Below are 71894 nucleotides of genomic sequence, written 5' to 3'. Positions count from 1 at the left end.
GTAATATCCCCCTAAAAAAAATAGAATTTGATAAATCATTTATTTGATAAATCATTGGGCGGCGGCGTAGCTGACCAATGTTGAGGAAATGACATTGTTGTAGGTGAAATGGAGAGTGGTGCTCTAAGAGGATGGTGTAGGTGTTGTTGGATATGGGAGAGATGAAGATGAAAATTTCTAAGATGAGATGATGAATAAATCCAGAAAAAGAAAACATGGAAACAGATGCCAAAGAAAGAGGAAAGAGAAGAGTGTTCTAAGCTTTTTTTAATATCGCCACATCATTCGCGTTTGTTTGGCGAGGTTTTTCCTGCTATATTAAGCATTTCCGAAAACTTGTTTAACCCTAAAATTAATTCAAACTTGCTGTTTCAACGTTGCAAACAATAAATCCTTTTAGTTCCTTTCAAAAAAAAATTAATCCTTTTAGTTAGGATTTGGCCGAGCAAGTAGCAACAAAATAAACGTGTCTCAAAAGAATTAGTAAAACTAATAACATAGAATAATGATAACTTTTAAAATAAATTACAACATAAAATTACAACATGACTTTGCTGCTGAAGGGTTATAACAACTAATTAACTCCACGGCACACAGCGCCTATGGGTATCTGTACATCTAAGTCTCGGCCTCAAATCAACCCTCCATTGCCAGTAACTCTTCCGGATGATCTCATCGCCGAAGTCCTATCCTTTCTTGACGTGAAATCACTTATACGGCTTAAATGTGTGAGCAAGTTATGGTACTCACTCATCTCCTATCCTTTATTCGTCAAATTGCATCTTGATAAATCTTCACAGAAACCACACCTCGCAGTATTTAATACACAATTTTCAACCCAACATGCTCGACTCACTGCCTTTAGCCTACACCGATTACTTGAAAATCAGTCGACCACTGTTTCCATTGACGATTATACTAATTACCGTATGACGATGGACAACAGGAATTACTGGACTGTTGGTTCTTGCAATGGGTTGTTCTGCTTGCTCCGTTATTCCAAAACTGAGGAGTGTCATGAGTTCTATCTCCGTTTCTGGAACCCAGCCATGAGATCATTGACGGATGAACTAAGCTCTATAAGCATTTCCTGCAGGGAAACCTATCCCTTTTTCGAATTCTCATTCTCATTTGGTTATGATAATTTAACCAAAAAATATAAGGTGGTTGCCTTCCGTCCTAGTGATGTGAGAGTTTTCACTTTGGGTGATAATAATGTTTGGAGAAATATCCAAAGTTTTCCTGTGATTCCTTATCTTAGTATTAGTCTTAATTGTGGTGTCTATGTGAGTAATAGTCTTGTTTGGTTTGCCCTTCGCAATAAGGTCTATCATGCTTATGATCAATGGGACAATCTTAATCCAACCATTGATCAATATGTGATTATCTCACTTGATTTGGGAACAGAGACTTACACGCAAATGCTCCCCCCTCGAGATTTTAATGAAGTGCCACTTTTTATGCCAATTGTTTCCGTGTTGATGAATTGTCTTTCTTTTAGTCATTGTTCCAAGGAAAATAATTTTGTTATATGGCAGATGAGAGAATTTCAAGATGAAGCGTCTTGGACTAAACTGTTTAAATTTAGTTATCAAAATATATATCACGTCAATGGTCACTCCGGATATTGTCATTTGTTTCCATTACACTTTTTTGGTGATTCACTGATATTGGCAAGCAATGGACGACAAGTTGTTCTCTATAATAGGAGAGAAAATAAAGTAGAGGCTAGAACTACCAATGCCTACTATTGGTGTTTTGCCAAACATTATGTTGAAAGTTTAGTTTCAACTTTTTGAAAGTAAGTTCCTCTTATGATTTGCTTTTTACAGTTTTTATGTTACTGCATTCTCTAACAATTCTTGTTCATCAATCATTATTAAAATTTCAAATCTAATGTTTCTCAGTCTTAATCTCAAGTTTAGCAGATTATCTTATGCATTAGCATGTGTATGTTCCCCTTTAACATTTAAAATTTTCAATGCGTTTGAGGTGTAATGAAGGTATGGGTGGTAATTGGCAGCGGTGGTTTTTTTGCAGCTTTGCAAAGTCATGTATATAGTAATAGTACTGTAGTATCCAGCAATACAATGACTCTTTTTAGATCTTACATACATCGAGCCATTCAATATTTGTTTCGTTAAAAAGAGATTAGGTATTGGAGTCGAATATTTCCCTCCTTATATTCAGATATATTATTATACTCACTGAACATTTGTTTTATACCTTACAGAAAATTTGTCTTGAAATTTCAAGTCTCAAATGAATGGTAAATGAAGAAGAATTGGAACAGGTCTTGCAGCAAAGCAAGAAAACCACAATAGATGCTGCTCAATCCAAGTCGTTCACATCAGCAGCTTACAAATTATGTCGTAATGGTAAAAAGGATGGAACAAGGATTTTTCCTTGTTAACTTAAGAATAAGTTTAATCACCTTAATTCTTTTTATCAAGAAATGAGAAGTTTCTAAACTCTTTATGTCATGTATTGTGTTTTATTTTTGTTTTTTTTTTATGATGGCATTTGCTACATTGATCTGCATTGGAGATCACCTAGCCTTGCCTTTTATCTTGTGAGTTTGTCGTTGTTATGAAAAGTGAACACGTCATACAAGGTTGTTGTCTATTCTAGCATATGATTTATGTAATCTCATTAACTTTTACAAGGTTTAGAAACTTGTGCAAATATATGCTGCTATTTAAACCATGATAATTACATTGTAAATCTGGAATTCTAATAGACTAAGTACAATACATGGACTGCCGAAGTCATACACACGCTGCTTCTAAAAGGTTGTAGAAGCTAATTCAATAAGAGTTAGTTATTATTCTGTTTATTTTTAGGGAGGGTATTCTGTTATATATAAAAGGGAGAGGGGAAGTTTAGAGTCGTTCAGAAAGTTTGTAAAGAGTTACTTAGGAGAAGCATTCTCTCTGGTTTAGGAGCAATACTGCTTTGGTCTAGGAGTTCTTGAACTCCGGTATAGTATTCATCTCTCTTTTTCAGTATTCAACATTGTAAGAGCTTGAAGTGCACCGTTTTCAGTTAATAAATTTGCAGTTTCAGAAATCAAAATTCTAGTTTCTATCATATTCATTGCTAATCAATTCTGCATATATCGTGGTGAAGATAGGAGATGTTTTATGCCATTGCTGCATAAAACAGGTTTTCTGGGGGATAACAATTACTGTTGAGATAACAATTCTGGGGGATTTTATGCCATTAGCCATTCAATCAAGTGACAACATCTTTTCTGGGAAAACATGTTCAAGCTTTAGTTATCGAACAAACTCTAAATTAATAAACAGGTTCGAATTGTTGTGGTCTACAACATCTATAAAAATTTATGCAAACCAAGCTTTAATGAATACATTGTCACTTTAATACACAAGCTACAAAACAATTTTCCAAGCACTTCCCATTAATAATTGTGTTAATGTATGTGCCTTTAAACTCTTATTCACATTTGGGGTATGTTTCCGAGTTGGATTTTGGAGGGTATTACACCATGAGAAAACTAAGACAGAGGAGCAAGTTCAATAATATAAAACAATATAAAATGTTGTATAAGTATTGCAATCAGGATAATACTGAACAATACCAAAAAAAAAAAATTATTACTTAGCAATTCAGTTATTCCTATATACTTTCACCGGCAATTTCATTTTATTAGAATGCATTTTTTTGTAGATTACAAAGATAGTTTGTTTCTAGAATTTTACATTTAGTTTTATTTTTTGGCTCTAAGCATTCTTTCAAAATGAATAAAGCAATATATTGTATTGCACAGAACATTTGTCTTATACCTTGCAAACCATTGCCATCAGGAAAATGTTGATGATAGGTACCAGCAAGTCGTAGGAAAATGTTGAATCTGCCATAATAACCAGTACCGTGCTATTTTATTAAACATAACACATCATTCAAGCTTCTTGCCATAATTTAAAAAAATTTAGTAATTGAATCCAATTGTATGAGTTAGTGTTGTGTCTGTGCGTTGGACGTTGGACACGACTTCAATTAAAAGTGTTGGGGGTAAATAGCTCTACATTCTTGGTTTCCCATCAAGAGCCTGCTCCATTGAGAGAAGCATAAAAAAAGTGGAAAAAGGTTTTGTTGGGCTTTGCGTGGAAAATGGATAAGTAGTAGAAATTATTTGCTACACCTTAGTATGAACATTAGCTCTACTAAATTTCTTAGTTTGAACCTGCTCAATGCAAGCACAATAATGACATAATGTTCTATTGAACGAAACGAAAGTTTTATCAAAAGAAAAAGGAGCATAACACATGCACTTTGACATACATAAAGGGCACAAAACAAGGCAGCTATATTAGTTGCATTTTGCTTGTGGGGAGATACATAGCTTAAATAAGAATTACACACCCACTGTTCCCCAACAATCCAATAACCTGGTATATTTATCATATAAATTCTTATTTTTTCCTCTCTTACTCTGTTGTTTCCTCATCTATATATTTATTATAAACTGCTCAGTTATCTGTTAATTAGCAGTTAAAAATGCAGTATTATCAGTGTCACCTGATACCTAAATCAGGTTGACAGGAAACGTTTTTGGGCTCTAATTCCACCCTTTGCTCAAAATTAGAGCATTCGATTTGCAGAAACTGATACATCAAAGATTTATTCATAATCCCTTTTCTTTCTTCTCCAACTACAGCAGCAAAATCACCCATGGTAACAGAACATATCAAAAAAGAAAGCTATTCTAAATCCAAAAATGCTCGACACAAGAAAGTAACCTGATTTATTCATTCCTTAATTACCTTTCAACCCATCTCCATTGTCCTACTATAACAGACCTCATACATTTTGCACACCACTAACCGATTGAACAATTGAAACCTTTATAATTCACTCTCAACTAATTCCACATTAATATTCTCACCGTCTCTGTTACCAATTCAAACACCACTGATTTGTTCTTAAATATAATCCGATTTCTTTCTTTCCAAATTATCTAAATACGAGTAAACTATAGGGACTCTTTGATTACCCTTCCCCTTCCTACTAAGCTGCCAAATTTCTCTAAACTCTCTTTTGCATTGTTGGAATAGCTGAAGACACACCAATCCACCTTAAGATCTGTACCATACATTCGAAAACAATGGACACCCAAAGAATTAATATTAAACTGACCCCTTCACATTCCCCAGACAACTTGAAAAAGTCTGGAAGAAAAAAAGATAATAAACTGGAAGAGCGAATGAAACTGATTTTATGAGCACAACCTATCCCCCTATTAACAGATTCCTATTTTTCCAACATTACAGCCTCGCTCTAACTACAGTCACCGGCTCACCGCCTAGTTCCAAATACTTAGCTTCCATGGATTTGCACCAATTGTGATGCCCAAATATTTGAATGGTACAGAACCGACCTCACAACTCAAGACCAATTCTGCCTCCAAAAGCCAAGTATGGGAAACATTAACCGTCACTAAAATGATCCCAATAGCAACCTGTTTCCTAATCCCAATATTTAAGATTCCTAATAATTAGCTCAGCAATATATTTGGCCCAGATTTACATTACAGCGAGGGAGCAAGAAATTACTATGTTTCAAATTTGGTACAAATTACATTGTTGGGAAGCATATTCATGATAAGTGATGCATATCTAATTAAACTGAACCCTCGTGATGTATGTATGTGTGTAACTCAGAAATTAGCCTACTTGTATAATAAAGTAAATTTTTTTGTCTAAAACAACTTTCTACATCACTGGCTCTATGTTCTTTCAGGAAACTTTTTGTGACTATGTAAAGGTACAACCAATAAATCCATATCATTGAACAACAAATAAAACTTCCAAATAAATGAACTACCAAAACCTAACCTAAGTAAACAAGAAACAAAGAAGACACAATTGGTCATATATACTCATATAGATAAGTTATTTAGAGTTTCATTTACACAATGTCCATTCCAATAACGCAAACAAGAAACAGAGTTTATCGTCATAATTAGGTAACATGTTGGCAAGTCAAACACATGGAACCCTTGAAGACAAAAATAGAGAAAATAGGATTCTAAACACAGAGAGAGTCAATTATATTCGAAAAAATTTCTCTCTTAAATAAAAACACAGGGTTTGGTAAACAATGGGATGGAGTTAAGTCACACAGAAGGTTTGGTGCCTCTAAAAAATAAAATATAATATATCGAAACTTGTAAAACGCAAGGCAATATTAACATTAAGAATGCTCAGTTAAGATATAACTGCAACTGATAAAATTGAGTTTCAACAGGACCACAAGAATATGACTGGTGATCAACATTAAAATTACATAACCAAGATCAACCTTTAGAAAACTCAGTTGACATATAAGTGCAACTAATCAATTAAGTTTCGACTTTACAGCTCCATAATAATACAAGTGGACAACATCAAAGCAAAACAACATAATAAACCTTGAATACCCCTACTTGCGTACTGAGGAGGCTTGAGGATTCAATCAGAATGCTTATCCGGCAACCCAAAATTCACCTCAATTTCAAGGTATCTTTTCACATGAATATATAGTTAGGAGTCTGTTGCTAAACATGTAGTCTGCACAAGTAACGATGAAAAAAGATAATAAATAGGCATCAAAATTGTTAATCGGACAACTTTGCATGTACAAGTCGATCGTCAAGGTTATCTAATCTGACAGCGGAAACTAAGCCCAATAATGGAAGATAACATACTCAACTAGAAATGCAAGATTTGAGGATCCACTCAGGAGGAGGCCAGAACAAGTAAAAATATTCAGGATAATCGGACAAAGGTGAAAGCCTATCTTGATCCAAATGAAAAACACAGTTATTACTTTTCAAGTTGTCAATAAAGATGATACAATTCCCTTTGGCAACACACAAATCCGAAGCAGAAGCAGAAAACGAACATCCATTCCCCAAAAACAAAACCCTATCCCCCAAACTTGTCAAACTCACCCATTTCTTCTCCTTCTCATCAAGCCTGTACACATAAAATCCTAAAGCATCTTCATCCAAAAATAACTCATAAATATCTACTAGCAACAAATCCCCCTCATTTTCCACCAAAAATTTTACTTTCCCACCAGCACCACCAACAAAAGGTTCGGCCACTAACTGAACAGTCAAGTCATCTGGTACAAATGTAATTGTCCGACCAACTTTGTCCACCACATAAGGCCGCCCTTTGAAAAGGCAGACGTCTAATGAGCAAGTCAGGATATCAGGAATCACCTTCCAATTATCATCACCGCATTTCAACAGTAATGGAACGGGGGTAATAGAGTGTAACGTGGCGAGAACGATGGGTTTTCTTCCTTGGCACGTAACAGAAACTACCTTTTCAGGTTGCATGTAGTCATGGTTCAAGGGTTCTGCATTGAAGAAGGTGACGAAATGGTGAACAGAGAGTTCGCTGAAGTCGAGAGCGTGAGGAAAATGAAAAGGATAAGTTGATTGATATTGAAGGGAGAGGAATGGGTGTATGAGTTTGTTTTTGCCACTTGAGTTTTGAGTAATTCTAATCAACCAAGGTTGAACTAGGGTTTGTTGTTGTTGTTGTTGTTGTTGTTGTAGTGGTGGCTTGATAAGGAAGAAACTGTGTTTAGAGAGTTTGCATAATGAAGCAATATTGTTGATTGCATCAGAAAGGAATGGGGCTTTGAATAGTGGAAACTCGATGGTTGAATTTGGATGGTGATTTGGGATGGAGGAAGAACGCCAATTGGAACAAACTGATCGAAAGCGAATGAGATCGAGTTCACTGTCGATGCGTTTGGATATCAGATTCAGAAGATCGTTCGGCAGTTCAGACCAGTTTGCCGCCATGGCCATGGATGAACAATCGATGATGGGAGTGAATCGTTTTTCTGAAAGGAGCAAAAAAAAAACTTGTATCAAAATCTTCAAGATAAGTTTCAATTAGTCCTGTTTATATGTCAGCGGTTTTTGTACTACGACTTCTTCTACCTTCACCTAAGGCGTTGAAAATTGAACCAATCAAATAAAACACTGTAAACCCAAGCAATTCAAACAAATATATGTTCCAAAATTCGTAAACCGAATCAATCCAAACCTGCATATATTTCCAAAAAATAAAAAATTAGTTTTTATGATGAAAACAGAAGAGAATATATATATATATATATATATATATATATTCTAAAAAGATTTAGTTTTTTCTCTCTCAAAAAAAAAAAATGATTTAGTTTTTTTTGGTACAAAAAAAGATTTAGTTTTTATTTAGTTAAGTTTGTTTCTCATTGTTTTATTTTTGTTTCGTGTGTTTTATATTTAGTTTAGTTTTATTTTTTAAAGCATAACTTTGTTTTTGATTCTTTTTTTTCTTTTTTTTGTGTAATCGGTATCCTCCGCACGCGCAATTACAGAGACTAATCCTTCAAGTTTTATGGAACACAAATAGGTGGCAAACTCTATCTAAGAGTTTTAACACTGTTTCATGCCCAAGGCTTTAGATTCGTTTTATTACTACTCAACAAAAATTAAAAAAAGTTCCCTCAAAAAAAATTAAAAATAGTTGTTTCTATTTTTTATTTTGTTATCAAATATTCAAAAAAAAAAATTACATCAAGCCCACAAAACATCGTTGAGCTTGTTTGTTACACCGTCTCCTTGCATTGTATCAACCTCCTCAAAGGTGCAGCAATGAGGTTTCATGTTTATGTTGTCTTGATCCAAGATGTGGAAGATTTGATTCGGCAGAATAATGTAGTTGTTAGTCACACTCTTAGAGAGGGTAATCATTGCGCGGATTTTATGGTCAAGTTAGATGCCTTTTCGGATAATGAGTTGCACTACAATACTTACCCTCCACAGCTGAACTCTTGCATCTCCTGAGAATGGATGAAACTGGAACTTTCTATTCTAGAGAGTAGTTTCTTTATTTCTTTTCGACTTTTTTTTCTTTTCTCTGTTTTTCTTTAGTTTGCATTGTAACCAAAAAAATATTCAAAAAAAAGTTCAAAAAGATTTACCTTTTTTATTCTGTCTTATTCGTCGATTATTATTCCAAAACACCAAAAAGATTTTATTTAGTATACTTTTAATTCTCTACTAGTTAGTTACTCTCTTGTAAATATCTTTTTGATATTTGGGTTAGTTTTAGTTTTCTTTTCGACATTATCTCTTAGTTAGATTTAGTTTGTTTATATATAATAGTTTCTATTCTCCTACAAAAGTGCCACTAGGATATCTTTTATTATTACGATTTTATCTTTTTATATTTTAGTTTATTTTCTTTATTTATTTGTTTTGTTTTATATTTCAATCATCTTTCTTGATATTGTGAAATGCTATTTAAGGTATATTTGTTGTTTGTGCGGTAAGGGAGCCATTAAGGACTCCATTTGACCAAGGATAACCAGTTAACCAACATGCACCCATTCTCTGACAATCAATTGAGGAGGAGGTGGTGACGAAAGACACTTACTACATGGAGGGATCATACCTTTTTGGATTATAGAAATTTAGCAAGTGTACTAATTCTATCGAAGTAATAGAAATAAGTTCGTTTTCACGAGGACCGTGTTAATCTCAATTCAACAATATGGTTATTATCTAGGATGTATAAAAAAAAAAATTTAGTACCCGAGGCAGTGGGTTTGTGTGCATAAAAAGTAAATAAACAGAAAATAAAGATTATTTGGAAAAGATATGGAGAGATGAGACTAGGTCTTTCGAATCCATAGCCGTAATCAATCCCTTAACTTAGGACCCTCTTCTTAGATTACATTCTCTAATTTCTTAGGTGATCTAATATTCTTTGAAGGTTTTAAGAACGTTAACCTAGTATCACAAATAAACGATTATTCATTCCTAGACTAACCCTATTTATTTGAACAATTCAATTAGGTCTAAGTTGTAAGTTATGGAGTAGTCATGCAATCTCACTGATTCGGATTATATGTGATCAATATATAAAAAGCATTAAGAACAATTGAATTGAATAAAACTAGATTGATATTCACTTGAAATAGAGTTTCACAGCAACATGGTTCAAACAGAGTTACATCAGATTCATCTCAGACCTAATCTCTAAGAGATTTAACTACTCATAATTGAAATTACAAATAACATAATCAATGGAAGAATTAAAACATACATAAACTGACTATGAGTTGGTTAAAAGGCCTCCTCTTCAGTCTTTTGCTCTCAAAATTGCACTTTAGGTCTCCAAAATTCTGAACCCCTAATTCTGAACTAATTTTTGTTTAAATAGGCAAACCCTCAATCGTGACACGATTTTAAGTAATCGTGACACGATTATTGATTTTCATAACAACTCTTCAAAATTAGGGTTCCTCAGATCGGGTCACGATTTAGCGATCGTGTCATGTTTTCATAGGCAGAAATGCACCTCATCCTGATCTTCAAATCGTGTCACGATTTTCAGTAATCGTGACACATTTTCATATTCTTTACAATCTTCAGTTTTCTCTGCTTTTCTTGCTATCTAAGTTTGCTTGTGAGCTCAAAATATCAAGGAATTACATTAAAAATTACGTAATGACAAGATGTCGTCGTTAGATTTTCACAGTGATAGGAGGAAAGTAGAGATGAACTAGTTTACGGAACAATTGGAATTATATGAGGACGTATCTAATACCGACAAATATGATTATATTAAATTATATCATTTTTTTCAAATTGTTATTGGTATTGACATATCAGTACACGTGTCGTGTCTGATATGTATATTTCTATTTGTGTTTTATAGTATAACTAAACTATTGAATGATAAAGGTACTCGGTTATCTACCTAACTGAGTAGTAGGCTCCTAAATAAAGATACTCAGTTATCTACCTAAGTGGTAGGCTTCTAATTAATAGAAACTAGCGACTCAATTAAATATGAACATCAGAACATGAATGGAAACTTGATCAATGAAAAATTTATATTTCTACTACCAGTACAATGATCTCAAAAGTTAGGATCTAGCTTTCGCAAGGAGTTTCAACAAGGAGTTTTTATGGTTATTTTAATTTCCATATTATTTATTCTTCTTTATAAGTCTTGCTAATTTATCTTTGATTAGGTTAATTTGAAGATCTTCTCTGTAAATTGCTCAATTATACAACTTTAAATTATCCTTTGAATACAATTGATTTATTTGATTTTATTCAATTAAATTTGTGTTTAATGCTTTTTGTGCATTTACAAATGTCCATGAAATGATCAAATTCCAATGACTACTAATCCTAAATCTCGGTAGTTGAACTAGTATAACTGTTCAGTCTTTAATAGATTTAGACATATTCTATTTATGTTTGTGACAATAATTTGGCGTCCCTAAACCTCTCATGGTTATAGACTCACATAATACATCAGGGTGTCATGACTAGAGAAGAGGGATATAGTGAACGTTAAATTGGCCTAATTATTTTGATCAAATGTCTTAAGTCAGACAATTTGTTCATGGGGTGTAGTTACTAACTAGTGAAAAAGAAGTGAATCAAAAACGACATATTCGTTCTCCTTACCTTGATATTATTATTTTATTTCTTTTCTGCAAACACACTTATGCCAAGTATCCCCCCTCCCTAATTTTTTAGTATCCTTGATACAATTGATATTGTTCGGTAGAAATTTCTCAATCCTTATGGAGACGAACTTATATAAATATAATTACTTGAGGACAGTTTAATATAGTTGCTAAATCATTCATAAGTCACTCACTCAAACACTATCTCGAAAACACTCTTAGTGAATGCCTCTACGTTTCCATTTATAAATTTGAATTGTTTAACAACTTTTAAAGTCGAATGTTTTTATACTTATTAATATTTTATTATTAGGGTCTTGTTAACGAGTGCCACAGGGACACTCTTTAAGCATTATAAATTAAGTAATTATTATTTAAAAATATCAAATGTTTCAATTTCCAATTCACTTTATTACACAAACTTTCATAAAAAGTTACTATTTAAAGTCCTTAACCAGTACCCCGGAGGCACTAGTTAACGTTTCCCTTATTACTATTGGCAACTCAAAGGTTATCTCTTTGAGAAATGATATTTTGACAACTACTTTTTGACAACTTTTGGACAACTTTCTCTCTCATACTCACATGATGTTGTTATTCTCTCTCTTCCTTTTTCTCTCTCCATTGTTTTTGACCAATAAGAAGTGAGAAAAACAAGGTTGTCAACAAAGTTGTCATCAAATGGATGTCAAAATATCATTACTCTATCTCTTTAAATGGTTTCACACCGACGTAACTTTGTAAATTCACCGACATGTACCAGTTCTCTCAAGAGTCAAGCCTCTCATTCACCTCTCCAACTTCGCCAACTCTCTTCCTCTCCCAAAACTCCACTTCTTACTTCACAACCTATTTCTTCCCACCCTTGACATTGTCCATTACTAAAACTATCTCCATACAGAGCAGTTCCCCTCATACCTATATCCTTATCACAAAATCGTCATTCTTCTCTAGGCGAAGTGTTTGCTCTTCCAGTGTAACTTCTCTAGCCATTCTCCCTAGAACTCCTCGTCTTCAGCTCTCCCAATGAATCCTTTAGCTCTAAAACCCTTAAAACTCTCTGACTTTGCTCGCCTTCAGTACACCTTGGCTCGCCTAGCGAAGGTCCTTATGCTCAAATTCTTTACTTCCGTGTAATTAAGTCTCAAACCTATAAAAAAAAAATGGTTTGAAAATAAATAATAGAAGCTTACTAGCATAAAAATGTAATGATTTAAGTAATTACAATAAATTGGATGTTTTTATATTGATTACTTGAAAAATAACTTAATAAATGCTAATGAAAATAGTTCTTCTTTATTTAGGTTCCCCGAACTTTCGCAAACAAGGACTTCCCCTTGTAGTATATGTCAACGATGGGGATAAGTTTCAGATGACCATACAAAAACATGGCAACGTTTTAAACATATGTCCATACAACAAGCAACCAACAAAACATGGCAACGTTTTAAGCATATGTCGAGTCCATACAACATCACACACCAAGTTGACGTCAAAAAATTTAACACTGCCACACAAAATCACTAAAAACACATCACCCACATTATAAAACCATTCACACCAATAATCATTATATACAACTAATTACAATACCAACAATCCAAACAAATGCTAACCTTCTCATCAATAAGCACCATTTCAAGCGAATTAGTTTGATCAGGCTTCAAAAACGTTGAAACTCGCCAAATCCTAAGCACACGAACTTAATCCTCCAGGAATCCTTTCCAGCCTCCAGGCGCAACATTGGACAACATATCAAGAGACTTATCCATTTTTTCAACTCTTAGCAACGTTTACCTTACAGAAGACAATAAAAAAATGGACAAAACCGAAATCGATAGAATTGGTGATAAACAGTTAAATTTCAGTTTTACAATCTGCTATGATTATCGATTGCCAACTTGGAAGGTGCAATATGGACTCTTTCTATATGGGCGTTTCCCCAAGTTAGAAGAGGAAAGAGAAGTTTGGACATGCACTATCCATATTTTTAGGTATAATGATCTTTTAAATTCTTTTAATTATTTATTGGGTCTTGCTAATCGGTGTCCCGGGACACTGGTTAAGCATACCATAAAAGAGAATTATTACTATAAAATGAAACTGTTTTTGACTTTATTATAAATTAATTACACAATTTCAATACATTAACTACTATATAATTTCCTATTTCATATCCTTAACCAGTGTCACGGGGCACCGGTTAGCATTTCCTTTATTTATTTCAAGATGAACTTTTCTTTTTGATGGTAGTTGACCTTTTGTTTACATGTTAATTTGACAATAATATAAGTAATTATGCTTTTAGTGTTGTATTTGCGGTATTTAAGGGAGGAAACTTCAAACATCTTTTCTTTTTTGTGATGGATTATTGGTTCGTAAGAATAAAATCGCCCAACGATAAAATTTTAGATTAAATGTGAAGTAAGGGTGGAAGCATCTTTTGTTGAAGAGGTAAAGAGTCTCATTGTCGTCTTTCTCTATGCTTAATCAATCAGTTTGGACGACCTTCAGTCACCATCTATGGCAATCAACTTGCATTAAAATTTTGGTAAGTCATTTTTCATCAAAATCTTTGCATTACTATTGTTTTCCAGTAGTTTTGATTTTTTTTTTCAGTGTTTTTTTTTGAGATATAGATAGTTATACTCATTTTAGAGTTAGTTAGGGTACTAGTATAGTCACTATATAAGTCACAAGTTGACTCATTTTGTATGACTTTTCATTCTTGCATCATTCCAACTATTATCAATACAATAATTGTGTTGACTCATTTTGTATGACTTTTCATTCTTGCATCATTCCAACTATTATCAATACAATAATTGTTTAAGCTTTTTCTCTCTATTTTCATTGATGTCATGTTTCTCAACATGGTATCAGAGCATATTTGGTATCCACCTTGAGTCATATTTTCCGCTGCACTTTCTAGAGAAAATCTAATTTTCTCGTCTTCAAATTTTTTGTTCCTTTTTCTCAATTCGGTTTCTCCTACTTTCTCACTCCGATTCGGTTTCATTTTCTTGATTTTGTTTTTCTTCTTCGTTCAAATCTTCAAAGTATGAGATTCATGTTAGTCTATTTGCGATTCTTGCTTCAATCCTGTTTTGCGAGTCTCGCATTTTCGTTTGCGATTCCGTTCGTTATTGTTCTTGTCATTTTTTCTTCTTCCTAATTTTTAGGGTTTCAATTTCATTGCTTAATCAGAGCAAGATTGTTCAATTCCTTATTAGAATCTAATTTCAATTCAACTTTTTGTTCAAAACCTGATCGATTTCGACTCTGTTTTCATGCAATTTCATTATCGCAATTTTCCCCAAAACTTAGGGTTTCCAATTTCAATTCCAATTCCGTTTCAGTTTCTATCTTCCTAGCGTTTTGGTTTTGGAAATATCCAATTCGCTTTAGTTTGATTTGTTTTGCGTTCTCGTGTCTTGTTCATGTCAATTTCTTGTTCTCTTTTACGTGTTTTTTATGGTTCTTGAAGTTTATTGGATTTTTATGTTCGGATTTCAGATATGATATTCGAATCTTGATCGATCGATTGATAGTGATTACAAATCAAGAAGTTTGATTTCTAATGATTCCAGATTTTGATTCTGTCATCTTCAATTGGTTGAATTTCAAAGAAAAAGACACAGTGATGCTTGTCATTCTGATTTGTATTTGTGAAGCATCTCATGTTACTCCTGTACCACTAAGGAAGAGCTATGTTGGGAATTCAAGTTTGTGAATCCAACCTCTTCATTTTATGGTGATTTCTAATGAGTATGAAGCATCTGGTTTTGGCTGCTCACAATCCTCTACACAAGATGGTTGTGTCTTCTCCACTTTGGAGTCTAAAGGCAATTGGTTATTGCATTGATGAGTATTTGGAAGTTTTGCCATCGTGTTGTTAGTTCTTATTGCTTGGTCAACATCATACTATTGTTGCCGTCTCTAAAATTGAGGTATTGATATTGTTGATGGTGTGGTTTGCGAGTTCCCTTTATTACATGAAGTTTTGTGTTTGTCTGCTGGAATGAAGAGTTCTTCAAAATGTTGGATTTACTATCTTTGCTGTTAGAAGTTTTGCATTTGCTGCATGGCTGGTAATTGGTCTGCAAAGTTATTCTGGCAATTTTTTTCTTGCTGCACTAATTGTTGCATTTAGATATTGCTACTACTTCTCTTTTGGTATGATGATTGAAGACAATTTAGGTTGGTTTTATTTGAATGAGGTTTTGTTGCAGCCTGTATGTAGCTATAGCAGAGTTACAGAGTTGAAATTTTGAGAAAAATAATATTGGCAAAGTGGTGTTGGGTAGACTACAAAGTGAAGCTTCGGGAATAATTTTGTTCTAGTTGTGTAAATGTTCACAACACTTGTTTTGGTGTTTTTATCTTTGTTGTGATGGTGTTACCACATTAGTTGCTCCCAATCAAGTGGAATGCTTCTATTAATTCGTTGGTTTCATTTGGTGGTTTGTTATCATTGATTGGTGTATATGGGTTGAAGACACATTTCATTTCATACTCTGTGACTTTATTCCATTGATGATTAGCCTTATTGGCTTTGTGGTTAGCTTCTGTCTATGATGGTTAAGCATGATGCTTCTGTCATAGATGGTTAAGAATTTATGTTAGCTTCTGCCCTATGGTGGTTAAGCACTCTTCATATTTTCTTTCTAGCTTCTGCCCTATGGTGGTTAAGCACTCTTCATATTTTCTCTCTCGCTTCTGCCCTATGGTGGTTAAGCATTATGCCCTTTGTTGGCTTTATTCATGTTAGCTTCTATTAAGTGGTTAAGCCTTGGATTGTGGCTTCTGCTTAATGGTTAAGCATTTTGCCCTTTGTTGGCCTTATTGATCTTAGCTTCTGTTAAGTGGTTAAGCCTTGAGTTGTGGCTTCTGCTTAACGGTTAAGCATTTCTCTCTATGGTTCTCTTTTATCAGTTTTTCTGCCAGTGTCTGGACATTGTTTGGATATGGTCTTGTGGCGCATTTGATATTCTTATACTGTGTTGGAGGGGTTATATAGACAAGGTTATGTTAGCCTTTGTCGTTTGTGAGTGCTATATTTGTCTTGCATGCACCATTGGTACCTTCCTGTTATGGAGTGGATGTTCATACTTGCTGGAGGTTTGTTTTGCTCCTATACATTTGAAGTATTATTGAGTGGCAACATCAATTGCAGAGACTATTTGGTTGAAGCTCCCTCTCCTTCAACGTTCCTTGTATGAAGATTGAAGAGCAACCTCTGTTTGGAAGCTTTCTCTTATTTGTATTGATCATTTTTTTCCTTCTGTTTGTGTTAGCTTTGTAATTCAAACTCAAGCTAAGAGTTCTCTTACCTTGAGTCTGAGGGAGGCTGTTGAGATATAGATAGTTATACTCATTTTAGAGTTAGTTAGGGTACTAGTATAGTCACTATATAAGTCACAAGTTGACTCATTTTGTATGACTTTTCATTCTTGCATCATTCCAACTATTATCAATACAATAATTGTTTAAGCTTTTTCTCTCTATTTTCATTGATGCCATGTTTCTCAACATTTTTTTACAAGATTATGCATTGTCAATCCAATCTACAATCTTTCAATTTTGATTTGCTTTCTTTGCCTAGTTTGATTTTTCTCTTCATATAATTTACTAGAAATTTCAAAATGTCAACAAATAAATTATTTCTTATCTTTTGGTGCGTTAGTACAATCTACAAGAGGTTTTAATTTTGGTTTGTTAGCTTGGGTTGGTTGACAATTGTGAAATTTCAACTTCCTATTGTTGTATAAAATAAATATCTAGTGTGAGTAGATTGTAAATAGAGTTCAATTTTGATAAATGAATTTTCTTGTTTTCATTTACTTTCTCCGTATTTCCACATTCAATTCAATTATAAACATTTAACAAATTTATCTTATTGTGATCTTAATAAATATATGTCTCTCACCTTTTTTTTTTGACAAAATATGTCTCTCAAGTATCACTTAGGTAATTTTCACGATAATAATAAAAAAAGTAACCAAAAAAAAAGTATCACTTAGGTTGTTTTTGTTGATATATCGGTCTTGACGGTAAACAATTTTATAATATTTTTAAGGGATCGGTCTTGACGGTAAACAATTTTATAATATTTTTAAGGGATAATCTCTCCGTTCTTTTATAATTGTCATTTTTGCATAAATTTTCTGTTTTTAATTAACTGTCATTTCCAAAGTCCAATTTATTGTTTTACCTATATTATCTTAGATATTTATTGATTTTCTGTTTTTAATTAACTGTCATTTCCAAAGTCCAATTTATTGTTTTACCTATATTATCTTAGATATTTATTGTAGAGAGAAAATACATAAAATGAGGTATTAAATGATTAAGGTTATTATAGAAAAAAGATAAATTAATATTCCCTCAGTTTCAAAATACATGTCCAATTTTTACAATGTGCACTATTCACTTGACTTACTTTGACCATACTTTTTAACTAATGTATAAATACAAATATTAGCATGTAAGATATTGTTTTATTTGTCTCGGCAAATATTTTCAAAATATTAAATTTTTATAATTTTTTACTTTAGATAATTAAATATATTAACGGTCAAAATTGTACATTGGCATATGTGAAGTGGTTGACTTAGACATGTATTTTGAAACGGAGTGAGTATATCAAAAATAGTAAAGGTATTTGTTGTCTTGATTTGTGTAAAAAGTAAAAAAAAAAATAAGAACGGTCTTGTTAACCGGTACCCTCAGGACACTGGTTAAGGAATTAAAAAAAGAAATATTTTCTTATAAATTGTGAATTCTATTTGTTAAAAGTTGAAATATTGTTTTTTTCAATGTAAATCATGTCTTTTATTTCTATTTTTAATTTCTTAATTGGTGTCAAACATATGTTAACATCTAAAAAAAAATGTAGAGAAAGTACACTTTAGGTTGATGTATATTTTCTTCTTTTATAAAGTCAACGTGTATGGTTGAATAAGTTCAGTTGTAAATTGTAAGTCAATGAGCTCTTTATAAAGACCAACTTATAACGAGTCGATCTAATTCGTAATCCCAAGTTTCACTTGTACCAAGTTTAAGTTGTACTTGAGTAATACCTTGATGTAATTATTGTCACAAGTAAAGGACGATATTGACTTTTGGCAACAAAGACCAAACCTAGTCAGAAAATTCAAAGATTGTTTTTGTGTTATTGGGAAGACAAACGTGTGAGACTGACAGGGAAGAAGCAAAGCAAAGCAAAGTATGTGTCGTACGTTCAGATATATTCTTGGCTACCACGTAAGGAAAGCCAGAAAGGAGATTGAAGAAGTACTAAGAAAATTAAAAAATAAGGAAAAGGAGAATGAAAACCATTAACAAAGTAGGAAAAATTAAAAACGTAGAATAAACAAAGAGAAACAATACAAAGAAAAATTAAAAACGTAGAATAAACAAAGAGAAACAATACAAATAATGAAATCCTTATACGCGATTTATTTATTTTTTTGGGCCGGGGTTGAACCCCAGACCTTGCATATTACCATGCATTGTCCCTATCCAACTGAGTTAAACTCACAATGACATTTATTTTATTTTATTGATCTTGCTGAAGGACATTTATTTTATTTTATTGTTCTTGCTGACAAGTGCTCTAAAAACATAATTTAAAGATTTTATTATGTTTTAAAAATACAAGTTGTTATTTTTGTCATTGCAATAATTATACAACTTTTTAATATAAATTTACTATTTTTAAAATTTTAACCAATGTTCTAAGGACACGCGTTAATATTCGCTTTTTTTAAAGATTGAGAGGGTGATTTATTATCTTGGTAAATTATAAATTATTAATATGATACACATAGTTAGTGCATAGTTAATTTTAGTCGCTTATTTTAAAGATTGAGAGTGCGATTTATTTTATTTTTTTTTGAAAGAAGAGAGCGCGATTTATTATCTATGTAAATTATAAATTAATAATATGATACACATAGTTAGTGCATAGTTAATTTTAGAAAAGTAAATAAATAAATAAATAATAGAGAATGGGACATGTGTTAAGGATCATATTAACTTGTACTCAATTAGGGTGTGTTTGGTTGTGAGAAGAAAGCGAGAAGAAAGAAATATGTGAGAGATAGTATGAAAAGAGTAAATAGAGTAGATTTGATGGGTTGTTTGGTATAAGAGAAAGAAGATAGAAATAAAAGAGAGAGGTGTGTTTAATTTTTAAAAAAACAAAAATATCCTTGCATTTAAAAGAGTAGATTTTTTTTTTGGTCAAGTTTATTTTGTCTTTTAATATAATTTAGTTTTTATTTTAGTCATTAATTTACATAGTTAATTGTATTTTATTATTATTTTAGTAAGTAAATTAATTAAAACATATCACTTAATAATAGTATATATCCTCACGTCCTCGTAAGCTTAGCTCAGTTGATAGAGACAACGCATGGTAATATGCAAGGTGTTCAAACCCCGACCCCAAAAAAAAAAGTATATACCTTCATGTATTAGCCTTCCATCAAAGAAAAATAACGGCACCAGCTTTGAAAAGTAGGGGAGGATAGTTTCGGAATTAAACACATTAAACAACATGCAATATAATCTCTCTTCACTAACTCTCTGATGCCCCAAACGAGAGAAAAGTCATCTCTCTTCACACTCTCTCTATCGGCAATCTCTCTCTCTCTCTATCATCCAAACATAGTGTTAAGGAACAAAAATTAAATAAATTTTATATTTGAAGTATAAATTATTAAACTTTACAACATTGAATACACAAGTTCTAAAAAAATACTTTAACTTTTTAATTGTGCCTCAAGACAAAGTAGTTTAGTTACTAAAAATTCATCATTAAGATAAATCATTATTCAAAAATCATTAAGATAAATAAGTGATGTGCCGGGGTTCAAACACCGAACTATACATATATTATGCAATTTTCCTACCAAATGAGTTAAACTCACGACTCTCATATTTTAAATATTACTAAACAAACCAAGATATCTAGAATTAGATTATTTTTTTTGGGGTAGAACCTTGTGGTAATTTATTCTAATTAAGTGTCACATAAACTATCTGACAAATTTAGAACTCACTTCATTAATTTAAAAGCCCGTTTGTTATAGCTTTTTTAAGAAAAAAATCACTTATTTTAAAAAAATAATCACTTTTAAGAGTTTTGCATCCGTTTGTTGCAGCTTTTTAAAAAACTCAGAATCTAAAAAAAAAAAATCTAAAAAAGCTTCAAATGAGAAGCTGTTAAGAGCAGCTTCTCAAAAAATAGATTTTTTTTAGAGGAGAGAGAGAAAATATTGTTTAAAAGATTGAACTAATTTTGTAACAAAAAATCCCTTTTATATAGTTGTATCCCAAAAAAAATAGATTATTTATTTAAAAAAATGTGATTTTTATTACGGTAAACAAACGCAGAATAGATTCTGATTTTTCATAAAATCTCTAAATTATTTTATGTCAAAATCACTTTTATTTTAATCCGTAACAAACGGACCCTAAGTGTCATTTAATGATTGATTATGTGTTTCTATTTAACTATCTTATTTTTTTTTATATTTTAAAGGTATAATTTGTTAGTTATACTCATTGTCAATTACTCATGCTTATTCTTTTTTTATAAAACTAATTAATGATATGTATTTGAAAAATTTAAGTTTGTTTTTTTTTAAATAGAATTCTTTTTTTTCATTTTAAAACAAGATTTTGTAACCTATAATAGTGGATTCATGATGAGTGAAGATTCTATAAATAGTATTAGTAACATTGTTAAAAATTTCAAGTGCAAAATAGAGGAACAAATTCTAATTGTTTGGGTGCCTCAAGGGCGCGGCGATCATTTCTTCAGTTACTTTGGTTACTTTCTGTTTGGTTAGTGTGGAATGAGCGTAATAATAGGCTTTTTGATAATTCTCACATTTCCAATGTAGAGCTTATTGAATAATTCTCACACTCCCAATGTAGAGCTTATTGAAAAGGTCAAATTTCATTCATACTGGTGGTTGAAGGCTAATAATGCCTCTTTTGTTTTTGGTTGTCAGCAGTGGGTGGTCGGACCCCCTAGCTTGTTTGGGTATCGGCTAATTGTCTGTAGAAATAACTGGTGAATAGATCAACCGCCAATACGGAATCAAAATCCGCGTACCAATAACTCCCCAAATCAAGGAGAGTAAGCAATAAAGCTCTTTCAAGTATAATAATCTAAAAGCAGTCACATGGACTAAACACAAATAAAAACCTGTACCGAAGTGGTGGTAGTTCTGACACCTTGAGACCTGCAGATCTCAACAGATTCGGAACATCATAGAATCTATGGTATAAAACACCAAACAAACATACAACTTCAATCAGACACTTAAGAATCCTGATCGTGGGATGGGTCCAGTACATTAGCAACCAGACCTTTAAGGGTTGTCAGCGTCAAATGAAGCAGACCTCTTGAGGTTTACGAAACCAACCACAGCAAAATAGGTCACAAATCCAAAGTCATCAAATCTCTAAGAAAGAACAAAACATAAGATTTTAAAATCATCTCTTTGTTAGCGGTTTTGTTTGAACTAAGCAAAGAACTTATGTGCTTCATCCTTCATGCCGGAGGTCATCAAATGACACTACTTCCTCACATCTTCAATTCATCAACAACAACATAATTCTCTTCATTTCATCACATCAGCACTTTATCGATTCAAACCATTAAACCCAATCCACAATTAAAAAACAACTTTGATGAATATTACCAATTTCTCATACAATTCACAACAATACAACAATTTAATCCAAACAAGGCATTAACATCATAACATCCATGAAATTCAACACAAATTCATAGCCAATAACATAACAATTAGATAGAACATGAACTTAGCAATATTCATCAACAACTTCATGAATTTCACACAAATAAGCTAAAATCTCAAAAACACTTATTCTATATAACCAAACATGAGTTTTAGCACAGCAACAACATAATTTCCCAACTTTTCTCATACCTAAAATAAGCATAATTAATGGAGGACGAAAATTAACTTATTCCATCAATAATTTATGAAAACACAATAAACACCACAACCAAAATTCTACCCATATGAGCAATCAATCCTAAGGATGAATAAATCTTACACTACCTTATGATTCTAAAAGCTAAGCTTCCCTAGCTCCAATCTTCCCCTCTACTTTAATTCTCTTAAGTTTTCCTTCTTTTCTCCCCTTGAGCTCTTATTTCTTCTCTTCCTTACTCTATTCTCTCTAGCCTCCAATTGTAAAATTGACAAATGATTTCACAACTCTAGTTTATGACTACTACTAGTCTTATATACTCTCACCAATTGGACTTAGTTCACTTACACCTATTGAGCTTAGTCTTATTCTTACTAACAAATACCACTACTCATCCTAATTCATGTAATTCTCCCTTTAATCATTTACCTATATTATAGTAATTCTACCAAGTTACTACAAACCTTAGTAAACATTTCTCCACTTCCAAATTACTTAAATGCCCTTCACTCCAAAAATTACCAATATATCCTTAATTTCTCTATCTCTAATAAAATCAAATTAACCCAACAATTGAAACACATCAAACAATTAAATAAATAATATCTTAAAAATTAGCTCATTACAACGTGGGTGATAGAATTTCATATGAGAAAAGGCATGTGTCAGGTCGCAAGAAGCTACTTTGAGGATTTATTGTTGAAGAAAAATAATTATCGCGTCACAGTGGTGGATAACATAGAGAAGGTTGTTTCAAATGAAGGTATTTTTTCTTAAGATACTTTTGCTTAAGGATGGAAAATGTTTGTCATCAGATGGTCCATTAGTTGTGCCTTTGGATCATGTGAATTTGTTTGCTTTTATTGATCAATCAACGAAGACTTGGAAAACACTACTTATATATAATTTATTTGATGTTACTACTGCCCATTTGATTCTTAGTACTCCAATCCAGCCTATGATACCAAATGATAAATTGATTTGGAAAGCGAAGAAGAATGGTACTTACTCAGGTCATAGTGCTTATCGTATTTGTGTGATTGAAATTGCTGACAACTTCCATCTTTATGTACCTCGTCGGTGGAATTTAATTTGGAATTTGAAAGTGCCTCCTAAAATTAAGAATTTTACTTGACACGTGTGTCGAGGATGTTTTCCAACACGTGTCCGCCTTAGTAGTAGAGGAATGTCCTGCCCAATTGATTGTGTTGCATGTGATAGTAATTATGAGGACAACATTCATGTCCTTGTAGAGTGTTCTAAAGTTGTCCAGACATGGTGTGGTGTGAATATATGGGATACCATAATCAGGGTGTTGGGTCAAGGTTATCCTATTAATACACTAATTTTCACTCTTTGCCAACAACTTTCTCCATGTCAAAGCAAATTGATTGTTATGACAATGTGAGGTCTTTAAAAAGGTTGCAATCTGAAACTTCGACAACAACATAATGAACAAAGTTTCCAAGTTGTTTAGCATGCTACTCAATTATTGGACGACTGGAGAGCGACTCAAGTTATCAGGTCTCGAAGTGAAGGAAAGACAAACATGGAGCGACAAACATTTATAAGTCACGAAGAGGAGTAATAGAAAAAGTTGGGAACTGGCAGGCAGGTATAAATGCAACATTGATGCATTCTACTCTTCGTCGATTAACATGGTAGGCTTAGAAATGTGTATTAGGAATGATGATGGTGAATTTGTGTTGGCCAAAATGGATTGATTTGATCCCCTGTGTGATTTTGATGTGGTGGAGGCCGTAGGTTTACACACATCTCTGCAATGGGCGTCATACCTTCAATTTGACAATGTGGACTTCACCCTTGCATCTAAAACAGTTGTTGATCATGTTAATTTTGATGTAGACGACAATAGTGAGTTTGGTTGTATTATTTGTGCTTGTAGACGATTGTTACTGAATAGTTTTCAGAACTCTCATGTCGAGTTCAATAGGAGGCAAGTTAATGGGGTCACTCACGAATTAGCTAAAACAACCTCATTAAATCTTAGCTTCCATGTTATAAATGATGCACTCTCACGTTTTTTTTTTGAAGAAGGCAAAATGAAATTAGATTAAACACTGACAGTAATTCATCTCGCACAAGGTGTGCAAAGAGAATCACTCCTCCAAAGATACAAGATCAGGTTTCTGTTACTACACAAAACAGAATGGAAAATGGACAAGAAGACTACTCCCTAACACCCATACAAATTAACGGGTTTCGCCACCAGTCATTATAACTGAAAGCTGAAGTGAGCCTATTCGCCCTTAACCAAGAAAAAGATACAAACTTTACTTTATCTAGTAATTGAACCAAATCCAGTGCTTTGTTTTTGAAGATCCTATTATTTCTTTCCTTCCAAACTGTCCAAACGCAAGCATGCCAGATCACTCTGAAGAAAGAATGCGTAAATTGCGGTAACCCCGCCATGTGACCAAACCGAATAAGATGCTCACGAACAGTCAGTCTTTGGCAATGATGCACTCTCACGTATTTGGCACATTTAGCTAATAAAACGCAATGAATTTATTTCTTAAATAGAAGTTTTGATGTAACATCTTTTTTTCATTTTTACATTGTGCTAAACACAAATAGACATGTTTTGTTATTAGTATAAGAAAATGCTAACAAAAATCTTTAAAATATTGTTTAGGCATCTAAAAATAGTATCTTTTACATTAAATATTTGTGTAGTTATGATTTTTACATGTGTTTGACTTGTATTTCAACGACAATTTTTTGTGGGTTCCTTATCTTTAAAACACTTATTAATCAGACCTTTAATATAAACTATGTCGACATGCCCATGAACATACCTCACTTAACAAAAACAATACATTACAATATACAAAAGTTAAGTTCAAACTTCAAATTCTCCATTTATTCATCTCATAAAATTTTATAAATCAAGCTAGTTAGGCTCTGTTTGGTAAGGCAAAAAAGTTAGCTTATAGATAATAGCTTATAAACTCGTTTGATCAAAAAAGTTCTGTTTGGTAATATTTTTAATAAGCTATCGGATATTTTTAATTAAAAAAAACTATAACGATGATAAGAGTTTGATGTGGAAACGTCATGTGATTGTTTTCCACTATGCTTCTGTTGTGAAAGTACATAGTTCTAGGATGGTTAGTTGGTTTGTTTTAGCTGTTTCACTACTTTTCCGTTAAATACTGCGTGCGTTATAGCGGGTTACTCTCTCTCTCTCTCTCCCAGCCTTTTCTTTCTATTTTTTTATTCTTATTCTTATCTTTATTTACTCTCTTTTCTACACACACCGTTTCTTTATACTCCCTCCGTCCCGGTTTAATTGACCTACTTTGGTTTTTCACACAGATTAAGAAAAGTGTATAAATAAAGGAGAAAGTGAAATATATTGTATTGGGAATGATAAAAGTAGTATTATTTAGTGTTATATTGTATTGGGAATGATGAAAGTTGTATTGAAAATTGAAATAAGTCAGTTATTTTGAGACACTTTTTTTTAGAAAATAGGTCGGTTATTCCGGGACGCAGGGAGTAGTAGTAATATTTTATTTTCACTACCAAAAAAGTAATATTTTATTTTCCTGACAAATTATTAATATTTGAGTACAGTATATCTTTATTCCGTAAAAATAGATATTTCATCTCTATAAAATTAAAAAAAATATTTGATCTATATTTATCTAAAATAGAAAGATTTTCATTAAAAATATATATTTGTCAAAAATAGAAAGATTTTCATTAAAAATAAATATTTGACCTATCTTTATTTGATGCATTTGGAATTAGAATATCCTCCTTTTTTGGTGACGTGGAATTCAAATACCGTGACATCATATACTTTAAAATTTAAATTTTCTAGATAACAGAAAAATCAATTATAATTACTCCCTCCGTCCCGGAATAACTGACCCATTTTCTAAAAAAAAGTGTCCCAAAATAATTGACCCATTTCAATTTTCAATACAACTTTCATCATTCCCAATACAATATAACACTAAATAATACTACTTTTATCATTCCCAATACAATATATTTCACTTTCCCCTTTATTTATACATTTTTATTAATAAGTGTGAAATGAGTCAAGGGGTCAATTAATTCGGGACGGAGGGAGTACAAGTTTACAAAATTACAACAATAAGAGAAGAAGAGTTCAATCGTTATAGAAAGAAGAAAGAAGAGGAAGAGTTCAAAAAGCACATGTACACGTCTTTCAACGTAGAATTCTGCTACCACAAGGTACAACGTACAAGTCTCTGTTTTAAATCTCCGCATAATTATATTTTATATTTTATATTTTATGTTTTAAGTCTCTAATTTGCAAGTACTTCTATGTGCTACTATTTGTCTTCATACTACTAAATATCTAAGATTAATTAAAACGATTTTTTAATAAAAAATATTAGGTTTCTTTTTTTGACTATAAAAAACATTAATATTAGGTTTCTTTTTCACACAAGACTGTCGATTTGGATCCTATAAAATAAATAAAGCCTGGAGTGAAATTTTTTGTTATCGTAACAAATTCATGGTTTGTTATAAATTACTCCCTCCAGTCCTATTTATAAGAAAAAGTTGACTTTTTAGATTCATTAAATAATTGATGTATCTAGTATAAAAATAGATCAAATACATCAATTATTCAATAAATCAAAAAAGTAAATTGTTTCTTATAAATAGGACCGGAGGAAGTATAAATTAATGATTAATATTAATCACTTTACACTTTAAGGTGAGCTATTCACGTCGGAACACTTAAGAGGAGTACGATCGGATATATGAATTTATATACATTGAATTTTTCTATTTAATTTTTGTGAGTTTGAATATATAAATTTGATGTGATTTGTATGTATTGAAAATATTTTTTTTCTCATAATGTTTAACATAGCGAAAACAAAATTCACGACATGATCGCGAATGTTTTTCTTATCACTACTTGGTTGAAAGTTTGACCACAATTACACGCTACTACCATAGTGTTTTCCGACGAGAGCGAAAGTGTATTGGTTGACATCGATTCGTGATATAATTTGCGATAAAAAGTCTCACGATGTTCAATTTTTTTATACGTTTATACAATTAAATCATACCGTGTAAATTATTTCAAAAATATTCAAGAATTAATTTAAGAAAGTGACATTATGATTTGATTTGATTGGATACGTCGACGCGTAATTATTTTTTACAAATAGAAACTATTAATTTTCTTTGGAAGAAAATAGAAACTAGTACTAATATTTAGTTGTATTTTCTTAATTAAATATTTTTACCTGGTCAATTCCAATTTCTAATTATCAATTTTGTTTTTATTTACTTTCTCTACAATTCAGGTACCATATAAGAGCATTAGATTCCAAAACTCATAAGATATATATATTTTTCACACTTTATTATTTTTTTATTATTGGCAATTTATAGGTAAATTGTTAGAGGGGTGTCTCACACAATTTTGCTTACACATGCAAATTGAATTTGCAATTAGGTTTTCATCACTCTGTTAATTTCTTCATAAATTTTCATTCTTTTAATCCATTTATACGCAATCACAACGTGGAAGTTACTAAAAACTCTCTTTTGCTGCATTGAGGGTGTGTATGAAAATTTCTGCATTTGTTTTAATTTTCTCAAAAATAATAAAAATTTAATCTTTTTGTTTTTTTGTTTTTGTTTGTTTTAATGTTTGTTTTATGGACAGTTATTTTGCTATAAGAGAAGTTGAAAACCGTTTCTGGGTTGTGTTGTTTTGATCATTTGTGAAATTTGATGATGATGTTTGTTTTAAAGGGTATCTGTGTTTTGTTGCAGGCATAAATATTTTATTGAATGAAACAAATGGAATTGGATGCCAAAGAGGTTAGATTTTCAAACCCTAACAATGCATGATTTCTCTTGAATGTTATATGTGTGAATCTCTTATCCTCTGTTTTTTGTGGATCACAATTGTTCATGATGATCTTGTTATCTGTGTTCATTGATTTTGGATAATTGTTTGTTTGTTGTTTTTGTTTTGATTTTTTGTTCTGCTTGTAACATTGTATCTCTGTTTCTGGTTTAATTGTTAAAATTCTTTCTAAACCCTTGTTTTTCGACCTATGTGTCGAGCTATATGAGTTTTTATCTTTCATAGGGTTTGGAAAGTTTAGAAATTTTCATGTGATGCGGTTGATTAGGTTTTCGGTTCATGTGATGCGGTTGATTAGGTTTTCGGAGTAATCTACATATGTGATATTGGTATCTCTGAATGATTTGATCATCAACGATTTTTAGATTCGATCTCGTTATTTTGTTGTGTTTGACATTCATCGTCGTTTCCTCCTTTAATGCATCGGTATTTTATGCGAAGTGATTTGAGTAGCATCTAGCAACCATTAATTTAGAATTCTTGCATATTTTTTCAGGATAGTCCTCTTCAGCACAAGCCTAAAAAGGACAATGCACCTGAGTCTCCTGAAAGTCTTAGAAGTAAAAAGGTATGTAGCCAGGTCTGCTGTTTTGAGTACGCTTGACCAATCTTTTGTACTTTTCTTGCCGTTCTTTGGAACAAATAGGAACGATTCATTTGAAATTACAATATTGATTACGCATGACCAATATTTGTTTTGTTGTTGAAATATACGCATGACCAATATATAACGTAGTCAATGATTTATATTCGCGTTTTCTATTCTTTTTTCATATGTTGGATTATTGTTGTCATGTTGCAGATATCAGCTAGATGGGATCCATCTGAAGCATGTCGGCCTATAATTGATGAAGCACCTGTTTTTCATCCAACTATTGAAGTACTTTTTTATTTTTATAACCATCTTCATATTGTTTATATCGTAGTATTATTGTAGTTTGTTTAATAACTTTTGTTTCTTTTGCTTACTCTGTTTCCTCAGGAGTTTGAAGATACACTGAGTTACATAGCGAAGATACGCCCCCTAGCCGAACCTTATGGCATATGTAGGATTGTCCCTCCAGCTTGTTGGGTTCCACCTTGCCTTCTTAAGGAGAAAGATATTTGGGAAAATGCCGAATTTTCCACCCGTATTCAGCAAATTGATTTACTTCAAAATAGAGAACCTATGAAGAAAAAAAGTAGGGGAAGGAAGCGAAAACGTAGAAGGAACTCCAAATCAGGAACATGTAGGAGAGCTTCCAAATCAGCTTCTGAAGCTAATAATGCATCTGAAGCTGATGAGAAATACGGATTTCAAGCAGGGTCCGACTTCACGTTTAAAGACTTTCAGCAATATGCTAGCTACTTTAAGGAATGCTACTTTGGGTTGAAAGATGCAAATGAAGATGGAAAAGTTAATGATAGTAACCACCAAAACCGAAGGGAGCCCTCCGAGGAGGAAATTGAAGGCGAATACTGGCGAATAGTAGAGCAGCCAACAGATGAAGTTGAGGTATTATTACTAACCATTGTTTAATTTACAACTATATTGGTCTTTTATGTAAATGTGCAAACAGATTAAACAATACACTCTTATATTGTAGGTGTACTATGGAGCGGACTTGGAAACTGGAGTATTTGGAAGTGGTTTTTCTAAGGCATCATCCATACCTAAGGGTTATCCGGATCAGTATGCACTTTCTGGTTGGAATCTAAATAACTTCCCGCGACTACCAGGTTCTGTACTAAGTTTTGAAGGAAGTGACATCTCAGGAGTACTAGTTCCATGGCTGTATGTTGGCATGTGCTTTTCATCGTTTTGTTGGGTAAGTGGCGAGAAGTACTCTTCTTTTCACGTCTAAATTTATGAATAGCAGAGTTTAAGACATGACATGGCATATTATCGATTGTTTCTCTTGATAGTCTGTATGTCTTTTATTTGTAGAGTATTAACAGCTTATTTTTCATGAAAAAATGGGTTTGAAAAGTAACTTCATTGAATCGTTTGTAACGACAACAAAATCATCAGTCTGTTGGCACTTTTGCCAGGCTCCACTTATTTATGTTGGCATATTTCAAATGTTGAACTACAAAACTAATAAAATCATGTCTTTATCTTTAATTTTGCATTTCTTTTTTTCAAACCCAAATAGCTTCCAAAAACGATAGGATAACCCATTGTCATTATTTTCTTCTTCTAACAGCATGTTGAGGATCATCACCTCTATTCGCTTAATTATCTACACTTTGGTGACTCAAAGATATGGTATGGAGTACCTGGTAGCCATGCTTCTGCTTTAGAAAATGCAATGAAGAAGCACTTGCCTGATTTGTTCGAGGAAGTACCAAATCTACTCAATGATCTGGTATAACGCTACGACTTGTGCATTCCTATCATTATGTGTATAGCAGGCTGACACTATTTTATCTCCAGAACTTTCACTAGATTTTGGGAATTGTTTTATATGGTTATGATTTTCATCTTCACGCAGGTTACTCAGTTATCTCCATCAATTCTTAAAGATGAGGGAGTGCCCGTATATCGCACTGTTCAGCACTCTGGGGAATTTGTCATTACTTTTCCGAGGGGGTACCACTCTGGGTTCAATTGTGGGTTCAACTGTGCAGAAGCAGTGAATGTAGCTCCTGTCGATTGGTTAACGCATGGCCTAAATGCCGTTGAACTTTACAGTTTACAACGCCGTAAGACATCATTGTCACATGACAAGCTTTTATTTGGATCATCGCTGGAAGCTATACGAGCCCTTGCAGAGCTAACTCTTCATGGAAAGGAAAGTTCAAAAAATTTGAAATGGAGAAGCTACTGTGGGAAAGATGGAGTTCTTACTAAGGCATTTAAGGTAATGATTTCATACTCTCAATTCTTTTTTAATTGTCGTTTTTTTAGAAGAATTTCGTTCTTATTTAGTTACAAAGGAGATATCTGATTCCTTATATGCTTTTCTGGTTACCCGTTTTTTCTGACAGGCAAGGATAAAGATGGAAGAAGAGAGGCTAAACTGTCTTCCAACTCATTTTAAGTCGCTGAAGATGGGCAACGACTTTGACTTGCATACAGAACGAGAATGCTTTTCTTGCTTCTATGACTTGTATCTATCTGCTGTCGGTTGCGAGTGCTCTCCTGATAAATATTCTTGTCTTAAGCATGCTTGTTTGTTCTGCTCATGCGAAATGGACAAAAGATTTGTTCTGCTTCGATATAATATGAATGAGCTAAACAAATTGCTTGAAGCACTAGAAGGAGATTCACTTGCTCTTGAGTTATGGGAAAGTAAAAACTTCGGAATGGTTTCTGCCGAGGCCAGTGAGGTTTGCATGAATAAACAAGAGGTGGATGGAGACAAGGGTCATGAAGAAACTGGTTGTGCGGGAACCAGGGATAAGTCAAATAGTCATGCTACATCAGAGCTAATGCAGTGTGAATCTCACCTTGTAACCCTTAGCGCGCCGAATGAAAGTATAGATAGTGATAATGACAATATGATAGTCATAGACAAAGATAAGGCGGATATTGCAGATAGCCATAACAAGGGTGATTCAGTAGAGGAAAAAGCATGTTGTTCAGAGACAAAAAAGGAACAAGACAACATGGAACTTGTTGTTGACCTATCACCTTCATCTTCTGTTGTGAAGACAGAAGTTTCATCATGCTCTAGGAATGTTCACAATTCTTGTACATTTGATGGTGGAAAACTTGAGGTGCATCTGCAAATGGATTCAGATTCAAGAAAGAAACCCAAAATTGTAGTTGAAAAAGTCACTGACACCACGAATGCGAGTATATCTTTGACACAAGAAAGCTTTCTAATGCAAATTTTTAGTACTTCTGTCAAGCCTATAAGTTTGGGATCTGTTGTTCATGGGAAGCTATGGTGCAATAAGCATGCAATATATCCAAAAGGTATGCTGTAGTGGGATCTTTTATGGTCTTAGATATTACCATTGATTAGTTTACTTTTGAAGTTTAATTTTAAAACGATTTGGTAAACACTTTTGTAGGATTCAAGAGCCGAGTTAATTTCTTTAGCATCATCGATCCAACAAGAATCTGTAGCTATGTTTCTGAAGTAATTGATGCTGGACTTCTAGGACCTCTTTTCAAGGTATCATTCTGGACCTTGTTTCCGTACCGAGTTTAAAAATGAAATCATATTGACAAGTTACTATTTGTTGACCTCTTTTTTTTACCGTTCATGGCCACAAACTTCGTTAGTTTTTTAATTGTTACGAAATCAGTTGCATCAATGTCTGAACTCCGTGACTCCGACAAAATATATAAATTAACCAACTATATGAGTTTTATGGTTGTATTTATTTGCATTAGTTGTCTAATTTCTCTCTTATTCCATAAAATGTTTCAGGTTACAATGGAGGAATGTCCAAGTGTCACTTTCACGGAAACCTCAGCAGATAAGTGTTGGGAATCAGTTCTTAAGAGACTACGTGACAAAATCACAGAGCAAAGGAGTCTAGGTGAACATGAACTTCCTTCCTTAGAGCTTCTGAAAAGCATTAACGGTTTTAGAATGTTCGGCTTCCCTTTACCGTCCATTGTTCAGGTAATGTAAACACATCAATCTTATCTATGTTTTTAGCTAGAACTAATATCACCTGTTTGTAGTTTTTCTAATGTTAAATTGAATCACATAACACATTGTTCGAACCTCTACCAAATTGCTTTGAACTGGATTAACATGCTTATTACGGTCAAATTTGTTAAGTAACAGCTGAACTAATACACGTATAATTTGGTAAGATCATAAACGATTCTTCTGGAATATGTTCTCACTTATGTTCCGACAAACATTTTCAGGCCATCGAAGCTCAAGATCCCAGTCATCAGTGTGCAGAGTATTGGAATCACAAAGGTTTCCCTACATCTCCAGGAAGTGTCATCGATAACTGTAAAGTCCTATGTTGTTCAAGTAGCCCTACCAAAGTTTTTGGTATTAATTTGACTGATCAGGCTATAGGCAACATAGGAGGAAGTTATTATTCTCTTGAAGAGATGAAATCAATACTACAAAAGGCAAGTCTCGAAGAGCTAAGCTCATTACGCAAGTTTCTCATCTCTGACGCACAATGTTCTGAGTGGAGAATGACATTAACATCATTGATCGATGAGATTCAGAAAGCTTTGTAGATAGGAGAAGAATAAGATCTCAATTCTTTCCGACGTTGGATAGTCATTTTAATTTAGTCATAAGTTAGGCTCATTCTTTTAGCGATAAATTTAACTGAAGAAATTTCTGGGTGAAGCCTAGATGAAATTTTGGTACTTGCCCTCGATCATCATTGACCTAATTACAGATGCATTTTGCAATCGACCCTTTTGTACTTTGTTTTGGAATTTGCCTTTCAAGGTTAAGGCTTTAGCTTTTGCTCGAATCATAGGTTTTACATTTTATTTATTTTCTCTCTAAATTATGTATATACACAGATAAACAAATGCAACTGTTGCAATAAATGATAAAATGCAGGGAAACTACACACGGCGAATGCACGTTCTGCCATTCTCCTGCGCAGAATTTTGAATATGTGTGATCTTAGTCTCAGATAAACTGTAATGCAGAGATCGCCATATCCTGCATTACTTTTATTTAATTCGACTAACAAATATGCGTACCATCGACGCTCAAAGCGAATTAAATTAAATGCGAAAAAGTTGAAGTTTAGGAATAGTTATCTGTATCTTAGGATAATTTGAGGTTCATCGACATATAATATTGTTATATCACTTTGTTTTTAAGTAAAAACGAATTTTGTTACTTGTACGTGAGACATACGAAAAGAATGAATTGTTGCCTAAACAACTATGAAAATTTAACACAATGAAAATGAATAAACCATCATTTTGATCCTTAAACTATGAATCTCTTTTCAATTTGGTCCCTAAACTATAAAACTAAATCAAGTTTTGGCAACGTACTCAAGATTTTTTTATATACTGTTTAATACATTATTACAAATAGATTACCTAATTGAAGTTAATTTACAAGGGCTGAGAATAATGATAATAATCGAATATTTCAATACCAAAAAAATAATTGAAGACAAAGAAGAACAGAACAGAAATAAACGCATCACAATTGTTGAATAATCTAATCAATCACACAAAGATATAAACAAAAAATAAACAAAAAAATTGCATGAAAGTCAAAATATAACACAGAAGAAAAACCTCTTTATTCAATATTCTGTTATACACTACAAAATCACTACATTGCATATTGACAAAAACATACTAAAAAAGCAATACATCAAATTTTTTTCTTTACAATATTGAATCCCCTAAACTCAACTCACCTAATTTTCTTTACAAAGAAAAATAATACTGCTAAATTTTCTTGACTATAATGCACCCAAGAAAGGAAATAAAAACTCAACATGTATCGAAGAGCATGAGTTGATGAAGAACAAAACTGATAACCAACAGGAAGATGTTGAAGACGGCACAGACACACAGTGAGGAGTCAGCAGAATCCCACGTTTCTCCAACCGGCAAAAAAGGCTGCGAATTAGGCATCATGGAAGCATCACCAAATGTTGAGTAATCAAGAAGCCTCTGAACACCATGAACAGCAAGAGAAGAAGTATTATAAAGATCAGGTTGAGTGAGCAAGACATCATCAAGAGTGAAATTACCGGGTGAGTTATCGGTAACGGTGATGGTTTTACCGGGGAGGAGAGTAGGGATACGAGAGTAACGAGGGAGGAGGAGGAGGTCAGCGTAGACGAGACGTTGAGGGATGATATGGTATGGAAAAGTGAAAGGGTTTAATGTAGAGGAAGATGGTAAGGGTTGTTGAGGGAGGAAGAGTGTTAGGCTTAGTGATGGATGTGAGATTGATAATATGCTTACCCATTTGTTTATGCTTGTGTCTCCTGATCCTATCAGTGCATCAAGAATGTTGTTCATTTCTTGCATTGCCAATGGTGGAGTTGATGATGCTGTTGTTAAGTTGTTGATGGGGTTTGTTGTGGTGCTACTGCATGTTGTGGAGGTTGTGAACATGATGAGTGTGATGATGAAGAAATGAGGATAGTAGTTGAGGTTTGCCATGGCAGAGGGAAAGTGAGAGAGAAAGTGGGAAAGAAAGAGAGAGAAAGAGAGAGAGAGAGATTTGTGTTCTTGGGTTATGGATGAAAAAGAGAATGATTAGTGGGTTTGGATTTTATAATTTGTATTGAATGTGTTGTGAGATTAGGATTTGGATGACACAGATAACAGAAAAATAACAGAATTAGTTGGTTATAAACCAAATAAAAGAAATGATATTGGTTATATTAAAATTTTGATTAGTTGTATTTATATTGTATTTAAATCACCCGCAGGAATTACACATTTTCAAAGTAACAGGCAATAATTTAATCTAACATTTTTTTTTTTTTGAGGAATTTTAACCTAACATTTAGAATTGAGGTCTTGATTGATACATAATTACTACTTTTATTTTGTCTCTAAAACAAATTATGTAAATAAAATAATAATTTTATATAATATGTAAACTTGATGAACTCAAATTAGTAAACTTGTCCACAAAGACCTAAGACCAATTCTTATGTGAGTTTTAAAGGATTCACAATTGGAATGCTTCAATGTGGTTAAAATTAGGTATAGTGAAGACATCTTGAATGAACCGTAGATTTGTTGCATCATAAAGTTCTAATATACAAGGTGAAACTAGATCTTATTGAGCCCTGAATTTGAGCTTCCTTGATCATCAAGAAACGATCAATTATGTCGAAAGAACAAGTTATTAGCAGACATAACAACTAAGCGATTTCTCATTTGGATAATATGAATAGTGTTCTCCTCATAACCAGCATTTCATTTCCCACGTGTATATATACCCAACGAAAAGAACAATATATTTTTATACAGAAACCAATATATACTGCACAATTCAATTCAAACATCGATTTGAAATAGGTTCTGCACCACTGTTATAAAATAGAAAAATATAACACTATTAGAGGTTAAGTCAGGTCATTTTCGTCCAGTGAATCTTCATCATCTTCGGCAGTACCAGTCTTTAATGCACTCACATCGCCTGTTGGAAGTTTCCTCGCAAGCCTAATTATCTGCAGGTAATTTATTCCAAAGTTGAGTCCATATATATAACCCCGTGATTGACAGAAAAAATATCAGTAATTATTGATTGAAGATTGTGTATGCTGTATGAAATTTGACATGCATTGCTGGTCACTATCCGGTAATAACAAGGTATTTCACGAGTGAGCACAGGATTTGTTTGGCTCCGTTAATAAAAATTATACTTTGATTGGATATAAAAGATTTTAAGGCAAGCTGAATTATAAGGCAATGTGATGAACAAATCATTTAGAACCTAACCCTTGAAACAGTAAAGACCGCAAGGTAAAAAAATTTGGATTAAATAACAAATCTATTTGATTCTTGCACTCAAAAAGTGGAAGACCTGATATTGGTGACAAGCAGCCGAGAAGTTTCTATAGCTAGAGTGTATTCATTATCTATATTTTTGCGGTCCAAAAGAAAAACAACATATAAGCTAAATCACTCACTGCGTGGTCAAGATGGGAAACAGCGCTAGACTGAGCAATTTTTTTGATTTCGTCGACGTCTCCATCCGTATAAGCAGAAAGAAACTTGCTAGCACAACGATTGTGGTCACTTTTAAGAAAAGCATCAATCCTACAGACACCACAAGCATTTATATCCATTTATTCATCAGTTCAATTAACAAATTCGATAAAGCATATGATAAATTAGTAAATTACAGAGTAAATAGTAAATCTTAAAATCGGCACGCAGTATGTTAAGTTGTTGCAACCAAATGTATGCTTGTCCCAAAGAAACTCTGGTTAATTTGGACCCAGAATGTATGATCAGAATTTTTCGATTACAAATCAGACCTACAAAAATTTTATTCATAGTATTCATCCTATGAATGCTATTTTGTCAGGGCAAGAAGAAATCGGAGTTCGAAAACAAAGAAGCAAACCCGGTGTAAAAGTTCAACGGCGACAACAACAATGATAAAAATGATTTCAGTTCAATGCACAGGTAAGGGCATAATTGACAAAAAAAGAAGTTAATGTTGCATTGAACTTGAGTTTTTTACTACAAAACTGACAGTTAAAGGAAAATAGAGCATAAAGATCAATAGATCACACGTTGATGTTGGTTGGATTTATAGTACAGAACAGCATAACAAGGAGGTAAAAACTTACTGAGAGCAGTCATTATAGCATTTCTCTGCTTGCTTAAAATCATCAGCATAAAGGTAGACAATAATTGCACTAAGATAAGCCTGCATTCATGACAAGGAGTGTGAGAGAAAGTTTATGAAAAAATAATAATAGTACACTTCAGCAAATGAACACAATGCTAAAAGACTATGTAACAGAAACTTTAGCCTTGGATTCAATTTGTGAAAGGACCATGTTGGAGAGGTTAAACACAACGAACATGCATATAAACTAGTATAAACAATATGGATTCTAGTTGTATTCACATGTTTGGCTGGATAGAAATTTCGAATGTAGTTAACCATACAATTAAAAAACATAATAAATAAAATACTCCTAGTTAGCACGCTAAATATAGAGATATCACAGTCTTTGCTCCCTGTTTTATCCCTTTCAGAGTATTTAGCAAAGGGATTGACTTAAAAGTTAAAATAAAGAAAACAAAGTTATAATATTCCAAACCTTGGACTGACTATTGGTAGCATTACATTTGTCAGCCGCCAAGCCCAATCTCAACAGGGATGATGCAGCATCTGTATATCTGTGCATCAAACCATGCCCAAGGAAATATATGTAAGTCAACATACAATAGATGAAATGTTTACATACCAATTTACACTTACGAAAACAACTTGATTTTACATTATGCAGATAACAATAATTAAGGGAAACCCCTCTAAAATATTAGCTTTACAACAAGTAAAAGCCAAATTCTTTGTCCTCCTAGTGACACTACTAGTTAAGAGAAGAAATCTCTTTAAAAGGAGCATGAGTCATGCTCAGCCGTTGTGTTGCATAAATGCCACATTGCGACAAAATTTGGCTTCTTTACTTCAACCAAAACCAGTAAAACTAGTCAACAAAATCTGGTCCAAGGAGGACCCAGAATTCAAAGATGCCACAAGACGCATAAGGATAGTATAAACATAGGTTTTGAGGAGTAAGATAAAAGTGTGGTGGTCAAGTTTTGACATAAGATAACGATGATAAACTACTTCTAGGTCCAACTATTCAGTTCTTAGGTAGCATTTGGCATATGAATAGAACGGAACAAACTGTTTAATTTCATTCTCTTTGGTTCTACCCTTTTAGTGGAACTAAAATATACAACTTCTTTAGCCTTATGTTCCATTCCTTTGAATTTTTAAATAAAACCAAATGTAGAACCGAACACGTGTTTCATCTGCTCTAACCTATTAATCAAATGCTACCTTTGGTGTCAGAGGTGGCTGGTGTAGTTAAATCAAATACTACTAGTCGTCCTGTTTTTCTCCTACGCCGGTATTTGGTGAATTTTTTAGATTAGATATTGGCCATCACATCAACATAACTCTTCTAGATAAAACTTAAGTTGTTTCTTGCATCTGCATGAAACTCATTAAGCCTCCAATTATAAATTTGGAAGTGTTATTTGCAGTAACCAAACAATCACAAATGTGGTCCTTTATCACCATATCATTACTTGAAAATCAATGGAACCCTTGCAACGAAGTGCTTATTGTAGCTTCATGGCATTGAATAATTTAAATAGCTTTCCATCCTATTTTAAGTTGGCTATCATAGCTTAAGCAATCTATACTACATCACATACAACCTGCACTTATTGTGGGAATGAAATTGACAAAATGAAATAAAAAAAAAACAAAATTTATACGAGGACACAATATTATGAATCTCGTAAAGTAGATTCCAGGAAACAACTCATTTAAGAAAATGTTAAACTATATCCATGTTATGCTACAATATTTGACTTATTTTGTGTCACACTTGTTAACATAAAAAAAAATAAAAAATCCAACAGAATATATAGAGACTTTGATATAGCCCAAACAAAAATTTATATTCAATGTTGTAAAATAGTGAAAAAGATAGGTTATACTCATACTCTAAAATACCATAAAATGTACACTGTCTTCTATAGGACTTACTTCTCAAGTTTTATATAAACACTAGTTACAGCACGGTATAGATCAAAGGTCATCTGTTCCTTTTCATCGTCTTCAAGAATTGTACAAGCATCTGTATATAACTGAATAGCTTCTTCAGGCATGGTATCTTCCAAAGCACTACATAAAGGGAATGGTACTATGAAAAACATATGGTGATAACAAAAGAGAATTACATTCCCAGTAGGCACTAAAACACAATTTTACATCCAGATGCAATATATGCATTGATTATTGTTTGTAACATACAGCATCTGCAGCATAAAATACAAGGGTCATCACTGTATTAAATCTATAATGAGACTTGTGTATGATTTCTAATCATTTAACATCAACACAAGTTATTACTTCCTTTTTTGTAATCATTGACTACACAAAATGACAGATTTACACTCAGCTTATAGTAAGATATTCTATTAGAGTGAGAGAGGAAATACACAATTATGATTGGGATAAGATACCATCCAAAACAGAGAAAGAAACATATTAGAGAACTCGAATAGATCAAGAATGTAGTAATGCTGCTTAATCCCTAATCATATCTGAAATGAAAATCCGTTTGAAACACTCATGAGCACCGCGCTGATAAATGGCCATATACAAAGATTATCCCAAAGCAATATGAAATCCAACGAATCACTCCTATGAAAGCAATTCAAGTGACATTGCTACCGTACCAAATACCCCAAAGGACTCAATAAACTACATACTACACAAAGATCCTAGCCTGCTTGATTTTTGCAAAGAATATATGTAAATTGGTTACGATGGAGTTGCCATATGCTATCCTATCAGGGCATTCACACTATGTATTTTGATATATGCTAATGTTTATTTGATTATTCTACTTCAACATATCACAATAATTATAATATTAATAAATAATACAACATATAATTCAGCTGCAAAACAAGAGGGTAAACAATTCAATTACCGGGCTCCCTTTGCAAGAGCATCAGATGCAGGTTGTGGTCTCCCACACTCCATGTACAACTCAGACGCCTTTTGATAGAAGTCTGCAACTTCTCTCCAGTTGCTCAGTTCCTTAGCCAGAGCAGCTGCAGATTCCATGTGCTTAGCTGCATCCCAAGGTCTGGTTAACTTGTCAAGGAACGACAGTTTAATAAAGTGAATCCGATAACAACATAGAAAACCATCAAAACGTTTACCCTTCATTACGGAAGAAACTGAACGAAACTATATGATCAAAATCAAAGAACATAAGGATACGAAGAAAGCATTTGTTGTCCTTGTGAAGCTTTCTCATATGCTATTTTGGCTTTCTCATGGTTCCTGGCAGCTCTAAACCCATTCGCTACACCAGAATAAGAAGAGTTCATCAGATGTATTACCAATATAACCGCCAAAATGTAATTTGGACATACTTGCCACCCGTGTTATCAGATAGCCGCTATAACTTTAACAGAAACTGAATAAAATTGTTATTGTTCTGCGATACACTATTTAGTACAAAATGTTGTAAAATAGAAGCTACAGCGGCACCACATCATTGTAGCGTAGCGGAATTTTAACAAACCACTATTGCACGCAATCCGCAATTGACAACACTGATTACCATAAATTACTTCAAGTAACAGTGAAATAAAATAATTAGAAATAGTAGAATGATATTATTGTATACCAGCTTGTTCATAAAGAACAGTAGCAGTTTTCCAATCAGCACTCCACCTAGTGAGACTGAGTTTTGTTCTGAAAAAGAGAAAGACAAGTAATAAGATCTTATATCAATAAAATTCAAAGGACATGTTAACCATAGTTCAATAATCCTATTTAGAATAAATAATAAAACCTGAATTAGTTCATGATAAGAACAAAATCAACGAAATAAATAGTTGTTAATAAACTAAAAATCAAAAAATTTTCCTATGATCAAAATCAAGATTGTTATGTTACTACTGTATAATTCGCAGGTGGAATCTGAGGTTGAAAAACAATGAGAGAGAGAGAGAGAGAGAGAGAGAGAGAGAGAGTATAAACATACAGTTTATCAGCTTTGGCTAACAGCTTGTTGGGATCGGAGGAGGACATAGTTGTGTTGTGCTGATTGTGTCTTGTCTTTGTGGAGTCCTTTCCGATTCAAGTGTTGTTGTGTTGTGTTGTGTTGCTACTATCTCACAACTCACGCTTCAAACATACTCCAATAACTACTAACCATGTGTCCGACACCTTTATTTATTTATTTATTTTCTCAAAATTAATTAGATCCGGGCATAGTTTTAAAACTCGGCTCGGCCATCGACTTGGTAAGGTCACTGAGTCACTGGTTCAATGGTCGAACTATTGGGTCACTGGTTGAACCGCGTGACTGAATCAATTTAAATTGTATGACTCGGTTGTATAGACATTTAACCGGATAAAATATGATGATTCGATCATTAAAAAAATATATAAAAAAGTATGAAAATATAAGTTAACATTATTTCCTAACCTTACTTTAAGATTCATTGATTTAATAAAAAAAACTAATATTCAATTTAGTTAAAGAAAAAAAACGTTAAAAAATAAGAAGAAAAGGTTAAAGAATAAGAATCCTGCTCTTTACCCAAACGGTTTTGCTCATTCCCAAAGTAAATGTCAAAAATACCGCTACGCATGTTAACTCACGCTAGTGTAAATGGAAACGTGAGTTAACATACGTTGCGTGAGTTAACTCATGTTACGTGACTTAAGTCACGCCCAAAAAAACACATTAAAACTCAGCGTGAGTTAACTCACGCTGGTTTGCTTTCCCCTAAAATTCACACTGAACCTTATAGTTTGCTGAGAACATATGCCAGATGCCAACACTACACATATGCCATAGGAAAACGGTGACAACTATTCAAACAAATGTGCTGGCAACATTTTGTGAGCGTTATTCCAACAGCTACACATATTCCTAGCCACACACATGTCTGAATAGTTGAAACATACATATTTTCCTAGCTACACATATTCATAGCCACACACATATTCCAACAGCTACACAATGGATGAAACAATAATAACCATCACACATTTTCCTAGCCACACACATTTTTGAATAGTTGAAACATATCCCACCACTACTTTTTAGTGGAATCAATAACCATCACACATTTTCCTAGCCATACAACATGTGAAAAAGTTGGAATATGGATGAAACAAAACCAGCATGAGTTAACTCACACTGAGTTTTAGTGTGTTTTTTCTACGTGACTTAAGTCACGCAGCGTGAGTTAACTCACGCAAATTTAACACTAGCGTGAGTTAACTCATGCAGCGTGAGTTAACATGCGTAGGGGTATTTTGAACATTTACTTTGGGAATGAGCAAAACCGTTTGGGTAAAGAGCAGGATTCAAAGAATAAAAAGAGAAGAACAATGGAAATAATGGGCTTAGACAACCCGAAGTCCATATGTTAAGAAATGGATTTCTGCTCTTCCCCAGCACATTTCGCTTCCATCCAACCAAACTAACCAAAATACCCATGCGCTAGTTAACTAACACATGTGTTAACGACTGCGTTAGTTAACTAACGTTGCGTCACTTAAGTAACGCATGTGTAAAACAATGCGTGAGTTAACTCACGCAGCCATTAACACATGCGTGAGTTAACTCACGCCCAGTCTGTGCAGGAAGCTATAACTGGCAGAACCTCTATTTTCCCTAAAATTTTCATTCTTTCATTCATTCATACATTCATTCAGTAAATTGCATACATTTTTCATCAGTCATTCAAGCATTCATTCAATCAAGTCATAATTAAATTACTAAAAATAACGGAATAAAACAACGAAAAATGTCATAAAAATGCCAAAAAGCGCAAATGTAATAGGATTACAACAAAATGTCATAATGCTCCATCCCGTGGACTCCTACTCCTCCTCCGCGGAGCCAGCATCTGTTACAACATCCTCCACTCAGACTGTATGCCCTGCATCAAGCGAATAACCTCCTCTGGATTATGAAACACATCGGGATGCCCCATTGCACCGTCCACTCTGGCTCTGATGTTGCTGATGATCTGGTATGGGTCGGGAGGATGTCTGACCCACTGCTGCTCAACAAGAACCTCCTCGTAAGGAGGGACAGGACGAGGATGAGAATCAGCTGCGTAGTTAGGAATGGCCGAAGGGGGGTTCAGTATAGGATGTGATACTCTAACAAACCATCTCATGTACCCCCTAGAATAAGCTCGTGGCTCGTTATCCGGAACCGGATGACCCCTCTGCTGATGGCTGAGGACATGTAGAGCAAACTCCGTGAAGGCCTGGGTCACGTCATCTGCCACAAGAGCTTCAATGTCTGTAGCAGGCCTGGGCCGTGTCTAGACATACCCGTACTGCCTAAGAACCCGCTCTGGCAAGTGACAGACCATCCTATCTCTGCTGGCCATGATCCATCTGGAGTACCAACATATGTCCTGAAATGGCGTGATGTGTCGTCGTCTCTCGTACGACCTTCAAATGACTTGAGAATGGTCTAACGAATCAATGGCAGCTCAGTAGTGTCCCGAATTAGAAAAGACCTAGGGAGGTTTCCATTGACTCACAAGCGGGGCAACAGTAGGGTCGTAGTCATCATCATCAATCCTCGGAATGATGTTCATGAAGTGCGCCAAAGTCCGTTCCTGCAAACACAAAGAAACAAATTCAGCACAAGTATTATACAAACAACTATACATTTACGATCCAATAAGTAAAAAAGTAGAAAAACAAATATTACCACAAGCAAGGACTTGTAACCACCACAGGAGGCCACAGATGAGTCGGAGGTAAGAGATAGCTGCTCATATAGGAAAGCAAGTCCCATCCCACCCCATGACTAGTTGTCAAACTCGTCGATATCTTGCGGCGCAAACAGCCACAACATATTAATATTTTTGATGTTCTTGCCGGAAAAATGGTCCAGCCAAGAAAGAGCAACAAAAACGCCTTAATGCAGGTCAACCTAACTTGAGCTTGCTCATTTTGCTCCTCCTGTGTGTCAGACTCAAACAACTGATTACACCTAATCAAGAGCTCCTCGTAGCGCCTCCTCAGTACACTAAAACTGATGTGAGCAGCACACTGTCTTGTCACCTCCTTAGCGGTAGCCTCCGCTGTAAAAAGTAGGTCCACCTGCATCATCTCTATCCCCTCCTCACGTTTTAACTCTTTATCAGGAAGGAGCCTCCTAGTGATGGGGATGCCTAGGAGACACGCCACATCATCTAGTGTGATGGTCATCTCCCCAAAAGTTAGATGGAAGCTGCTGGTCTCCTCATGCCATGTCTCTGACATCGTACAAACGAACCTGTGAGAGATGTTCACGTACCCACTAGTCAGGAGGGGAGTAAGACCGGACATATTCACTTCTGACCAAAACCAGCATGCTGCTAAGGCTGCTCAATATCATCCTGCTGCTAAGGCTCCTTAACATCAGGCTGCTCATGCTCAATATCAGGCTGCTCATGATGATCCTCATAATGATGCTGCTGATACGCATCAAACTGATACTTGTGAGGCTGAGGCTCCTCAAAATAATATGCCTGATCCTGCGCCTGCTGTTACACATGATAATCCTGTTGATACTACGTCGGGTCCCCCGTCTGAGATATACCCGTCTAGGACGATGACCCCCCTCATCATCAACTCTAGCAAGTCTCGTGCCCCCACCTCTCCCTCGACCAGCCATAGGAGGGCGTAGTGCTTGCTTCTCCCTCCGTGCACTACTAGTATAATTATGCACTCTCCCTAACCTAAGTTTGTCATTCGTCACCTCAGGCGGCCTCTGAGACGTATTCCTCCGAGATATATCTACACAACATTTAAAAAAGAAAAAAAATCAATGACACATTTTCACACGGACATTGTGTCATTTCTAACAATTCAACAACACTAATATTTCGACAGTGTCATTTCAATCCGTAAACTACCACATTGGAGTCAAACATATTATAATCATCATTAACAAACCATATTCTAACTAATTTGATCATTCACAATCCAAAAAAAACAAAAAAATTATCATTGAGACATTTTACCAAACACATAGAGTGCAATTTTCAAACAACTAAGAAATCTAACAATTTCTAAAGCATAAACTACCACATTGTACCCTAAACAACATCTAAACTACAATTCCTAACTTAATACATCACTAACAATCATCAAAACTAACATGCAAGGCAAATTTATAAAAACCTAAAAATGTTAAATTTCTTACAAAATTCTAAAATTTCAACAACAAAAAATGCAATGGAGTAGGATAATGATCACTTACTTGATATTGTGGGAGAAATTGGCTTTGAATGGCGCAAGAATGGTGAAAATCGCACTTGGAGGGGAAAATTTCGTGTTTGGAGAAGTTGGAGAAATGAGGAAACTGTGTCTCTGTTTTGCTGTTAAATGACTTAAGTCACGCTGCGTGAGTTAAGTCACACAACAATTACAATGTGCGTTAGTTAAGTCACGCAACGTGACTTAACTAACGCAAGGACATTATAGTATTTTCAGCTGGGTGGGAGCGAAATGTGCTGGGGGAAGAGCAGAAATCTAAGAAATGGTGTAAGGCAATAACCCTAGTTTCATTCATTGCTCTTATAGCCGCTGCCAACATCATAATCTACAACACAGAACCTTCTTTCACAGTTCTCTATCTTCTTAGCAATCGCGAGACAAACACAGAGTTTGGATGCAAATTGAAATCGAACTAGATACAAGATTACAAACGTTGTAAAATCACGTGATTGCTTGATTAATCCGCAATTTTTCTTTACATCCTACCTTCCTTTCTTATTTTTTGTTGAGTTTGTCTTTTTTGTTCTGATTTTTGTTTGAAGAATGAATCAAATATTAACCCGGTCCGGTTTATAAAAACTGTCGAGTCGCTGGTTTTTGCCGGTTTTTACAAAGTCATACCGGTTCGCACCGGTTTAAAAACATGCCCGATCCACGAGACAGCTCGAACCGGTCACCCCTCCGGTTCCCGGTCGGACCGGTTCAACCAACCGGTCCGAGCCGGTTTTTAAAACTATGGATCCAGGATTAAGTTGATGATCAGGTTATTTAAGAGGTTTTCCTAAAAAAAAAAAGTTATTTAAGAGGTTAGAAAAAAATTCTAATATTTTTTAATTAGTACTCCCTCTGGTCACATTTATAAACAAAAAATTACTTTTTAGATTCATTAAATACATAATGTATTTAGCCTACATTATAGACTAAATACATTAATTATTCAATGAACTTAGAAAGTAGTTTTTTGCTTATAAATGTGACCGGAGAGAGTAGTTGATACTTGGATTGGATATCAAATTTTTTTAAAAAATTTACGAATTTAATATATCACAAATAAATTTATATTCTTTTCTTTTTCTCGATAGACGAAGTGGTTAGTCGATAGTAATAGTATCATTAATACTCACACTCATATAGAAATTAAGACATATTTTAATTCAAATCCAAACAAAGATGTCCAACTTAACAATTTTAATATCGTCAATAGAATAAGAATTTATAAACAAGTAACTTCATGTTGTAGTCATCACAAAAACTAGGAAACTAATATGAATTTATGTGACTTCATTCTAATTTAATAACAAGAACATCTTGGCGAACTAAAGTGGATAAACGATGATATGTTTTGTGGGTTCAAATTGTCATGTAGGATTTAATCAATCAATAGTTAATCTAACTAATTTCTACTTTAATAGTGGTTGTTTATAAAAAAACAAAAAACTCAAACTTGACCCCTCATGTTTATATTGTATTATTTGTAATTAGTTTTAATTCAAAACTAACATGAATTTAATGTTTATCCTTCAAAAATTGAATTTAATGTTTATAGACTTGCAGGGCCATAAATGCACATACTTTTAAAATACACCTTAGGATTTGGTTTGCTGCGGGTTCTATGATTGAGATAGATCAGTTCAATACTACGAGCAACTTTTGTTAAATCAGAATAATATCTACTATGTAAGAGTTCAAGTTGCAGGTGACACCTTTGTTTATTAGTAAACCTTATAGAGACGTCTTTGAAGTTATTATTTGAAACCATGTTTTAAATTCAAGTAGGGGATTGCCGGAACATTGGTGTCATGTTTTAAATTCAAGTAGGGGATTGCCGGAACATTGGTGTAAAGTTGGAAGGAAACTGGAAGATTAAACACCAAGTAATAAGACTTCGAGCTAGTGTGATGTGAATTGAAAAAACAGAGAGTGTGGGATCCATCATAAATTAGTAGTGTTTACATTGTAGCATTTAATTTTTAAATACTTGATAATGACAAAAGTAATAATAATTACTCCATCCGTTCTTTTTTTAGTGTCTTTTTAGAAAATTACCTCCATAATAGCGAAGTGTATTTTTGCACATTTTCTTCCTATTATAATTTATACCCTCATTTTAATCCACTAATAAATTCCTATTTTTTTCACAAACTTTATTTTTCCAATAAATTTAATATGTTTTCTTTCTCTCATAACAAACAATTGTCAGTTATTATCTTTTTCTCCAACAAATTCCTATTTTTTTACGCACTATTTCTCATAACAAACAATTGTGAATTTTATAAATATTGTGCACATCTTTTTAATTATTTTAAGTCAATATGAAAATTATATTGATGAAACTTCTTCTTCTTCTTCACTGTCATCTTGTTCTTGTTCTTGTTTCTGTATCTTGTCAAACGAGTCTTCAACTATTGTTCCCTCTTCACCTTTCATTAACAATTCTAGCGAGTCTTCCACTTTTTCTTCCTTTTGAACATTCATGGAGATTTTCAACAATTGCTGCTCATCTTTATTTATAGAATTTTAACTCTTCTTGGAATCATTGTTTGTAACAAAATTTTGTTTAAAATCAATAGTATATATATAAAGTAAGGTTTTTTTATGCCACGTGTCACTTCCACATTCATTCTCAATATTTCTATTATTTTTTCTATTTTTAAAAACCAATTAACATAAATATCTCAACAGCATTTTGATCTTATCCACTCAATATTTTCTTTAATTTTTTTTTTTGAATTTCTAATATTTTATGTAGCAGAAATATCTCAACAAACTACACATAATACTTTCAACAAAGTTTACATGTATGATCTTATTTTATGATTAAAAGACTTCAATTTGTTTATTTGTTTTTAGGAAAAGAAACTTCAATTAGTTATTACTAATCTTTTAGCACTATATCATTCAATTAGTTTTTATGTTTGAGGAAAAAAAGGGTTCGATTAGTTTATATTTTTGATAAAAAAAAAGGTTTGATTAGTTATTATGTTATCTTTTAGCAGCATATTCTATTGCAAATTTTAATTATAAATAAATAAATTTTTGTTAATCACATATTTACATATTTTGAGCACAAGCATAAACCCCAAACCTTCTTTTCATCTAACAATTTTCCTTTTTCAGGTTTACCAAACACCAATTTTATTCCCTTTCAATCGATTTTTTTCTCTCATACGCATGGGCTACGAAACAAACCCATGACCACATGTTTAAAGAGACCCAAAACTCTTACCACTTGGACTAATTCATTATTGATTTTGTTACACTTTTTATTCTTGCATTGGACATTCATCTCATCATTTATATATATTTTTAAGATATTTTTATAATTGTAAATTTAAATAAATTCAATCTAATATACTTACATGTGTATTCGTGCACAAAAACTTATAAAACTTACTATTTAGGGCAACGCCGGGTCTCTAAACTAGTTGAAGATAAAAAGAAACGAACTTTGTTTAAAAAAACTTTGTTCCAAATTGATAGCATTAATTAGTTTTATTGAAAAAAATAAGAGTAATTGACAAAGGGTATAATTGACAAATTGTACCCTTAAAATACCAAAAAGAAAGTTAAATAGGAACAAAAAATTCACCCTAAAAAGATACTTAAAAAGGAACGGAGGGAGTATTATTTTTTACTAGCGAAAAGACGGGGACTCACGTGTCCGTTTTTCAGCTCTTTTGATCGTCCTAATGTTTGAAAATTAGGTTTAATTGCATGTTTGATCCCTTGTGTTTATTTTAGTTTTCAAGTTGGTCCCTTATGTTTTAAAAGTTTCAAGTTGGTCCCTTACGTTTCAAAAGTTTCAAGTTTGTCCAAAACGTTACTCACATTGGAATAAGTTAGTCTCTTCCACGACATGATATTGAGTTTAATAAAACAAAAAAAAATTAAAAAATGTTTTAAAACTGATTTTTTAAATAAGTTAAGTTTCATCACCCATATTGTCAATCCGAATCTTTAAATTTAAGTGACGGAAGAGACTAACTTATTCCAACATGAGTAACATTTTGGACCAACTCGAAACTTTTAAAACGTAAGGGACCAACTTGAAACTTTTAAAACATAAAGGACCAACTTGAAAACTAAAATAAACATAAGGGATCAAACATGCAATTAAGCCTTGAAAATTATGATCGGTGTTTTTTTATGAAATTTTAATTTTGATTAAAAGTAAAAATATAAATATTTGTTGCTTTCAAATTATAACAAATTAAACTAACTGTGATTATCTATTTCAATGAAACCACAATATAACGAAAAATATAATCTAAATTTTTATTCTTTTAATAACACCAACGACAATCTTTATTATAGAAAAAGTTGTTGTTTGAGGGTATAATTGAGATAATGAAAAAAGTAAGTATAGATATACTTATCTAGTTTGTTACACTTTTTAAATGATAAAGGAAAAAGTGGACATTTGTGTTTGTTATATTTTTATTTTAATATTTAAATTTATTCTTATTTATTTGTTACATGTGTTATTTGTATTGAAAATTGAGGGCATTTTTTAAAAGAAAAAGTCAGCCCAAAAGAACTAAAAAGTGGTGTTTTCTTTATATATAATATAGATATAGATTTATTTGTTACATGTGTTTGTATTGAAAATTGAAGGCATTTTTTGGAAAGAAAAAGTCAGCCCAAAAGACATGAATGAGGTTGTTTTCTTTATATACAGTATAGATGAAACCACAATATAACAAAAAATATAATATAATTTTTTATTTTTTTAATGACACCAACGACAATCTTTATTATAGAAAAAATTGTTGTTTAAGGGTATAATTGAGATAATGAAAAAGTAAGTATAGATATACTGATCTAGTTTGTTAATAATTTTAAATGAAAAAGGAAAAAGTGGACGTTTGTGTTTGTTACATTTATATTTTAGGGTTAAATATGTTTTTGGTCCCTATAAAATTTGAAACTTCTAAGTTTAGTCCTTACTTAATTTTAATAGTTTTTTTAGTCCCTACAAAAATAATTTACTTCTAATTTTAGTCCCGCTAAAAAAATGTTTGTTTAATTATTCTCAAACTCTTAAATTTTTGAATTATTTTTTTGAGATAAGTTTATAACACTATGAAAGGTTCATTTACTAAAATTTAGAATTTTTTTAACATGAAACGAATTAATTGTGAATTTTTTAAAACGACAAAACTTAAAGATAAAAGTAATAAAATCTAGACGTAGAAATCAAATTTTGCAATAATTTTTTGCGGAGGAACTTTTAGTAATGTTCTTAACACGTCTGCAAAAAATTGTTCAAAAACTTACGAGTTTAAGCATAAATTAAACAAATTTGAATTGAGCAGGGACTAATACTGAGTGCATAATTTTTTTGTAAGGACTAAAAGAACTATTAAAATTAAGTAAGGACTAAACTTAAAAGAGCTCAATTTTATAGGGACTAAAAACATATTTAACCCTATATTTTAATATTTAAATTTATTCTTATTTATTTGTTACATGTGTTATTTGTATTGAAAATTAAGTGCAATTTTGGAAGAAAAAAGTCAGCCCAAAAGAACTAAAATGAGTTATTTTCTTTATATATAGTATAGATATCACCTCCTATAATTTTAACTTATGTTGGTTGTGATAAGGTTTGAGAATCCAACTGAATTTCTTATATTTTCTTCATTCATATCTAATAAGTTTCTTACCTCCACTTTTGTCGGTTTGTTTCGTTTTGATATTATCCACATGATTTGTTGAGCTGATTATTGGTTAAGTTTTGTTTTGATCTTATCCACTAGTGTAACTGCTGCCGCAATTTTAGTTAAAGCAGTTACAAAATCTCTATATAAATATAGACTCCACTAAGTTCAAAAATCACACCAAAGAGTAATTCTATTGAGTTGTCGAGAACTCTTTCTCTATTCTCCCTCCAGTTTATGTTAACGAGCTATTCTTCTTCTTGCGATAATATATGTCTCATCGGAATTAAGAATGATCTTAACAGTATATAAATATTCATTCAATATTTTTCTATTTTTGGAGAAATTAAAAAGTTAAAATGATGGTATCACCATATTTGAGTGGTCGTATTACCATATTGATATTTTGGAGAACTTAAAGGTTAGAAGAGTGATAACACCACATCTGAGTGGTCTTAGCACCATAATGTAGCGGTCACAGTACCATATTAGAGTGGTTTCAGTATTAAAGAGTGATCTTAGTACCATATTGGAGGTGTAAATCTCGAACAATTTTCTACGGTGCGGTAGTTAACTGCACAATTGTATTGATGGCTAAGGACATGTAGAGCAAACTCCGTGAAGGCCTGGGCCACGTCATCCGCCGCAAGAAGCTCAATGTCTGTAGGAGGCCTGGGAATTCTCTGGACATACCCGTACTGCCTAAGAACCCGCTCTGGCAAGTGACGGACCATCCTGTCGCTGCCGACCATGATCCATCCGGAGTACCAGCATATATCCTGAAAGGGCGTGATGTGTCGTCGTCTCTCGTACGACCTCCAGGTGACATGAGAAAGTTCCATCGAATCGATGGCAGCTCGGTAATGTCCCGGATCAGTAAAGCCCCTAGGAGGTTTCCATTTACTCACAAGCGGGGAAACAGTAGGGTCGTAGGCATCATCATCAATCCTCGGAATGATGTTCGAGAAGTGCGCCAAAGTCCATCCCTGCAAACACAAAGAAACAAATATTTATATCACAGCTAGAATTATACAAACAACTAAACATTTAGGATCCAATAAGTAAAAAAGAAGAAAAACAAATATTACCACAAGCAATGTCATGTAACCACCAATGGAGGCCACAGATGAGTCGGAGGTAAGAGATAGTTGCTCATATAGGAAAACAAGTCTCATCCCACCCCATGACTAGCTGTTCAACTCGTCCATATCTTGCAGCGTAAGCAGCCAAAGAAGATTAATGTTTTTGTTGTTCTTGGCGGAAAAAATGGTCCAGCCAAGCAAGAGCAACATAAACGCCTTAACGCAGGCCAACCTAACTACAACTCGCTCGTTTTGCTCCTCAACCGTGTCAATCTCAAGAAGCTGATTACACCTATTCAAGAGCTCCTCGTATCGCCTCTTCAGTACACCAAAACTGATTTGAGAACCACCCTGTTTTGTCAGCTCCTTAGTGGCATCCTTCTATGTAAATAATAGGTCCGCCTGCATCATCTCTAGCCCCTCCTCACGGGTTAACTTTCTATCAGGAAGGAGTCTCCCAGTGATGGGGATGCCTAGGAGACACGCCACATCATCTAGTGTGATGGTAATCTCTCCAACAGGTAGATGGAAGCTGCTGGTCTCCTCATGCCATCTCTCTGCCATCGCACAACCGTGAGATATGTTCTTGTACCCACTAGTCAGGGGGAGTCAGACCAGACATATTCACTTCATTCCAAAACCACTCATTTTGTTCCCCAGGAATAGGCAATGCCAAGTTTTTGATGCTCAGCTTCTTCCCGTGTGAGATACCTTTCACCCTATGTCTTCTTCGAAACTGAAATACAAAAACAAAACACAACAAACAACACTGTTAAATAAATAACAAGTAAAACAAACATTAAATATATGCTAACATAAATGTTAAGTCTAACATTAAATAAGTAAAATAATAATTAGAATAAGTTGTATAAATAGTAAAAGAATAAAAATAAACACTGGGTAAGAATAACATAGACATTTAACAACAACATTAATTATTTTAATTGAATTTCAAAACAAAAAGGAAGTAAAATAAACATTAAATTATACTTACATCGGCATCAACCATATCCTGCATTCCACATGTCCACCAAAGTTAGGTAAAAGCGTGAGATCAGAAGGACCCCCTGCATAGCCATCTGGGCCGGCCTCGTACACCACCCTCGAAACCCCCTGAAAACGAGGCTCAGGCTGCTCAGGCTGCTCAGGCTCATCATTCTGCTGAGGCTCCTCAATAACAGGCGACTCCTCAAAAGCAGGCTCCTGAATAACAAACTGATACAGCTGAGGCTGAGGCTCCTGAAAATGATAGGCCTGATCATGCGCCTGCTCATACACTTGATAATCCTGGTGATACTGTGTCGGGTTCACCGTCTGGGATGGACCCGTCTGTGACATTGACCCCCCTGCAGCATCAACTCTAGCAAGTCTCGTTCCCCCACCTCTCCCTCGACCAACCATAGGAGGGCGTAATGCTTCTTTCTCCCTCCGTGCACTACCAGTAGGGGCCATCCTCCCTGCCCTAAGTCCGTCACTCCTATCCTGAGGCGGCTCAGGCGGTCTCTGAGACGTATTCCTCCGAGGCATATCTGCACAACATTTAATAAAACACAAATTCAATATACATTTTCACACGCACATTGTGTCATTTCCAACAATTCAACAACAACACTAAAATTCCAACAATGTCATTTCAATCCGTAAACTACCACATTGCAGTCAAACATGTTATAATCAAAATTAACAAACCATATGCTAACTAATTTGATAAGTCACAATCCAAAAAAACAAAATAATTACCATTGAGACATTTTACCAAACACATGGTGTGCAATTTTCAAACACCTACCTTAATCTAACAATTTGTAGACCCTAAACTACCACATTCTACTCTAAACAACTTCTAAACAACAATTCCTAAGTTAATTCGTCACTAACAATCATCAAAACTAACATGCAAGCCAAATTTATAAAAACCTAAAAATGTCATATTTCTTCAAAAAAAACTAAAATTTCTACAAGTTTAATGCAATTAAGTAAGATAATCATCACTTACTTGATAATGTGGGAGAAATTGGCTTTGAATGGCGCAAGAATGATGAAAATCGGATATGGGGGGAAAATTTCAAAGTTGGGAAGTTGGAGATATGAGGGAAATGTGTTTCTGTGTTGCTGATATATGACTTAACTAACGCTGCGCAAGTTAACTCACGCAGCGCATGTTAAGTCACGCATAATATATAACTTGCGCAAGTTAAGGTGCGCAGCGTGACTTAACTTGCGCAGGGGTAAAAATGGCAACGCTGCAGGGTGCGAGTAATTTGTGCTGGGTGGAGAGCAAAATTCTTCATTCTTATGGCTGAAATCTAAACATGTTTCCTTCAGCTACAGTTCTAACGACTGGTGGAAACATCTGATCCCCTGTATGGGCATAATTATGTAATTTAGCTTTTTATTTGGTTCGTGCTTTCTTTTTGGCACCGTGACTCTGTAAATATTTCCTGTAGTTTCTCCTTCCACATCTTGTGTGGGGGGCAACTCAGTTGTTTATAATATATCTCATTTTGATTTGTTAAATTTTTTTTTTTTGCAAATTATAAAATTAATTCCATATCTTTGGCTAATAAAATAAAAACCAATTTCTTTCCTCTTTCTTCTTCTATAATTCGCTTTATTATTATTATTATTATTATTATTATTATTATTATTATTATTATTATTATTATTATTATTATTATTTTTGGATTACGTTTTTATTTTATTTTTTGGTTTATCACTTCTACCAATCTATCTACTAAACAATATGTAAAAATTGTACACCACCAAATTTTCACAATTGACCTTTTATGAACCCATGAACTTCTATGTGTCTAAAGGTAATTTTGCAAAATATAAGATAGGGAACTAATTCCCTTTCTTTAACAAATAAAAAAAAAGGGCTAATAGTGCTTTTGGTCCCCGTAATATAGTGCACTTTTGGTTTAGCCCCTGGAAAAAAATTTCTTTAGGTTCCCCCCTTGAAAAATGAAGATTCTTCAAGATTGGCCCTAACCCCATTGTGTCAGCAGAATCTCCTACATGGCAGTGACGTGTCATTTTCTTTTTCTTTTTCAATTTTTTTTCATGCCACGCGTGTAAATAAATGTCCACGTCATTTATAATAAAATAAATAAAAAAACTGACAAATTTAAAATTACATAAAATTATTATTTTTTGTTTGTAATTAAATATTTTAAAAAATGACTTACATCAGGAAACATGCGAACTTCTTTGTTCTTCTTCGACGTTCCATCGTTGTTCTTCTTCGATGTTCCTTCGTTCATCATGTTCGCATCCTTCTGAGACACTTCCATCTTCTTCCTTCCGTCGTTTTCATTCTTCCCCTTCGCAACCTTTTTCTCCTTCGCGACATTTTTCTTCTTCGACTTCATCTTGTTCTTCGTGGGAATCGATCCGGTTTTCTAGGTTTGGTTTGTACGGATTTCGTTCTTCACAATGAGTTAGGGTTTTGTTCTTCTCAAATGTGTTTCTCTTTCAAGTGTTTGAGATGAATTCTGATATGATAAGGGTTAAAAACAAAAATCCCTTCAAATTCTGATTTTGTTTTTTTAAATAAATAAAATGTTTTTTTAAAATAGATAATTACAAAAAAAACAATTTTATGTAATTTTAAATTTTTTAGTTTTTTTATTTTTTAATTATAAATGATGTGGACATTTATTTACACGCGTGGCATGAAAAAAATTGAAAAAGAAAAAGAAAATGACACGTCACTGCCACGTAGATCTGCTGACACAATGGGGTCGGCGGCCAATCCTGAAGAATCTTCATTTGTCAAGGGGGAATGTAAATTTTTTTTACAGGGGCTAAAACGAAAAGTGCACTATATTACAGGGGCCAAAAACACTATTAACCCTAAAAAAAAAACCAATTTCTTTCCTATTTCTTCTCCTTCTTATCCGATTCTATTTATTTTAGTTTAATTTTGTTTTAAGGTTTATCACTTGTACTATCTACTAAGTACTAACAATATATGCACACCAAAAAAATAGACAAACAATACATAAAACATCTACTAACAATGTATCAAAATCGTACTCCAACAAATTTTCATAATTGTCCTTTTATAAACTCATGATCTTCTTAATTTTAATTTTATGTTCCTAATGATAATTTTGAAAATATAAAATTAATTCCCGATCTTTAGCAAATAAAAGAAAAACAATTTCTTTCCTATTTCTTCTCCTTCTTATCCAATTGACTTTATTACAATTTTAATTTTTATTTTATTTATTTTATTTTTGACAAAAATAAATGATATTCATTCATTCAAATTTATAGAGTACATCGATACAATGCAAATTCGCTAAAAACAGAACGAATCTTTTATAGCAGGCAGTTTCAAATTCTTCGAAGAAAATTTCTTCCCTCGAGAACAGAACGCCAGGGCCGATCTTTTAGCAAAACTCGCCAGTACCAAGAAGCCAGTGAACAACAGAACAGTGATTCAAGAAGTCATCTCTAAACCAAGTACCAAAGCGATAGACGTTAATATGACTACAGAGGAGGAAGAAGGATAGATGACCCCCACCCTAATTAAATACCTAACTGGAGCCTTCGCCCCAAAAAATGAAGAGGAAAAAGCTTTGGTACGCAGGAGAGCATCAAAATTCACAAAGCTTGCAGGAAAACTCTACAAAATGGGAAAGGCGACGCCTATGCTCCGATGCCTAGGAGAAAGCGAAACAAAACTTGTGTTACTAGAAGTGCATGAAGGATTATGCGAAAGCCACATCGGGGGATGAGCTTTGACTGCCAAATTTTGAAGGGCAGGCTATTATTGGCCAACATTGTTACAAGACTGGGCCGAGCTCGTAAAAAAGTGTGATAAATGTTAGAGATTCTCTGATAAAAAACATGCACCGGCCAACGAATTGACCTCAGTGTTTTCACCTTGGCCTTTCTTCAAATGGACAGTAGATATAGTAGGACCTTTCCCCATCGCACCAGGGCCGCCTCTTCTGGATTCTAGAAACCTCTAGAAAGCGCATAAATACCTATAATGAGTATTTGACCCTAATCCTTATTTATTCATTTTGTTAAGTCTGCAGCAACTTAACCTAATTTTTTCCCTCCACTAATCCCTTATTAGGTTTGCAACAACTCAATCCTAAAATTTTGGCTCTAAATTTGCATCATTAAATGCTAATCCTCAACCCTAAAACTTTGGCTCTAAATTTACATCATTAGTTTGTGATTATCCATGCTCATGAAATTACATAATGACTTATATTTTAGATAAGTTACTTAAAGACAATGAGTACTAAAAGATAAAGACAATGATTTTCGAGGTCAAATTAATTTTTGATTTCAACACCAAATATTTTATATTTCCTTGATTAATATTTTGCGATAACCTTTTCCCTTTCATATGCACTTCTCGAAGGATTATCTAACATTTTATTGCCCATCCTCACAATTTCCTTTGACTGTATCATTTGCAATGACAATTAACAAAAGTCAAGGGCAGTCGCTTAAACATGTTGGTGTATATCTACCTACACCTGTATTTTCTCACGGACAGTTGTATGTTGCTGTTTCAAGAGTTACATCCAGAGAAGGACTAAAGATATTGATCACTGATGAAGATGGTGAAGATATCAATGTAACGTCTAACATCGTATACGAGGAAGTATTTTGCAATGTGTGATGAAACTACATGCCAATGTACTAAAAATTTCATATTTCTTTTAACGAATTATTGATAGGATTACCGAATTTTCTTTTATAATATTTTCAGATTTCATACATTTTATGAAGTGTTTTATTTTGTCTACTATGAATTATCACATGTTATTTTTTTCACCGTTACCGATTATATATTGCATTTTATTATTCGTATGTCAATCCCTTTACAATAAACCTGTGCGGAGCACGAGTCAAAAAATCTAGTTCTCCTTTTAAATGAAGAAAGAAAAGTTAAAAATAACATGGGCCAAACATTGCTTAACTCCGTAATTAACCAACCTAGTAAATATAGTTTATTTTACCTATAAAAACAAAATAAAAATTCAAAATTGAAATTATTTCTTATTAACGTTCTCTCCTCTCTCTCTCTCTCTCTCTCTCTCTCTCTCTTCATTTTCGATTTCACATTCACATTCACAAATTAACCAACTTGAATTCTCAACTTAATAACGTGGGTTTTGATTCCAATTATTGTTTTTGTTTTTGTTGAAAACGAATTACGGTTTTGTATTACGACGTCGTTTTCGAACGGTCGAATTCGGAGAAGAACGAAGCGACGCCGACGCCGTCACGAGCACATGTAATCGGTGGCGGTGTAGAAGGTGTATGCGCTGTCACGGGCGAGGTTTTGTGGCCATGGAGACCGCAAGGAGCAGATTACGGTGGTTCGAATGAGATAGCGTGAGGTGGAGGAAGGGAAAGAGATAGGGAAGAAGATGAAAGTTTTTTCGTGGTGGTGGTGGAAGCGGAGGGGTTCAGAGACGATGTCGGTGGTGCCAGCGAGAACCGATTATACCAGAAAATTGGTTCGATTTTTGTTTTTTGAATTTGAAATTGATTAATGTCGATTAATGTTAATTTTGATTTTGATAGTGTGTGGTTTTAGTTTATTTACTGCTTATAGCATATAATCACTTATGTATTATCTATTTCTATAGCAGCCACATGGTCAAGACCCACGAATACGACGTCGTCCAGGTTGGAGAAGAAAGATGTGACACCTGCGAGACGCGTATGAAGTCCTTGACATTTCACGGATTTCTACTGGAAATCAAGTACGTTTCTTTGATTTTTGTTTTTGACTTCGATTTCGTGTGTTATGGTTCATGAGGTTAATGTTGATTTTGAAATTAGGGTATTTTAATGTATTGCTATAACATATAACATGATATGATTGTATTTGGTAGTAATTCTCTTAAAGAGACTTAGGCCTTGTTTCCATAAATAGCTTATTTGCCGGAGTTTACGTCGCTTAAAATTATAAACTGCCTAACATTGCTGAGAGGGCTGATACCTGATTAGTAATCAGGTTCTTGTTGTAACTTTTTTGTCTGTTTTTAATCATAGATACTACTTACTTTATACCTTAATAACATTATTGTTATATTGTTCTTTATGCTGATGCTGGTATTATCTTGTTTGCGTAACAATTTGTATCTTTCCATTTCTTCTTCTGTGTATCATGTCTCAAAACCGAGTGAGATAAGACTTGGATTCTTATTGTATGTCTTACATGTACGCCCGTTATAATGGTATGTCTTACATTGTGCAAACATGATGAAGTGTCAACATGCTATTTAACTATGAAGCATAGGCACGACATTCCAACATTGCTAATGTAAAAAAACATAGGACACCGTCACCACTACATTTATATTAATTTGTTTAGGTAAAAGGATCTCTTAATGTATATTAGCTGTATAGTTGTCGCTTTTCATTTACTTAGACGGGACTATCATTGAAAGTAGGGGCTGATTAAAGAATAATTCGGTAATGAGTTACGGAAAATGCGAGGTTATCATCCACAATGAGCAAATATGGATACTTACATAGTATTTGTTTAGGGGATATGTGGGGGATAGGATGGGGGAGAGAGGGGATGAAAGGAATTATTTTAAATTTTGTTCTTTGGTTTATTGTTTTAGAGGGATGGGAAGATGAAGGGATTGGAGGGGAGTTAACTTCATTCTCACTTAAGTGAGACTCTCCTCCAATATTGGGAAGATTTGTAGGGTTCAGAAGATTAAGTAATTCAATATAAAGTTTAACTAGATCAACCTAAATATCCTTATAATGCCAAGGAGAAATGTGTGTTGTGTCTGATCTTCCTTTCATTGAGGTTCTCTCTCTATCTATATCTTAATATCCATGGTGTAGTTAGTGAAGTTGCATGGCTGTCAATCAATGCTTGATTTGTGCAGGGTAAATGGGAAAATGGTGCGTGTAAATTGAACAGAAAGAAAATAGAGATTAATGAGTTGGCCTGCTTTGTGTATGTTTGGGTGAGTGTTTGGCAAATGTGTTTCAGAATAAACTTGATTTTGCAAAATTGATTTGGTTTGTATTGAATTTGAACTGGTGTTATTTTTGTTATGTAGTCTAAATTTTGCAGCTTAATACAAAAGCTTTTAATCACTTCTGGCTAATATGTGATCTATGCTTTACTAAAAGTTAAATCAATGTTGTTACTTTTTTTCGTGACAGAAAATACACACTTTGTTGGTAGTTGAGTGCTATGTCTAAAATTTTCTTATATGTTTGTAGTTGAGTTTCATGTCTAAAGTTTTCTTATAAGTAATTCTCTCAGAGAGACTCAGGCCTTGTTTCCATAAATAGCTTATTTGCTGCTTATACCATATAATCAGTTATGTATAATCTATTTCTATAGCAGCGAACAGGTCAAGACCCATGAAGTACAAACACCGGACATGACACTAATATGGACACATTAAAAATTTAAGTGATTGAATATATCTGTTGGTGTCATGTCGGTGTTGAACACTGAGATGTGTCAGACATGAGCCACACCTTTAATATCAACATAGAGATGCATGGTCCCTTGAAGATCTATCCTTCGTTCGTTTATTCATAATCTTACAGAGCTAAATGAAAGCGCCCTATAAATTTGGGTGCTGTTATAAAAATGCTAATCATTTTAACAAAATGTTAGGGTCAGTTGATAGTAAATGGTTAAATATAGTAACAAACATGACAATTTAATTGAGTCAGTGACCTTTTTGAAATATTCATAGGGACCTGATTGATATTAAAGGTTAAATATAGGGACCAACTTCATTGTTTTAGAGGTAGGGACCATTTTGAAATATTCATAATTTCAACGACTAATTTGGTGGTTTACTCGTTTTTAACCGGTGAAAGTTACTAAATTTTGTTGTTATTTTAACCTGAGGAATTTTTCTCATATGAGGAATTTGAAGAATCTTTCTCTTTTTGTCTATTTTATTTGTAACTTCTTGTTTTGAATGAATTTTGTTTAAAAAATGCTTCTGAATGATATTAAGTTTAATGTTTTTTGAGTGATATAGTCGGTTTCTGAATGGTATAAATAATTATTCTAATAGTTTAGAGTTTGAACCTTATTGCAAGAGAGTAGAGGTAGTTGTTTCTGAATAATGCCGCAATATCTATCCATGCACTATGTCATAAATTAATTGTTTCAAACGCTGAAGTTGTTAAGTGAAAGACATGATTGGTTTTATATCTAACATACTGCTTCATATTTGAATGCTTATTTGCAGAAAGGAGATTTTCAAAACAATTATAGAGGTGGTTGGAATGGTAATGCCGTTGAATGATGATTGGCCATTCGATGATTTCAGTCGGGAACCATTGAACTACAAGGAAAATGTGTGTCGTGAAGCTCCCCGATTCAGCAACAAGGAAGTTCCAGCTGTAGGTTCCAAATTTGAAATTTGGGGATTATGCTGGTGCTAAGGATCGCGGTTTCAAGGTGGAAAATGTGAGTCCTAGTTTCAAGCAGAAGAATGTTCTGGCTGAAAGTTCTACAAGGCAACTTGGGGATAACACTGGTCAAAAGGAAACTTATGGATAACAATCGTGCACAGGATGATGGTTCCAAGCGTGACATTAGGGGAGCCACATGAGATAAATACATGACGATGGATAATGGGGTAAGAAGACCCTTGAAATCATGAAAACATGAGGCCAATGCAAAGTCAAGTTCAGTCAAATCTCTAGTCCAAAGACCTGGATTAAAACAACCATCAGGGTGTGTGGCTTCACCTAAAATGGCATCAATCCCTGTTGAAGGATCTAGTTTTGAAATACAGTCTCGACATGTCTCGGCCTCACTGTTTCAAGAGTACAAAGGCAAAGAACATCACAAGTTTAAAAATATTGTGGAAAAGAATAATTAGACACAATTGGTGAATGCTTCAACAGGCTCTAATATGACAGACTCTGCTGGTTCTATGACTGACAACCAAACAAAAGTTGTGAATTCTGATTATGTAGCAATTGAAGTTGTTACAGAACCACTTGCATCCGCACCGCCAGATGCATCAGTGTCAAGTTTTGAACTCCTAACTGAACATGATCTACATATTGAAGTTGAACCTTAAGTATCGGAAGCTGCAGTGGAGATTGATGCTCTTGCAGAGGTTAGTACTGAAACTGAAGCTGCAGACATAAGTTGTCAATCGGAAATGGAGATGGATGTTCTCGTCACCGAGTCAGAGACAGCTAAGTTGCCTCAGGTTTTGTCTCATTTTCTGACTTCCCTGGGAAGTTTCAAATAATACTGTTTTTTTTCTTCTTCTTGAAATATGTTTTTTTGAGCTATATACCTTTTATGAATCACTGAATTAAAACTATGTCTACTTGTTGCAGATACCTGTCTGTCTTACATGTGGCGATGTAGGCTTTGAAGAGACGTTGGTGTATTGTAACAAATGTAAAGCTTGTGCACTACATAGGTACTTGCGACTTACTCTATCCATCTAATATTTTGCATTCATCTACTTGCAGCTTATTTTAATCATTGTACTTTGCAACCACTTCTGTTTATATCCGGAAATGTGACTCCAAAGAATATTGAAATGATACACATTGCTTCGCATCATTACCCTGAACCTTTTTTGGACCAGCCCCATCTTAATTTGTTCTGAAAAGCTGAAATAAGATCTTATATATTAGTTAAGATGGATGGTAAGTTATGGTTTTAGCAGGTTTTCATCATCACTGAAGTAGCAAATGCATCTATTTTCTTCGCCATATGTACATATTTCTATTGGTTTCGAAGTAGAATTCTGAAGACATAAATAAGGGTAATATGGATCTAAAACATGATTTAGATGCATGTGACTATTGTTTGATATTGTTAGATATTGTTCACCTGTGTTTCCGATGCATCTACTCTATAAGAGAATATTATTGTGTGAATACCATTGTTCTCTTCTTTTGATTTAGTGAACAACACATTTGTATTAATATTCCATGAAACATGATATGTGAACCTATTTGGTTTTGTATTCAGTAAAATGAAAGTAATGGGATGACCCTTATCGCAAAAACGAGATTTTAGCTTATATGGTTAAAGGTTTGACAATTTTGAAGGTTGACCATGTCCCTCGATGTCCCTTGACGCGAAACGTGATATGTGAACCTATTTGGTTTCGTATTCGGTAAAATGAAGGTATTGGAATGTCCCTTGTTGCGAAAACGAGATTTTAGACTAATGGTTACAATTTTGATAAATATGAAGTTTGAACTTGTCCCTCAACTTCCCTTGATTTAAAACTTGATATTTGGACATATTTGGTTTTAAATTCGGTAAAATAAAAGTATTGGAATGGCCCTTGTCGCGAAAATTTGATTTTGGTATATATGCCTACAAGTTTGATAAATGAGAAGTTTGAACTTGTCCCTTGATGCGAAACATGATGCGAAAATGAGATTTTAGCCTACATGGTTAGAAGTTTGATAAAGGTTGAACTTGTCCCTTGATGTCCCTTGATGCAAAATATGATATATGAAACTATTTGGTTTTGTATTCGGTAAGATGAAAGTGTATTGGAATGACCCTTGTTGCAAAAATGAAATTTTAGCCTATATGTTTAGAAGTTTGATAAAGGTTTGAACTTGTCCCTCGATGTCCCTTGATGCAAAATATGAAATATGAAACTATTTGGAATGGCCCTTTTCGCGAAAATTTGATTTTGGTATATATGCCTACAAGTTTGATAAATGAGAAGTTTGAACTTGTCCCTTGATGCGAAACATGATGCGAAAATGAGATTTTAGCCTATATGGTTAGAAGTTTGATAAAGGTTGAACTTGTCCCTCGATGTCCTTTGATGCAAAATATGAAATATGAAACTATTTGGTTTTGTATTCGGTAAGATGAAAGTGTATTGGAATGACCCTTGTTGCAAAAATGAGATTTTAGCCTATATGGTTAGAAGTTTGATAAATATTAAGGTTGAATTTGTCCCTCGATGTCCTTTGATGCGTAACATAATATTGAACCTATTTGGTTTTAAATTATGTAAAGAGAAAGTAATGAGATGATCCTTGCCGCGAAAACGAGATTTTAGCTTATATCGTTACAAGTTTGATAAATTTTGTTAATAATTACTGATGTAGTAAGATTGTGCAAAAAATGGGAAGGATGCCTCTGCAGCAAAGTATTTTCTTGGCTTTCCTGTTTATCGTCTGGATCAAATAATGTAGGAAGACAATGCAACAAATGGGAAGAAATACGAAGCTTCTTGATTGATGGATCAATCATTAAATATGCAATTCTCTCAAGGTTAGTCGTGTAACACTTGTAAATTTAATTTCTTTAATCACCGCAACATCTCTCTTTATTAATCTTTTACCATTTGTTTTAGTTTTTTAAGATATTCAATTTTGTCGTCAAAATATAATTTGTTTCGTACGTTTTGTTTATTTTTTTATCGATTGTCTTTTGGGTTTATAACTTTGGAGTTTTTTCTTTTTATTTTATAGAGTTATGTCTTATATTTGCCGCGAAAAAGAGATTTTAGCTTAAATGGTTACATGTTTGATAAATTGGAAGTTTGAAATTGTCCCTCGATGTCCCTTGTTACGTAACAAAATATTTAAACCTATTTGGTTTTAAATAAGGTAAATATAAAACGAGATTTTAGCCTATATGGTTACAAAGTTTGATAAATGGGAAGTTTGAAATTTTCTTTTGATGTCGCTTGATTTGAAACATGATATGTGAACCTATTTGTTTTTGTATTTGGTAAAATGAAAGTATTGCAATGACCCTTGTTTCAAAAAAGGGAATGGTTACAAGTTTGATAAATGAGAAGATTGAACTTGTCTCTTGATTTGAAAGATGATATATGAACCTATTTTGTTTTAAATAAGGTAAAATGAAAGTCTTGAAATGACCCTTGTCGTGAAAATGAGATTGTAGCCTATACGGTTAAAAGTTTGATAAATATGAAGGTTGAAATTGTCCCTCGATGTCCTTTGATGCGTAACATAATATGTGAACCTATTTAGTTTTAAATTTGGTAACAGGAAGTAATGGGATGACCCTTATCGCAAAAACGAGATTTTAGCTTATATGGTTAAAGGTTTGACAATTTTGAAGGTTGACCATGTCCCTCGATGTCCCTTGACGCGAAACATGATATGTGAACCTATTTGGTTTCGTATTCGGTAAAATTAAGGTATTGGAATGTCCCTTGTTGCGAAAACGAGATTTTAGACTAATGGTTACAATTTTGATAAATATGAAGTTTGAACTTGTCCCTCAACTTCCCTTGATTTAAAACTTGATATTTGGACATATTTGATTTTAAATTCGGTAAAATAAAAGTATTGGAATGACCCTTGTCGCGAAAATTTGATTTTGGTATATATGCCTACAAGTTTGATAAATTAGAAGTTTGAAAATGAGATTTTAGCCTATATGGTTAGAAGTTTGATAAAGGTTGAACTTGTCCCTCGATGTCCCTTGATGCAAAATATGATATATGAAACTATTTGGTTTTGTATTCGGTAAGATGAAAGTGTATTGGAATGACCCTTGTTGCAAAAATGAGATTTTAGCCTATATGGTTAGAAGTTTGATAAATATGAAGGTTGAATTTGTCCCTCGATGTCCTTTGATGCGTAACATAATATTGATCCTATTTGGTTTTAAATTATGTAAAGAGAAAGTAATGAGATGATCCTTGCCGCGAAAACGAGATTTTAGCTTATATCGTTACAAGTTTGATAAACTTTGTTAATAATTACTGATGTAGTAAGATTGTGCAAAAAATGGGAAGGATGCCTCTGCAGCAAAGTATTTTCTTGGCTTTCCTGTTTATCGTATGGATCAAATAATGTAGGAAGACAATGCAACAAATGGGAAGAAATACGAAGCTTCTTGATTGATGGATCAATCATATATGCAATTCTCTCAAGGTTAGTCGTGTAACACTTGTAAATTTAATTTCTTTAATCACCACAACATCTCTGTTTATTAATCTTTTACCATTTGTTTTAGTTTTTTTAGATATTGAATTTTGCCGTCAAAATATAATCTCTTTTGTATGTTTTGTTTATTTTTTTATCGATTGTCTTTTGGGTTTATAACTTTGGAGTTTTTTCTTTTTATTTTATTGAGTTATGTCTTATATTTGCCGCGAAAAAGAGATTTTAGCTTAAATGGTTACATGTTTGATAAATTGGAAGTTTGAAATTGTCCCTCGATGTCCCTTGTTACGGAACAAAATATTTGAACCTATTTGGTTTTAAATAAGGTAAATATAAAGTATTGGGATGACCCTTGTCACAAAAACGAGATTTTAGCCTATATGGTTACAAAGTTTGATAAATGGGAAGTTTGAAATTGTCTTTTGATGTCGCTTGATTTGAAACATGATATGTGAACCTATTTGTTTATGTATTTGGTAAAATGAAAGTATTGGAATGACCCTTGTAGCAAAAAAGAGAATGGTTACAAGTTTGATAAATGAGAAGATTGAACTTGTCCCTTGATTTGAAAGATGATATGTGAACCTATTTTGTTTTAAATAAGGTAAAATGAAAGTCTTGAAATGACCCTTGTCGTGAAAATGAGATTGTAGCCTATATGGTTAAAAGTTTGATAAATATGAAGGTTGAAATTGTCCCTCGATGTCCTTTGATGCGTAACATAATATGTGAACCTATTTGGTTTTAAATTTGGTAACAGAAAGTAATGGGATGTCCCTTATCGCAAAAACGAGATTTTAGCTTATATGGTTAAAGGTTTGACAATTTTGAAGGTTGACCATGTCCCTCAATGTCCCTTGACGCGAAACATGATATGTGAACCTATTTGGTTTCGTATTCGGTAAAATGAAGGTATTGGAATGTCCCTTGTTGCGAAAATGAGATTTTAGACTAATGGTTACAATTTTGATAAATATGAAGTTTGAACTTGTCCCTCAACTTCCCTTGATTTAAAACTTGATATTTGGACATATTTGATTTTAAATTCGGTAAAATAAAAGTATTGGAATGACCCTTGTCGCGAAAATTTGATTTTGGTATATATGCCTACAAGTTTGATAAATTAGAAGTTTGAAAATGAGATTTTAGCCTATATGGTTAGAAGTTTGATAAAGGTTGAATTTGTCCCTCGATGTCCCTTGATGCAAAATATGATATATGAAACTATTTGGTTTTGTATTCGGTAAGATGAAAGTGTATTGGAATGACCCTTGTTGCAAAAATGAGATTTTAGCCTATATGGTTAGAAGTTTGATAAAGGTTTGAACTTGTCCCTCGATGTCCCTTGATGCAAAATATGAAATATGAAACTATTTGGAATGACCCTTGTCGCGAAAATTTGATTTTGGTATTGATAAATGAGAAGTTTGAACTTGTCCCTTGATGCGAAACATGATGCGAAAATGAGATTTTAGCCTATATGGTTAGAAGTTTGATAAAGGTTGAACTTGTCCCTCGATGTCCCTTGATGCAAAATATGATATATGAAACTATTTGGTTTTGTATTCGATAAGATGAAAGTGTATTGGAATGACCCTTGTTGCAAAAATGAGATTTTAGCCTATATGGTTAGAAGTTTGATAAATATGAAGGTTGAATTTGTCCCTCGATGTCCTTTTATGCGTAACATAATATTGAACATATTTGGTTTTAAATTATGTAAAGAGAAAGTAATGAGATGATCCTTGCCGCGAAAACGAGATTTTAGTTTATATCGTTACAAGTTTGATAAATTTTGTTAATAATTACTGATGTAGTAAGATTGTGCAAAAAATGGGAAGGATGCCTCTGCAGCAAAGTATTTTCTTGGCTTTCCTGTTTATCGTATGGATCAAATAATGTAGGAAGACAATGCAACAAATGGGAAGAAATACGAAGCTTCTTGATTGATGGATCAATCATATATGCAATTCTCTCAAGGTTAGTCGTGTAACACTTGTAAATTTAATTTCTTTAATCACCACAACATCTCTCTTTATTAATCTTTTACCATTTGTTTTAGTTTTTTTAGATATTGAATTTTGCCGTCAAAATATAATCTCTTTCGTATGTTTTGTTTATTTTTTTATCGATTGTCTTTTGGGTTTATAACTTTGGAGTTTTTTCTTTTTATTTTATTGAGTTATGTCGTATATTTGCCGCGAAAAAGAGATTTTAGCTTAAATGGTTACATGTTTGATAAATTGGAAGTTTGAAATTGTCCCTCGATGTCCTTTGATGCGTAACATAATATGTGAACCTATTTGGTTTTAAATTTGGTAACAGAAAGTAATGGGATGTCCCTTATCGCAAAAACGAGATTTTAGCTTATATGGTTAAAGGTTTGACAATTTTGAAGGTTGACCATGTCCCTCAATGTCCCTTGACGCGAAACATGATATGTGAACCTATTTGGTTTCGTATTCGGTAAAATGAAGGTATTGGAATGTCCCTTGTTGCGAAAATGAGATTTTAGACTAATGGTTACAATTTTGATAAATATGAAGTTTGAACTTGTCCCTCAACTTCCCTTGATTTAAAACTTGATATTTGGACATATTTGATTTTAAATTCGGTAAAATAAAAGTATTGGAATGACCCTTGTCGAGAAAAATTTGATTTTGGTATATATGCCTACAAGTTTGATAAATTAGAAGTTTGAAAATGAGATTTTAGCCTATATGGTTAGAAGTTTGATAAAGGTTGAATTTGTCCCTCGATGTCCCTTGATGCAAAATATGATATATGAAACTATTTGGTTTTGTATTCGGTAAGATGAAAGTGTATTGGAATGACCCTTGTTGCAAAAATGAGATTTTAGCCTATATGGTTAGAAGTTTGATAAAGGTTTGAACTTGTCCCTCGATGTCCCTTGATGCAAAATATGAAATATGAAACTATTTGGAATGACCCTTGTCGCGAAAATTTGATTTTGGTATTGATAAATGAGAAGTTTGAACTTGTCCCTTGATGCGAAACATGATGCGAAAATGAGATTTTAGCCTATATGGTTAGAAGTTTGATAAAGGTTGAACTTGTCCCTCGATGTCCCTTGATGCAAAATATGATATATGAAACTATTTGGTTTTGTATTCGATAAGATGAAAGTGTATTGGAATGACCCTTGTTGCAAAAATGAGATTTTAGCCTATATGGTTAGAAGTTTGATAAATATGAAGGTTGAATTTGTCCCTCGATGTCCTTTTATGCGTAACATAATATTGAACATATTTGGTTTTAAATTATGTAAAGAGAAAGTAATGAGATGATCCTTGCCGCGAAAACGAGATTTTAGTTTATATCGTTACAAGTTTGATAAATTTTGTTAATAATTACTGATGTAGTAAGATTGTGCAAAAAATGGGAAGGATGCCTCTGCAGCAAAGTATTTTCTTGGCTTTCCTGTTTATCATATGGATCAAATAATGTAGGAAGACAATGCAACAAATGGGAAGAAATACGAAGCTTCTTGATTGATGGATCAATCATATATGCAATTCTCTCAAGGTTAGTCGTGTAACACTTGTAAATTTAATTTCTTTAATCACCACAACATCTCTCTTTATTAATCTTTTACCATTTGTTTTAGTTTTTTTAGATATTGAATTTTGCCGTCAAAATATAATCTCTTTCGTATGTTTTGTTTATTTTTTTATCGATTGTCTTTTGGGTTTATAACTTTGGAGTTTTTTCTTTTTATTTTATTGAGTTATGTCGTATATTTGCCGCGAAAAAGAGATTTTAGCTTAAATGGTTACATGTTTGATAAATTGGAAGTTTGAAATTGTCCCTCGATGTCCCTTGTTACGGAACAAAATATTTGAACCTATTTGGTTTTAAATAAGGTAAATATAAAGTATTGGGATGACCCTTGTCACAAAAACGAGATTTTAGCCTATATGGTTACAAAGTTTGATAAATGGGAAGTTTGAAATTGTCTTTTGATGTCGCTTGATTTGAAACATGATATGTGAACCTATTTGTTTATGTATTTGGTAAAATGAAAGTATTGGAATGACCCTTGTAGCAAAAAAGAGAATGGTTACAAGTTTGATAAATGAGAAGATTGAACTTGTCCCTTGATTTGAAAGATGATATGTGAACCTATTTTGTTTTAAATAAGGTAAAATGAAAGTCTTGAAATGACCCTTGTCGTGAAAATGAGATTGTAGCCTATATGGTTAAAAGTTTGATAAATATGAAGGTTGAAATTGTCCCTCGATGTCCTTTGATGTGTAACATAATATGTGAACCTATTTGGTTTTAAATTTGGTAACAGAAAGTAATGGGATGTCCCTTATCGCAAAAACGAGATTTTAGCTTATATGGTTAAAGGTTTGACAATTTTGAAGGTTGACCATGTCCCTCAATGTCCCTTGACGCGAAACATGATATGTGAACCTATTTGGTTTCGTATTCGGTTAAATGAAGGTATTGGAATGTCCCTTGTTGCGAAAATGAGATTTTAGACTAATGGTTACAATTTTGATAAATATGAAGTTTGAACTTGTCCCTCAACTTCCCTTGATTTAAAACTTGATATTTGGACATATTTGATTTTAAATTCGGTAAAATAAAAGTATTGGAATGACCCTTGTCGCGAAAATTTGATTTTGGTATATATGCCTACAAGTTTGATAAATTAGAAGTTTGAAAATGAGATTTTAGCCTATATGGTTAGAAGTTTGATAAAGGTTGAATTTGTCCCTCGATGTCCCTTGATGCAAAATATGATATATGAAACTATTTGGTTTTGTATTCGGTAAGATGAAAGTGTATTGGAATGACCCTTGTTGCAAAAATGAGATTTTAGCCTATATGGTTAGAAGTTTGATAAAGGTTTGAGCTTGTCCCTCGATGTCCCTTGATGCAAAATATGAAATATGAAACTATTTGGATTGACCCTTGTCGCGAAAATTTGATTTTGGTATTGATAAATGAGAAGTTTGAACTTGTCCCTTGATGCGAAACATGATGCGAAAATGAGATTTTAGCCTATATGGTTAGAAGTTTGATAAAGGTTGAACTTGTCCCTCGATGTCCCTTGATGCAAAATATGATATATGAAACTATTTGGTTTTGTATTCGATAAGATGAAAGTGTATTGGAATGACCCTTGTTGCAAAAATGAGATTTTAGCCTATATGGTTAGAAGTTTGATAAATATGAAGGTTGAATTTGTCCCTCGATGTCCTTTTATGGGTAACATAATATTGAACATATTTGGTTTTAAATTATGTAAAGAGAAAGTAATGAGATGATCCTTGCCGCGAAAACGAGATTTTAGCTTATATCGTTACAAGTTTGATAAATTTTGTTAATAATTACTGATGTAGTAAGATTGTGCAAAAAATGGGAAGGATGCCTCTGCAGCAAAGTA

General features: G+C 33.4%; 6 protein-coding genes and 1 long non-coding RNA gene across 12 annotated transcripts; 3 read left to right on the top strand and 4 right to left on the bottom strand.

Moving 5' to 3' along the window:
* The first annotated feature begins 602 nt into the window (after positions 1 to 602).
* LOC146946390 (F-box/kelch-repeat protein At3g23880-like) lies at positions 603 to 2706 on the top strand. Its single transcript, XM_085748896.1, has 2 exons — positions 603 to 1801; positions 2234 to 2706. Exon 1 carries the CDS (start codon positions 603 to 605, stop codon positions 1797 to 1799), a length of 1197 nt encoding a protein of 398 aa, XP_085605022.1. The 3' UTR covers positions 1800 to 1801; positions 2234 to 2706.
* A 3475-nt stretch (positions 2707 to 6181) lies between these two features.
* Positions 6182 to 7881, bottom strand: LOC146946389 (F-box protein SKIP23-like). The gene has a single exon (XM_085748895.1). The coding sequence runs from the start codon at positions 7829 to 7831 to the stop codon at positions 6710 to 6712; it is 1122 nt and encodes a 373-aa protein (XP_085605021.1). The 5' UTR covers positions 7832 to 7881; the 3' UTR covers positions 6182 to 6709.
* Positions 7882 to 26611: 18730 nt separating this feature from the next.
* LOC146946388 (lysine-specific demethylase JMJ18-like) lies at positions 26612 to 33915 on the top strand. 4 transcript variants are annotated; one of them, XM_085744488.1, is made up of 12 exons: positions 26612 to 26709; positions 28279 to 28326; positions 28872 to 28943; positions 29178 to 29255; positions 29358 to 29870; positions 29962 to 30183; positions 30562 to 30723; positions 30850 to 31218; positions 31346 to 32279; positions 32378 to 32481; positions 32740 to 32937; positions 33192 to 33915. In XM_085744488.1, the coding sequence occupies exons 2-12, from the start codon at positions 28297 to 28299 to the stop codon at positions 33519 to 33521; spliced, it is 3012 nt and encodes a 1003-aa protein (XP_085600614.1). In that variant the 5' UTR covers positions 26612 to 26709; positions 28279 to 28296; the 3' UTR covers positions 33522 to 33915. The 4 variants fall into 4 exon arrangements, with proteins under 4 accessions (XP_085600614.1, XP_085600616.1, XP_085600615.1 ...); XM_085744490.1 differs by lacking the exon at positions 26612 to 26709 and adding an exon at positions 27806 to 27891; XM_085744489.1 differs by lacking the exon at positions 26612 to 26709 and adding an exon at positions 27874 to 27955.
* Positions 33916 to 34594: 679 nt separating this feature from the next.
* LOC146946387 (uncharacterized) lies at positions 34595 to 35507 on the bottom strand. The gene has a single exon (XM_085744486.1). It carries the CDS (start codon positions 35439 to 35441, stop codon positions 34761 to 34763), a length of 681 nt encoding a protein of 226 aa, XP_085600612.1. The 5' UTR covers positions 35442 to 35507; the 3' UTR covers positions 34595 to 34760.
* A 722-nt stretch (positions 35508 to 36229) lies between these two features.
* On the bottom strand, positions 36230 to 41694 carry GSNAP (gamma-soluble NSF attachment protein). Its single transcript, XM_085744485.1, has 9 exons — positions 41561 to 41694; positions 41201 to 41268; positions 40789 to 40873; positions 40493 to 40651; positions 39541 to 39678; positions 38075 to 38153; positions 37595 to 37674; positions 36926 to 37055; positions 36230 to 36463 (listed from the first exon to the last, which is right to left on the bottom strand). Exons 1-9 carry the CDS (start codon positions 41605 to 41607, stop codon positions 36359 to 36361), a joined length of 891 nt encoding a protein of 296 aa, XP_085600611.1. The 5' UTR covers positions 41608 to 41694; the 3' UTR covers positions 36230 to 36358.
* A 1751-nt stretch (positions 41695 to 43445) lies between these two features.
* LOC146946385 (uncharacterized) lies at positions 43446 to 44823 on the bottom strand. The gene is made up of 5 exons (XM_085748211.1): positions 44437 to 44823; positions 44267 to 44326; positions 44094 to 44171; positions 43879 to 44023; positions 43446 to 43825 (listed from the first exon to the last, which is right to left on the bottom strand). Exons 1-5 carry the CDS (start codon positions 44821 to 44823, stop codon positions 43446 to 43448), a joined length of 1050 nt encoding a protein of 349 aa, XP_085604337.1.
* A 13741-nt stretch (positions 44824 to 58564) lies between these two features.
* On the top strand, positions 58565 to 64823 carry LOC146946384 (uncharacterized). 3 transcript variants are annotated; one of them, XR_015026712.1, is made up of 5 exons: positions 58565 to 59058; positions 59191 to 59307; positions 61792 to 62769; positions 62903 to 62988; positions 64658 to 64823. It is a non-coding gene; the product is annotated as an uncharacterized LOC146946384 (long non-coding RNA). The 3 variants fall into 3 exon arrangements; XR_015026713.1 differs by lacking the exon at positions 64658 to 64823 and adding an exon at positions 60454 to 60534 and having other exon boundaries at positions 58590 to 59058; positions 62903 to 63414; XR_015026711.1 differs by lacking the exon at positions 64658 to 64823 and having other exon boundaries at positions 62903 to 63454.
* The last annotated feature ends 7071 nt before the right edge of the window (positions 64824 to 71894 follow it).

Source organism: Medicago sativa, chromosome 2, assembly GCF_051527215.1.
Source record: "Medicago sativa cultivar Bolivia chromosome 2, Bolivia_mono, whole genome shotgun sequence".
Classification (NCBI taxonomy): domain Eukaryota; kingdom Viridiplantae; phylum Streptophyta; class Magnoliopsida; order Fabales; family Fabaceae; genus Medicago; species Medicago sativa.
The sequence above is the reverse complement of the archived record's forward strand: the minus strand, read 5'-3'. Positions and strand labels throughout refer to the sequence as shown.

What these genes read in the sequence shown, in the direction of transcription:
- LOC146946390 (XM_085748896.1), top strand. Translation starts at nt 603, where the DNA reads ATGGGTATCTGTACATCTAAGTCTCGGCCTCAAATCAACCCTCCATTG.
- LOC146946389 (XM_085748895.1), bottom strand. Translation starts at nt 7,831, where the DNA reads ATGGCCATGGCGGCAAACTGGTCTGAACTGCCGAACGATCTTCTGAAT.
- LOC146946388 (XM_085744488.1), top strand. Translation starts at nt 28,297, where the DNA reads ATGAAACAAATGGAATTGGATGCCAAAGAG. An exon ending in GCTTTTCATCGTTTTGTTGG is followed by an intron (nt 30,184 to 30,561) that starts GTAAGTGGCGAG and finishes TTCTTCTAACAG; the next exon opens with CATGTTGAGGATCATCACCT. An exon ending in GCATGCAATATATCCAAAAG is followed by an intron (nt 32,280 to 32,377) that starts GTATGCTGTAGT and finishes ACACTTTTGTAG; the next exon opens with GATTCAAGAGCCGAGTTAAT.
- LOC146946387 (XM_085744486.1), bottom strand. Translation starts at nt 35,441, where the DNA reads ATGGCAAACCTCAACTACTATCCTCATTTCTTCATCATCACACTCATC.
- GSNAP (XM_085744485.1), bottom strand. Translation starts at nt 41,607, where the DNA reads ATGTCCTCCTCCGATCCCAACAAGCTGTTAGCCAAAGCTGATAAACT. An exon ending in TGCTATAATGACTGCTCTCA is followed by an intron (nt 37,056 to 37,594) that starts GTAAGTTTTTAC and finishes TGGTGTCTGTAG; the next exon opens with GATTGATGCTTTTCTTAAAA. An exon ending in TTTCCCATCTTGACCACGCA is followed by an intron (nt 36,464 to 36,925) that starts GTGAGTGATTTA and finishes AATTACCTGCAG; the next exon opens with ATAATTAGGCTTGCGAGGAA.
- LOC146946385 (XM_085748211.1), bottom strand. Translation starts at nt 44,823, where the DNA reads ATGTCAGAGACATGGCATGAGGAGACCAGCAGCTTCCATCTAACTTTT. An exon ending in TTGGCTGGACCATTTTTCCG is followed by an intron (nt 44,327 to 44,436) that starts GCAAGAACATCA and finishes CTATATGAGCAG; the next exon opens with CTATCTCTTACCTCCGACTC. An exon ending in CGGGTTCTTAGGCAGTACGG is followed by an intron (nt 43,826 to 43,878) that starts GTATGTCTAGAC and finishes CTCTTGTGGCAG; the next exon opens with ATGACGTGACCCAGGCCTTC.